At 41.6% G+C, this 71,391-nt stretch overlaps 3 protein-coding genes across 4 annotated transcripts; 1 reads left to right on the top strand and 2 right to left on the bottom strand.

The window, feature by feature from the left end:
* Positions 1-19,079: 19,079 nt before the first annotated feature.
* On the bottom strand, positions 19,080-20,601 carry LOC109406868 (syntaxin-1A homolog). The gene is made up of 4 exons (XM_019679871.3): positions 20,268-20,601; positions 20,114-20,206; positions 19,697-20,051; positions 19,080-19,561 (listed from the first exon to the last, which is right to left on the bottom strand). The coding sequence occupies exons 1-4, from the start codon at positions 20,298-20,300 to the stop codon at positions 19,116-19,118; spliced, it is 927 nt and encodes a 308-aa protein (XP_019535416.3). The 5' UTR covers positions 20,301-20,601; the 3' UTR covers positions 19,080-19,115.
* Positions 20,602-20,610: 9 nt separating this feature from the next.
* LOC109406869 (syntaxin-4) lies at positions 20,611-61,460 on the bottom strand. Of its 2 annotated transcripts, none has more exons than XM_062844644.1 (6): positions 60,907-61,460; positions 60,024-60,104; positions 21,488-21,577; positions 21,168-21,419; positions 21,021-21,094; positions 20,611-20,966 (listed from the first exon to the last, which is right to left on the bottom strand). In XM_062844644.1, exons 3-6 carry the CDS (start codon positions 21,531-21,533, stop codon positions 20,646-20,648), a joined length of 693 nt encoding a protein of 230 aa, XP_062700628.1. In that variant the 5' UTR covers positions 21,534-21,577; positions 60,024-60,104; positions 60,907-61,460; the 3' UTR covers positions 20,611-20,645. The 2 variants fall into 2 exon arrangements, with proteins under 2 accessions (XP_062700628.1, XP_019535417.3); XM_019679872.3 differs by having other exon boundaries at positions 21,488-21,584; positions 60,907-61,454.
* LOC115269856 (uncharacterized protein K02A2.6-like) lies at positions 44,300-56,278 on the top strand. The gene is made up of 3 exons (XM_062844639.1): positions 44,300-44,962; positions 53,362-54,833; positions 55,254-56,278. The coding sequence occupies exons 1-3, from the start codon at positions 44,306-44,308 to the stop codon at positions 56,101-56,103; spliced, it is 2,979 nt and encodes a 992-aa protein (XP_062700623.1). The 5' UTR covers positions 44,300-44,305; the 3' UTR covers positions 56,104-56,278.
* Positions 61,461-71,391: the final 9,931 nt, after the last annotated feature.

Below are 71,391 nucleotides of genomic sequence, written 5' to 3'. Positions count from 1 at the left end.
TTCCTGCGATTTCCGAAGAAATTCCTCATGGGATTGCTTCCTGGATTCCTCATGGATTTTTTCAGGAATTCTTCCATGTTTTTCTTCAAGAATTCCTCCAGGGATTTACGCGGGAATTTTTTCTGTGTTTCTTTCAGGAACAGCTCAAGGGACTATTTGAAAATTCCTCGAACGATTCCCCCAGGAACACTTTTTAAGGAGTTCCTTTTGAAATTCTTTCAGGAATTAATCCAGTACATACTTCCTCCAGGGACTGTTTAAGGATTCCTTTAGCAATGCCTCTAGAAATTGCTTCCGGGATTCCTCTTGGGGTAACTTCAGGAGCTCCTGCAGGGATTCCTTCAGGAACTGCTACAGGGATTCCTCACGGAGTTCCTCCAATAATTCTTCTTAGAACTCCTTCAGGATTTCTCCAAGGATTCCATCTAAAATTTCTTCAGGAATTCTTCCTGGGGTGGAGCGGACCTGGTGTGGTGGTTAGAACGCAAGACTATCACGCTGAGGATCTGGGATCGAATCCCACTCCCTACATACTCACAAAATGTGGGTTCTTCCTTCGGAAGGGAAGTAAAGCGTGGGTCCCGAGATGAACTAGCCTAGGGTTAAAAATCTCGTTAATACAGACAAAAAAATATCTTCCTTAAATACATGAATTTCTCAAGGAATTATTCCCCGAATTTCTTTAGAAATTTTTCCAGGAATTATTCCAGGGATTCCTCTGGGACTTGCTGCAGGGATTCCTCTATACAATCATCCAGGGATTCCTTCACAAATGTCTCTAGAGATTCTTCCAGAAACTTCTCCAGGAATTCTTCTAGAGATTCCGCCGTTAATCCTACAGGCATTTCTCTAGGATATCCTCCAGGAGCTCCTCCATGGATTCCTCCAAGATTTTCTGCAGGGCTTAACTCGGAATGTCCTTCTGTGATTCTTTCTGGAACAACTTATTTTAAAAATTTCCACAAAGATTCTCCCAGGAACTCTTCTTAAGTTTCCTTCATGAAATCCTCCTTGTATTCTTTAAGGAACTTCTCCAGGAAATAATTCAGTATTTCCCCCTGGAACTGTTTAGGAATTTCCTTAAGTATTCCTTTTAAAATTGCTTCCGGGATTCCTTCTGGAGTTTCTTCAGGAACTCTTCTGAGGATTCCTCCAGACTTTCTCCAAGAATTTCTCTGCAATTTCTTCAGGAATTATTCCCGGTATTTCTCTACGAAGTTCTAAAGAGATTCATCTACGAATTTCTTCAGGAATTCCTCTAACAGTTTTATTTCATCTTGAGATTCCTGCAGAAACTCCGACAAAAATTCCTCTAGAGATTTCTCCAGGAGTTCTTCTGGAGATTTCTTCAGGAATTCCTACTGGCATGCCTCTAGGATATCCTCCAGGGATCCCTCCAAAAATTCCTACAAGATTATTTTTTTTTCAGAAATTCTTTCAAAAAATCCTCCAGGTTTTCCTCAATGCATTCATTCAGGACTTCCTCCAGGCATTCCTCCAGAGAAACCTCTAATAATTGCTTCCGGGATTCTTCCAAGAATTCCTACAGAAATTTATCCAGGAAATCTTCAAGGCATTCCTCCAAGATTTTTTTTCCAGAGACTCCTACAAAGATTTCTCCAGGAATAACTTCAGAGAATCCTCCATAAATTCCACTAGGAACTCTCCTAGGCATTCTTCCAGGAAATTTTCCAGGCATCTTCCAGATATTCATCCTTGAATTCCTGCAGAGATTTTTCCAGAAATGTTTCAGCGATTTCTCCAGAAATTCCACCAGATATTGCTCCAGGAATTCTCCATGAGTTGTTCCAGGAGTTTCTACTGGGATTGTTTCATCCTGGGATTCCTTCGAAAAATCCACGCCGGCTTTCCTTGAGGACTTCATCCAGGAATTGCTCCAGGGTCTTCTCAATTAATTTTTACAGGAATTTCACTAGGGAATAATCAAGGAATTCCATCATAAATAATGTGAGTAATTCATCCAGGAATTTCTCTAGGAAATCCTTCAGGGATCCCTTCAATAATTCTACCAGAGAAAATCTAGAAATACCTTCTAGATTTTTTTCAGGAATTCTTCCGAGAATTCTTGTAGATTTGCTTCTTGGTATGGATTTCTCTAGGAATTTCGCTAAAAATTCCTCCAGGAATTTCTCATGGAATTTTTTCAGATATTTCTCCCATAGTTCCTCTAGAGATTCCCACAGAAATTATTCCAGTTATTGTTGCAAGAATTTCTCCAAAGATTCCTTTAGAAATTTCTTCAAGGATCGCTGCAGCAATTCTCAAAGGAAAACCTTTAGAAATTCCTCCGGGTATTTCTCCACGATTCAATCCAGGAATTTCTCCAGGAACTCCTCCAGAAAAGTCTCCAAGAATTACCCCAAGAATTTATTCAGGAATTCATTCAGTAATTACTCGAGGAATCCGGGAATTTCGCCTGGACATTCTTCAGAAATTATGCCAGCCAGAAATTATGATTCCTCCTGGCATTTTCCAGGAATTTCTCCTAATATTCTTTCATGAATTGCTTTCGGAATTCCTCCAGGGATTTCTGCACGAATTTCTCTTAGAATTTTCCCAAGGATTCCTCCAGGAAATCCTTCGAAGATTTCTCCAGAAGTTCCTCCAAGAACTCTTCCATCAAATCCCCTAGGGGATTCTTCAGAAATTCTTGCAGGAAATTCTCCAAAAATACCTTTAGTAATTTTTCAGTGATTCCTCCTGGTATTCCTCCAGGTATTCCTCCAGAAATTTCTCAAGAAATTCCTCCAGGGATTTCCTCACAAATTTCTTCAAGGATTCCCCCAGGAATTCCTTCAGGAATTCCTTCGAGAATTTCTTCAGAAATTGAAGAGTAATATAGATCTGCCAGAATTCCTCTAGAAGCTTATCCAGTAATTCTTTCAAGAATTCCTTTAGAGATTCTTCCAGGAATTTCATCATGGATTCCTCCAGCAATTCCCACAGGAATATCTCTAGGAATTCCTCCAGGCATTCCTTCAGGATTTTATACAGGGATTTCTTCAGGAACTCCTTCGGGCATTACCCCAGGACATCCTTCATAAATTTTGTTAGCATTTCCTCTAGAAATCCCTCCAGGCATTTCGCCAGGAATTTCTCCTGAGATTCCATCAGAAATTGCTTCAGGAATTTCTCCGAGATTTCGGCACGAATTTTTCCTGGGATTTTCTCATGGATTCCTCCAGGAAATCCTTCGAAGATTCCTCCCGGAAATCCTCCAGAAGTTCCCCCCAGGATTCTTCCAGGAATTCCTCTATTTCTTCAGAAATTCTTCCAGCAGGAGAACTTCTTGGAGTACCTTCAGGATTTTTTCAGGGATTCCCCCAGGTATTTCTCCAGGGATTTCTCTCCAAATTTCTTCAAGGATCCCCCAGGGATTCGTTCAGGATTTATCTAGAGATTTTCGTAGACATTTTCCGGCAATACAGTCAAAGAAACCTTGCGTTGATTCTTTTAAATCTTCGCCAACGTTTCGGCACTTGTTGGGACCTTCTTCAGGGAAAATGTCTACGAACAACAACACCAGTCGTGCCACCAACATTACATTTATCTGGAGATTTCTCTAGAAATTCATCTAGTAGTTCTTCCAAGAATTCCTCTAGAGATTTCTCCAGCAATTATCACAGGAATACTTCTAGGAATTCCTGCAGGAAATACCTCAGATATTTCTTCAGGAGCTCCTCCAGGAATTTATGTCAGCAATTCAGGAAATCCTTAAGGGATTTCTTCAGAGATTCTTCCAGGAAGTTCCAGAAATACTTTCAGGAATTTTCAAGGGATTCCTCCAGACATTCCTTCAGGAATTCTTTCAGAAATTTATCCAGGAATTGCTTCAGGGATATTTCCAGAGATTCCTCCCGGTAATCCTCCAGAAATTCCTCCAAGGGTTCTTCCAGGAAATCCTCCTGGAATTTCTCAAGGAATTTTTTCACAAATTTCTACAGCAGTTCCTCCCGGAATTCCTCTGGAGATTTCCCCAGTAATTTTTCCAGGAATTGCTCCAAGAATTCATCCAAAAAAATTCTCCAGGAATTTCTACAGGATTCCCTGTTCGGTCTCATCCAATAATTCTTCCAAGAATTACGTTAGGAATTTGTTTAGAAGTTTCTCGATTTAGTTTCTCTTTTAGAAGTTTCTAGGATTTGTTTAGAGAATCCTGTTCTCTCTAGATATTTTCCCAGGAATTGCTTCAGGGCTCAGGTGTTCATCCTGAAATTCCTTCAGAGGTTTCTCCAAGAACTGTCCCAAGGATTTTTTTTTTAATTTCTATAAGATTTCCTCTAGGAATTCCACAAGAGATTTATTCTGATTTTTTTTTCGAGGGGTTCCTCCCAGAATTCCTCCTGGAATTTCTCCAGAACTTCCTCCAAGGAATGCTCCAGAAATTTATCTAGAATTTCTTCTAGGATTTCCTCATGAGATCTCTTCAGGAATTCCTCCAGGTACACTTTCAAAAATTCTGCCAGGGAATCCTCCGGGAATCTCTACGGGAATTCCTCCGAGAATTCGTTCGGGCATTCCTCTAGGGATTATATAGGGCTTCCTCCAGGCATTCCTGTAGGAATTGCTCCAGGGGTTTATTCAGGAAGTCTTCCAGGGATTGCTCCGGAAATTCCTCAAATTATTTCTTCAAAAATTCTTCTCAGGTTCAATTCAAAAATTCATTCAGGAGTTCCTTAGGAAATTTTACAAATCCTTCAATCATTTTTTCAGACATGTACCCAAAAACTTCTCCAGGTTTACCTGATGATTTCTGGAGGAATTCCTCCAGCGAATAGTATTGAAAGATTATTTAAAAAAGACTCATACAGGAACCAAGAAATTCTAGTCCTATTAAAATCCTTAATCTATCAGAAATTGCTCACCACTACTAGCACCACCTTGAATCATCTAGATCAGGCGAGTTTTTAACGTATTGTACAAAATACAGCAATGTGTCTGCTGAAGGGTTAAATAATACTTTTAGAATATGTTATTATATTCAATTTCATCGTATTGCGTATAGATATAGAAGCTAGTAGGCACAAATTTGCTAAGGGTGCTTGCCCCCCCCTGACCGAAAAGCTGGCTACGCCCTTGCCAACGAATGTCATCAATAAGCTAAAAGATAGCTTAGTTTCCATACTTAATAAGAAAAATATAGAAACAGAGCCAAAACTACTTTTAGTATTGATTACAGCGTGTGCCAATGATAGGAACCCTGTACCAGTTATGGATACATTTTTTAACTTCGGTTCCTTTTCGCACTATTTGCATGCATTCCTTATGGGGTTAGCCATAATTGGTACACTATGGCGAAAGAGGGTGCAAGGAAGCCGAAATTTTAAGGAAAATGATTTATTTCTACCATGATTTGAGGAAAATGTGGTGTTTAAATGAGTGCGACTATCTTTTGTAAACGTGGTCTGTTGTTCACAATTTTTTTCTTGTTGATTAACATCGTTAAAGGGTGAAAATCAACTATGGCGAATAATTGGTACTATAGCCATAATTGGTACACTTACCCTAGACTCCATGCATGTTCCCCATACCAAATTTACCCACATTGCATAGTTTTAGAGCCTAAAACCAGGAGGATGACAAAGGGCCAGAATAAGGAACCCAGCATAACAGGGCATCCAATGTTTTTATTTTGATTGCTTAATTCATGGAAAAAAATGCGCTTGAAACACTGCTTCGCTGCTACATACATTCCCGTTCAAAAGTTTGGGGTCACCCCCTCAAAAACATGTCATTTTTTTAGGCCCATATCTCCGCCAATTTGCGTCCGATTTCAAAACCCTAGGTTTCATTCAAAAGATAATAAGTCAAAGAAACTTTGAACATGATTTAAAAGAAACTTTTTCAAAAAAAATTGTATGTAAACTTAACCCAAATTTTCTAAAAAATGAATATAAACTTACGGCAGTGTCGCTGGAATTTGGGTCGACCAAATTTTAAGATGAGAGTGGTAATATGACCAAGTCAAGAATGCCAAGGTTCCCGCGGAGGCCATTCCGACACCCGCGATAGGACCAGATCGGGTTGATCGGTTCCACATGTCCACTACCAATCAAGCTACCAAACACTCATAATCAGCTCGACATTTTTGCCTAATACACCAATATGTTATCTAGTACTGCACTGCAACCATAATTGAAATCGTATGCCGTGTACTGAATACCCGATGCGATCGCTCGTGTATCTCTTTTGGCGCGACTGATGGAGGGTTTAAAACGGATTCCAAATTATATTTTAGAGTAGTTTTATTAATAAAATGCAAAAATATTGCTGTGTGCGTTCAGGATGCAAACGGTGTCCAAATGCGCTTCAAACGCGGTAACACAGTGTTACCAAAGCAAACGTAGCAACCATAGTCAATATCACCGCCAACGTAGGATTCTAAAGCATCCACTGCCATCGGGTTACTTATTAGAAAATCTTACCGCATTTGGTGCTACCCTTGGTGCTACCGCATTTAATATTTGCATTTTGAATGCACACAGCAATACTTCCGCGTACAGAGCCATGTTATTGGTAAACATTCAAAATTTCACATCAGCTGTCTGATTTCTGTGCGCAGCAGGCACTGATTGCTGTGCAATGACAAGTGATCTACCGTTTTCATCAAGTCGTCATATAATTTTTGACCTTCTATACAGACAAGATACAGAGTACAGAAAAATACAGATTTTCGAAATATGATACAGATTTCTCCAGAAAGCATGAAATTTAAAGTTATTTGCAAAAAAATAATGATAACTTCATAAATTTCTGCTTCAACTTTGAAGAATTTTTGAAAATTTGTACATTTTCACACATATTTTGGAAAAAAAACAGCAAAAATTAAAAACCCTCAAAAAGTAGTATATTTTTTGTTGGTTTCTATTGAAATCTATGACTCTCGGTCTATGCTATACGGAGATACAGAAAAATCTGTATTGGTGCAGATTTTTGATAAAAATAATCTGGCATCTCTGCCCCTCTGGCCCAAAGGGTTGAAATAACAAGTCATGTTTTAAAACAATATCTCCCTAAAAAAAGCCTAATAATTATTGTTACAGTAAAACATCTCTGCTGAAAAAGTAACAATTGCATTAATGTTTAACAGGATGAACTTTGATAAAAAAAAAGTTAGTAACTTTTGGCCTACAGCTACGATTAGCAGAAAAGTTAGAATGAGTGTAAACACATTGTCATTTGTACTTTTCAATTCCGCCCTATTTGGCTTATCCTTTGACAGATACGCATATTTCGACTACCACTTGCAAAATTCCTCAGTGTCAGTTATCCACACCCAGTGGATAACTGACATTGAAGAAGATTACAAGTGGTAGTCGAAATAGCCAATGCCAAAGGATAAGCCAAATAGGGCGGAACTAAAAGGTACAAATGTGATTACACTCATTCTGAGTGTATTTGTGTAGAGAGTATTCTGCTTAGAGGGTTCGAAAAGTTCGGAACAAGAGAAAATTTAGGTGGAATAGCCTAATTGATTTGTATAACATTCATTTGCAAGTAGTGTAATTCTATTCCATATTTAGCCTGACAATGTTCTGGATTGAATTTTTTATGTTGCCGATATCTGTGGTTGTGCCCGTTTATTATAACTCTTTGTTTCTGGCTAGCAATAATCATTTTGGCAATAATCATTCAGAGATGATTTCTACTTCATCTTCATGTCGACTATTCTCTTGTTCATTTCGTTTTGTGCAATATATAACGATAAAATCAGTATACACTCAAACCTCCATTTAGGTAAGATCCGTTTAGGTAAAATCTATTTAGGTCCCTCCATTTAGGTAACGTTACCTAAATGGAATTTGATTGTGTTTACCATCATTGATGACGTCAAACCCGACATCAACCTATCATTGACCTGTTTTCATTTTGGCCGGCAAACCCAATATAGACCCAACAGTTGTTCGATGTTGGTGCAACAGTGGCCCAACATACGATAAAAATTGACCCGACTTTGACCCGACATTGAATAATTTTTCAGTCTGGCGGAATTTTGCAGGGTTTTTCGTGTTTCGTGCCCATCTAGTTGTTTGAATGACAAGTTTGACCTAAGACCCTCCAAAACCCCCGAAAATGCCCCTAAAGCCCCTCCTTTCCTGAGACTCCCTTGAAGTCCTCTGAAACTCCGCATGACCCCCTTTAAATCTCCTAGTCACTCTACCTTCTTGAACTTCTTTTCAACCTTGTACTCCATTTAGGTAATGAATCCATTTAGGTAAAAATTCTATTTAGGCTGTCCCAACTCATTACCTAAATGGAGGTTTTGGTGTACAAATATAATGACAACCTGTTCGGCTTAACGACCCTTTCGGCTTAACGGCATTCGACCTAACGGCCTGCTCCCGTTTTAGAGCCTAAAATTCCATTAATCATCCACCACCTAGAATTTTACGCCGTTATCTTGGATTCCTGCCCCCATTTTAGATATTCTGGTCGCCATTTTTGGACTCCAGACATCTTTCTTCTCCATACCAATTACAGGGGATAGACAAAATGATCGGGACAGGCAAAATTTTCACTTTTCAAAAATCGTTCAACTAACTGTAACTGTTCGAAAAATGTATTAAATTTTCTCAAATTTTCACTGTAAGTGTATCAACTAGTTTTTCATCAGTGGTTCAAGTTTGGAAAAGATCGGGCTATTCTTCACGAAGTTTTAAAGATTCTTGAAAAAGGTATCATTATCCGATAGCCAATTTTGCGCTGCTACACCTCCGGATTCAATAATTCGGTTCGGCAATGAAATTTTGACCATTTATGACTTATATAATGAGCTATGAAAAACATTTGACTTAGCTTAAATTTCTTAACACGGAAGAAAATTATAACGATTAGATATTTTTTCTATTAAAAAACTAAATAATCCAAAATTTCAACATCTTTTCAAAATTCAAGATTCCAAATATACCCATATTGCATTTGGGCTCCAAATTAAAACTCTACTAAACAGCCACCATCTTGGATTTTAAACCGTCATATCGGATATTATGGTCAGTATTTCTGGACTCCAGACATCTTCCTCATGCCAAAAACTCCTATATCACATGGTGTTACAACCTAAACCTCTGTTGAACACCCGCCATCTTGAATTTTGAGACGTCATCTTGAACATTAAAGGCGCCTTTCTCGTGCCTTCGGAACCCCATTTAACAAAACTCAAGTGACATGATGATGAATATTGCACTTTTATACGTTTATCAGAAATTCATTTCATGGTGCCAGAAATTAGCCACTATCTTAAATTTTGAGCCACCGTGTTGGATTTTATACCGCCATCTTGGGTTTCAGACCGCCATCTTGAATATTCTGGTCGCTATTTAGGACTCCACACATGTTCCTGATGCCTAATATACCCATATTGCATAGTTTTAGAACCTAAAAAACACTTAAACAGCCGCCATTTTGAATTATTAGCCACCGTCTTTGATTTCAGATCGCCATCTTGGATATTATATGTAGTTGCCATTTCTGGACTCCAGACATTTTCCTTATGCCTTCCTTATTATTATTATTAAACAGCAGCCATTTTGAGTTTTGTGACACCATCTTTAATTTTGGGCCAACATCGTGAAAAATATGGTCTCCAATGTTGATTTCCGCATAAAATTTGTAAACCACGCTAAAGGCAACACAAATCGGCGCAGTTTGGTGTGTCGTATGATAGGGTTTGGTTCTGTTTTATACAGAAGTACTGGTTGGGATCACCGAAATGGTTATAGCACCGGAACGCCTTAACCGATCCGGCCCATTTTTAATAGCAAACAATTCGGATTCGATTCGGGCTAAAATCCGAAAAATCGGCACATCAGTGTGGACTTACCACTTTTGGCACCGGGAGATAACGGAGTACCGAGATACACGACTGCTCAAGCGCAGTAGGCCTAGGCGTGGCGGGGGACCAGCGGTGGGATCTGATGGTCCTCTTTAGAAATTCCACACATCCGGAAGCAACTCTGTACAAGCGACATGGCACCGCTTCCAAAGTGTCATAGCCCAGCTAGGAGTGCCTTGGGCACATCAGGAACGATGCCAGTAAGTTGCTGGTTATGGTATACTGGTGATGCTTGGTAATTGGTATTTGAGACGCTACACGCTTAGGTAACTATGCACAAGGGAGCTGGTCGCGACGGCATTCTATCCTTTTAGTAAGGTCGAGTGACACTGACTAAAAATGGCGGAAGGGCTAATGTCGGCGCTGTCTTCCATCCCATTATACCGTAGCGTGGCGTTGAAGTACGTTCCTGACCTGTGCCCAGCTTAGGTAACTGACTGGGTTAGCGCTGATCCGGCTCTGAGCCCAGTCCCCATGAGGGCCTGGGCCAACCCTCGGGTGGCCTCCCTGCTTGCATAGATAACCACAAGGATCATTGGCGACTACTTAATTTGCAGTGAGGGATAGCGGCTCTAAGGGGGCCCCAACAGACATGACTTCGAAATCCATCAACAACCACAACATGATCGAGTGTGAAGTAACAGAGGGAGCGGCGTTGATCCCGTAAGCGCATGGAGGTTTGGCGAGATCGCCACTACCAGAGGCTGGTGCATCCACGGACGGCAGGAGGTTCAACAAGTGGAGCAAGTGGAGCACGAGGCAGCGCAGCGCCAACCGAGGAAGCACAGATTACCGGTGCGTTCCTCACGCGGACGCTGAACCGCAACAGGAGCGGGTTACCAAAGATGTTGGTAGTTGCCGAACAGCTGGACGAGCTGATCAGCTACACGAGCAGGCAGACTAACATCAGCTAGGACTAGGGGGAATGACACTTCCTTTGCTAACCGGAAAAGTCCGCATTTATCCGTTTCTAACCATCGTTAACCGCGTCTAACTGCTGCTGACTTAGCAGCGGTTAGCGACGGTTAGGAACGGATAAATGTGGATTTTCCGGTTCGAAAAGGATATGTCATTCCCCTTGGCTAGGACCAGCAATATGGCTTGCTTGAGCTCCGCAAATCATTGGCTCTGGTCAAGAAGGAGTATGATCTCCTGGTCATACTCCTGGATGCGACGATGCAGCACGAAACCATGCAGCTCGCCGGGGCCGCAGTGGAGAGGTCAAACCGCCCTACGGCTCGAGCTACATGGTCGAAGCCTGCAGATGAGACGTGGCCCAAGAACCGTCCGGCAGAGGCGGGCGAAAAGCCGGAGAGGAAGAAGGGGCGAACAACGGGAGTAACCAGACTGCCAAACCGGCTACGAAATGCGCAAGGGGCAGGGAAACCAATCCCCAGAAGGCCAACCCTAGCAGGAACGGTGGCCAACCGGACCACGGGAAACAGAACACTTGGATTACGGTCGGAGAGAAAGAAGAGTGAGAAATGTGAAGTCAGCCCGCAAATGTGAGCGAAGCGTTGCGCTGATTTTATAAACCGAGGCAGACACGTACGCCGAGGTGATGAGGACCATGCGAGGTGAAAATCGCCTCTCACCGCTAAATCGAAGGGCACATCAGCACCCCCAAAACGCTCCCCCGAGATGCTGCAGAAGATCGTAGAAACGTTGTTCCCGAGCCACGATACAAGACCATGGGCCCCCGTACCCTATGGCCAGACCGGCAAAAGCGAGGTCACCCCGGTAACAAACTACGAGCTCATCGCAATTGCGAAGTCGCTTAATTTGTACAAGGCTCCGGGTCCGGACGGTATCCCGACAGTAGCCATCAGGACGACTATCGAGGCTAGTCCTGACATATCAAGAAAGGCTATGCAAATATGCCTAGCCAGAGCTCAGACAGACAGAAATTGGCTAGGAGTTCAAGCGCAACAAGAAGCGAATGGGCACCGCATACAAAATCCTGACAGAAGAGGTCCTTCTTTGGCGGAGGGGTCGAGGTGAAGGCTTTTACAGCGGAGTTAACTCTGAAGGTAAAGAATCTAGACAAGCTCACCGAAGCGAAAGAGATCACCACGACACTGCTGCAACAGTTCGAGGTGCAGGTGGCCATCGCAGCCATTCGGCTACGGAAGGGCCCGGCAGGGACACAGGTAGCCTTGGTACAGCTACCTCTGTGGCAGCCGCAAACAAGACCGTTAAAGCAGGGAAGCTGAAAATGGACTGGTCAGTATGGCAGCTAACCTTGCATGATCCTCCGGAGGTTTGCTTCAGGTGTCTGGAAGCAGGACACAAGTCATGGGACTGCAAAGGGCCTGACTTGAGCAAGCTGTGCAGGCAGTACGGCGCCGTAGGCCATAAGGCACAAGGCTGTACGAGTCCAACCACGGGAAATCCGCGAACAGCAGGCACGCAACGGGCGGTTTTAGATGCCCGACCTCGTCGGGCCCAAGGTGCCGCAGCTAAACCTGAACCACTGTGACGCAGCCCAGCAACTGCTATGTCAGGCAGTTTCTGAGTGGGGGACGGATACCACCATCATAGCGGACTCATACCGAGAATCCGTCGGCAACGGCAATTGGGTCGCAGATGGGTTCAGAAAAATGGCGGCGATATGGATGGCGGGTAAATACCCCGACCTACGCGGGCTTCGCGATCGTAAACGAGGTCTTCTTCTGTAGCTGTTATGCGCCGCCACGCTGGTCGTTCGAGCAGTTTACGCAAATGCTGGACTCTATTACTATGAAGTTCTGATCACTGCTTATTCTCTTAACTGCAAGGCCGAATGTCTTTGCACAACACGTTATCACTTCAATCAACTTAGGTAGCACTTTACAGTTAGCACCATTGAACCGGTTGTTTCGGGGAGCAACTCAAACTATGCCCAGATATGTGCCAAACGACAAATTGATAACCCTCGACGAAGCAGATTTCTTGTCTGCTCGTAAAAGTTGCAACAATTTTAATGCTCTTGGATTTGATTCCACTTGAGAGCAATCGCAGCCTCATCTCCACTTGATCAATATCCTCAACAAGAGTACATGAGTATTAGACTGGTCCATCAATCAAATCCTAAATCAACGCCTTAATCCAGCTTACTTTCTGAGGTAGGCATGAAACGATTTGACGTCTGGCTTATGTTGTTTGACAGCTAATCGCTTGATCCGTAACAGAGGCTTACGACGCCTCCCAAGGGCGTAGCCAGGGGGGGGGGGGCCGTGGCCCCCTCCTGACCGATCAACTATATGCTAACTTAACTGAAAAACTTAGATGATCAGAGCTGTTTTTGACTAGTAAAAATAAAATTCTCCTGCATCCTCGTATTTTTTTTTAAAGTATGCAGGAATTCCTTCGGAAATTCTTGGAGAAATTCCTTTAGAAATTATTTTAGAAATTCCTGAAGGAATTCCATCCAAAATTCCTTGAGGAATCCCTTCGCAAATTCCTGAAAGAATGCCATCGGAAATTCTTGAAGGAATTCCTTCGGAAATTCCTGGAGCAATTCTTTCGGAAATTCCTTGGGCAGTTCCTTGGGAAAATCTTGGATGAATACCTTCGGAGATTAGTGGAGGAATTCTTTCAGAAATCCATAGAGAAATTCGTGAGGAAATCCTTACGTGAATTCCTTACGAAATTCCTGGACAAAATAATTCCAAACCTCCTGGAGGAATGCTTTTGGAAATTCCTGGAGGAGTTCCTTCGGAAATTGCTGGACGAATGTCATTGAAAATTCCTGGAGGAATTCCTTCCGAAAGTCCTGGAGGAATTCCTTTGGAAAGTCGTAGAGGATTTTTTTCGGAAATAGGGTGACAAAGGGTATTATCGGCAGGTTTGTTCTCTTCGTCAAGGGGGGTTTTTGTGGGCCAAATTGCCTGAAATTTGGGCACATAACTCAGATTGGTGGGGAAGGATTTGAGGCCAACTTTGATATGAACAGGTTTCAAAAAAACCCCCATGACGAAGAGAACAAAACTGCCGAAAATACGTAACTTCCCCTACTTTTTGGATTTTTTTTGGAAATTCTTGCAGGAATTCCTTCGGAAATTCCAGGAGGATTTCCATCGGAAATTCCAGGAGGATTTCCATCGGAAATTCCTGGAGGAATTCTTTCAGAAATTTCGGGAGGAATTCCTTCGGAAATTGCTGGACGAATTCCTTTGGAATTCCAGGAGGAATTCCTTTAGGAATTCCTGGAGGAACTCTTTCGGAAATTCCGGGAGAAATTCCTTCGGAAATCGCTGGGCGAATTTCATTGGAAATTTCAGGAGGAATTCCTTCGGAAATTCCTGCAATAATTTCTTCGGCAATTAATGGATGAATTCCTTCGGAAATTGCTGGACCAATTCTTTTGGAAATTCCTGGAGGAATTCCTTCGGAAATTCCTGGAGGAATTCCTTCAGAAATTCCTGGAGGATTTTTTTCGGAAATTATTTTTAGATTTTTTTTCGGAAATTCCTGGAGAATTCCCGTCGGAAATTCCTAGCAGAATTCCTTCGGAAAATCCTGAAGGAATTCTTTCGGAAATTCCGGGAGGAACTCCTTCGGAAATTCCATTAAGAATTCCTTTAAAAATTCCTGGAGGAATTCTTTCAGAAATTTCGGGAGGAATTCTTTCGGAAATTGCTGGACGAATTCCTTTGGAGATTCCCGGAGGAATTCATTCGGAAATTTCAGGAGAAATTTCTTTAGGAATTCCTGGAGGAATTCTTTCGGTAATTTCTGAAGGAATTCCATCGGAAATTGCTGGAGGAATTCCATTGGAAATTCCTGGAGGAATTCCTTCCAAAATTCTTGGAGGAATCCCTTCGCAAAATCCTGGAAGAATTCCTTCTGAAATTTCTGGAGAAATTCCATCGAAAATTCGTGAAGGACTTCGTTCGGAAATTACTGGAGGAATTCCATCGAAAATTCCTTGGCGAGGTCCTTCGAAAAATCTTGGTTGAATACTTTCGGAAATTTCTGGAGGAATTCTTTCAGAAATTCCGGGAAGAATTCCTTCGGAAATTGCTGGACGAATTCCTTTGGAGATTCCTGGAGGAATTTTTTCGGAAATTCCGGGAAGAATTGCTTAAAAAAAATCAGAATTCTTGGAGGAATCCCTTCGCAAATTCCTGGAAGAATTCCTTCGGAAATTCCTGAACGAATTCCTTAGAAAATTTCTGGAGGAATTCCTTTGGAAACTCCTTGGGGAGTTCCCTCGAAAAGTCTTGGATGAATACCTCCGGAAATTTCTGGAGGAATTCTTTTAGAGATCTATAGAGAAATTCCTGAGAAAATCCTTGGATGAATTCCTTATGACATTCCTGGAAAAAAATCATTCCAAATTTCTTAGAGGAATGCTTTTTATGATTCCTGGAGGAATTCTTTCGGAAACTACTGGACGAATTCCTTTGGAAATTTCAGAAGGAATTGCTTCGGAAATTGCTGGAATAATTTCTTCGGAAATTACTGGAAGAATTCCTTCGGAAATTCCTGGAGGTATTTCTTTGGAAATTCCTGGAGAATTTTTTTCGGAAAGTCTTTTTGGATATTATTTTTGGAAATTCCAAGAGGAATTTCCTCGAAAATTCTTGGAGCATTTCTTTACAAATTTCGTTAGGAATTCCTTCAAAAATTCCTGGAGGAATTCTTTCGGAAATTCCGGGAGGAATTCCTTCGGAAATTGCTGGACGAATTCGTTTGAAGATTCATGGAAATTCCTGCAGGAATTCTTTCGGAATTTCTTCGGAAATTCCTGGAGAAATTCCTCCGGGATCTCTTCTGAAATTCGTGGAGCAATTATTTCGGAAATTCCTGGAGGGATTCCTTCGGAGATTCTTGGAGAAATTTCTTAAAAATTCCCGGAGGAATTCCATTGGAAATTCCTGGAGGAATTCCTTTGGAAATTCCTGGAGAAACTCTTTTGGAAATTCCTGAAGGATTTTTTTTTTTAAATTCCAGGAAGAATTCCTTCAGAAATTCCAAGAGAAATTCTGTCGGAAATTCCACCAGGAATTTTGCGATAGAAATTCCTTCAGAATTTTCCGAATGAATTCCTCCATGTATTTCCGAGAGAATTCCTCCAGGAATTTCCGTGGCAATTCCTCCAGGAATTTCGGAGGGAAATCCTCCAGGAACATCCGGAGAAATTCCTCCAGGAAATTTCGGAAAAATACCTCCACAAATTTCTGGAGGAATTACTCTAGGAATTTCCGGAGGAATTCCTCCAGGAATTTCCAAAGGAATTCTTCCAGGAATTTTCAAGGAAATTCCTCTTGGAATTTTCAAAGGATTTCTTCCTGAAATTTCCGAAAGAATTCCTTCATGAATGTCCGAAGAAATCCCTCCATGAATTTCCGAAGGAATTCCTCCAGAAATTTTCCGACGGGATTCCTCTACGAATTTCCGAAGAAATTCTTCTAGGAATTTTCAAAGGAATTACTCTTAGAATTTTTAAAGGATGTCCTCCTGGAATTTCCGAAGGAATTTCCGAAGATATTCCTTGAGGAATTTCCGGAGGAATTCCTCCAGGAAATACCGAAGAAATTCCTCCATGAATTTCCGAAGGAATTCCTCCAGGAATTTTGCGAAGGAAATCCTAAAGCATGAATTTCCGAAGGAATTGCTCCAGCAATTTTCCGAAAGAATTCATTCTGAAGAAATTCCTCCACGAATTTTTAATGGAATTCCTTCAGGAATTTCCTGAGAAATTCCTCCATGAATTTCCGGATGAATTGCTTCAGAAATTTCCGGAGAAGATCCTCCAGGAATTTCCGAAGGAGATCCTCCAGGAATTTTCAAAGAAATTCTTTCTGCAATTTGCGAAGGAATTACTCCTGGAATTTTCGAAGGAATTCCTTCATAAATTTCCGAAGGAATTCCTTCAGGAATTTCCGACGGAAATCTTCCAGCAATTTCCGAAGGAATTCCTCCAGGGATTTTCAAAGGAATTTCACCTGGAATTTTCAAAGGAGTTCCTGCCGGAATTTCCGAAGGAATTCTTTTGTGAATGTCCGAAGGAATTCCACCAGGAATTTTCGAAAAAAATTCTCCAAGAATTCCTTCACGAATTTCCGAAGGAGTTCCTCCATAAATTTCAGAAGGAATTCCTCCAGTACTTTTGCGAAGGAATCGCTCAAGGATTTTCTGAAGGAATTCCTCCATGAATTTCCGAAGGAACTCCTCCAGAAATTTCAAGAAGCAATTTCTCCAGGTATTCCCGAAGGAATTACTCCAGGAATTTCCGAAGAAACTCCTCCAGGAATTCCCGAAGGAAATCCTTCACGAATTCTCGATGGAATTCCTCCAAGAATTTCCGAGGGAATTCCTCTAGGATTTTCCCGAAGAATTCCTCCATGAGTTTCCGGAGGAGCTTGTCCAGGAATTTCCGTAGGAATTCCTCAAGGAATTTTCAAAGGAATTTCTCCTGGAATTTTCAAAGGATTTTCTCCTGAATTTCCGAAGGAATTCCTCTACGAATTTCCAAAGGAATCCCTCTCGGAATTTCCAAAGAAATTTCTTATGGATTTTCTTTGAAATACCTCCAAAAATTTCCGAATGAATTCCTCCAAAAATTGTTGACGGTTGTCCTCAAAAAATTTCCTTAGGATTTTCTCACATAATCCCTAAACGTGTTTCTGAAGGAATGTTTGAAGAAGTTTCTCAAGTTTTCGTAAGAGTTTCGCAGTACATTTTTGAAGGAATTTCTTGAGGAATTTCCGAAGAAACTTCTCAAGGATCTTTCGCTGGAATTCCTTGAGGAATTTCGTAAAGATTTATTAAAAAAACCGAAAAAAAATCCTCAATGAACTTATCAAACAATTTCTCACAAAATTTCCGAAGGTATTCCATAAGACATTTCAGACATATGTCAAAAAAAATCCAAACGAACTCCTTTAACAATTTCCGAATTTTTCTTATCAAGATATTTTTAAAGGAACTCTTCAAAGAATTTCCGAATGAGTTCCTCTAGGAAATAAAAAATCACAAAAAGCATTTCTTCAGGAATTTCCAAAATATTTTTTCAAGGAAGTTTTGAAAGATTTTTAAAGAAATTCCTTATGGAATTTCAGAAGCGATATCTCAAGAGACTTTTAGTGATTGTTTTTCAATATTTTCGAAAGAATTGCTTCAGGAATTCGGGAAGGAATTCTCACAGAAATTTTCGGATGAATTCCTCCAAGAATTTTTGAAGGCATTCCTCAAGGAATTTTCGGATGAATTCCTCACGAAAACTCCAAAGGAGTTCCTCAAGGAATATTCTAAATCTTTTTCAAAGAAATTCCTCAAGGAATTCCCGAAGAATCTTCTAAAGGGAATCGTAGAAGAACTCTCGAAGGAATGTCTTATGGAATTTCTCAAGGAGCTTTAGAAATGAAGGAATTCCTCATGAAATTTATGAAGAATTTGTCAAGGAATTTCAGGTGGAATTCCTCATGGATTTTCGAAATAAATTCCTGAAATTATTTTTAATTGATTCCTTTAAAAATTTCCGAATGCATTCCTCTAGCATCTTACTTCCAAAGATATTCCTCCAGGAATTTCCGAAGGAATTCCTTTAGAAATTTTCAAAGAATTTTTTCCCGTAATTCCGAAGGAATTCGTTAAAGGATTTTTCGAAGAAATTTCTCCAAAAATTTCTTAGGGTATTCCTCAAGGAAAGGAATCTTAGTTTGATGGGAATTTTTGAAAGAATTCCCGGAGAATTTCTTAAAGTATTTTCTGAAGTTTCTCAAACGGATTTCTGGTGGAATTAAAAATAATATTTGTAAAGAATTTCTGGGGAAATTCTCAAAAGAATGCATGGTGAAATTCGTAATAAAACTTCTGGAGGAATTATTGACGAAATTTCTGAAAGTATTCCCAACGGAATTACTGCAAGTTTTCCGAAGGTAATTTCTTCTGAAATATCTACATTAAAATAACCTGGAAAAATATTAAATAAATTTCTGGAGAAACTGCTGGATAAATTCAAATTCATGATGGCATTTGTTAAGAAATTCCTGAAGCCATATCTTGAGGAATTCCTCAGGATTATAATCATATATGATTCTTCCATTGAACCATTCCTGTTAATCACCCATATTTCATACTTCACTTTTATTTTTTTTTAATGATGAAGTATTTGAACTCCTTGTTACTGCAAAGTGGTTTTCAGTTTAAGGGTGCTCGCCCCCCTCTGGCCGAAAAGCTGGCTACGCCCTTGGCCTCCACTAGGCCATTTTATGCATTTCAAGCTAATAATAATAATGTTCATGAATTTCTTTCCAAAATAAAACATTCCATCTTAAAATACTAACTTCTTAACTGCTATGCAAAGCACAACCCCCACCAGAACTAACAAGACCACCACCAGAAATCCGGTCCCACTGAAGCAGAGACACTTCCGCTTAGTCGCCCGCCACTGATATTCGCGAGCCGTCTTCAGCTGAACCACTGCGTTGCCAACGTGCCGCGAGGCAGCCTGAACGTTCGTCTCGGCCAGATTCAGTATGCTGCCGTGTTCCATCACCAGCGTCGAGAACAGCACGAACAGGTCACGCATCTCGATGAGCGACCGTTCCAACGCTAGGAGATCCTTGTGACGTTCCTCCACGGCAGTGAGGGTGCTGTAGGCTTCTTCGAGGGAGTTTGAGCGAAGCAGTTGGTCACAGTGGGATAGTCGGCGGTGCTGGATTGCAGATAGGAGAGGATCCGTTGCTTCTGATAAAGGGCACTCATTTGGGATGGGTACTGAAATGAGTAGAACGAGAATTGAGTGATGACAAACAACATTGATGCATTGAGTGTCGAATGAGTTCCCAGCAATGATACATGGATCACAGTTGGGAACTCATTTGGAAGACTGTTCCGTCATCCCGAACTTACCAACGAGACTGCTCCGCCTGACTGTATCCTCGTAGCGGCGTACCACCGCATCGTACTTCCAGTACGCCTTTGTGTAGGCAGTCTTGATGCTTTCGAACTGAACGCTCCGCACTCGATTCACCAGATCATCTTCCTCTCCGTCGCCAACCGCTCCACATTCCCGACTGGAAACAGCCTTCTTCTTACCATCCAGTTCCCCTGGCAATCGCTTGACAGCTCCGTAGATTCGATAGCACAGGTTGGCATTCTCCCGCAGCTTCTGGTACGCTTTGGTCCACCCTTCGCAAAAGATGTTCACCTCAATGTCCGTAATGTTCCGATGTAGCTGACGGATCCAGCCGGCGATTTCCGAGAACTACTGATTTGAAAGATCGCTGCTTATGACCTGAAAACTTCGCCTCTGTAATGCACTCTTACTTGATCGAGATCCTCCAGAATCAGATCCTGGTTGTACCTCGTGCGGAAGTCATGCTCCTGTACGTATTTGTATTCCTCGACGGATTTGCTTTTCTAGAAAGAGAGATTGTTGCTTGTAAAGTGGTTTTGGAAAACAAAAGAACACTTGCTGGACCTCTAACAGCTCTTGTAGTCGATCCTTGACCATCGTTCGATCATATTCCAAACCTCCGCATCACTTTAGGGCTTATTCTTTACAGTTTTCCCATTCATCTAGACTCTCACTCTTCACAAACTCACTTCCAACTACAAACTGGGCCAAAGTCGCAAAGCGGAGCCATGGTTGTAACATGTTTTGCACAATTTCCTAATTGATGCTAATGACTAGCGATCATATCGTGTGTGGGTTTGGCTGCAAGCACACCGGACATGGCAGCGCGATCGCTAATTCAATTTCTGAGTCTACATGTAGGCAGATTTTCTCTTAATAACGCGTAGTCTACCCGTAGGCGAACCAGTTCGTTGAACACTTTTACTCAGTCCAAAACCTAACCTAAAATATAATCATCAAGAGTACCAGAACGCCCAGAATGATCACGGCCCACATCAGCAGCCAGGTTTTCTTCTTCAGGGCCTTCAGTTTGTACTCGCGAGCTTTCTCCAGCTGGTGCGCTCCGTGATCGGTGTTCAGCGAAGCCTGCTGCGCGTAGTACTCGATCACCTGCACCAAACTACCCTGCTCCATGACCAGCGTCGATATCCGTACGAAAAGATCCCGAATCTCGACCAGGGACTTCTCCAGTTCGATCAACTGCGAGTGCCGCTCCATAATGTCCCGAAGTTTCTGCCGCTCCCGTTCCGTTTCTTCCAGAATCTAAAAAGAACAATCCTTTCAATGGCGCTTCCTCAAATCACCCAAAAACCTTACATTCCCCACGAACGGAGACATCTGATTGCTGGCCAGCATCTCTGCCGCTTCGTCGTCCGTAATGTTGTAGCTCACTGAAAGGAAAGAAATATCCGTCAGTTAGTCCTGAACACAGCTCTGTCCCCTCCCGTCGTAACCCCAACGGACTTGCTTTCGCTTCCATCTTCATCAGATTGACCACCTTGTTCTCGTAGTAGCTGACGAACTCCTCGTGCTCCCGGTACGCATTTAGGTAGTCGTCTTTGATCACCAGAAACTGCGTGTGCTTGATCCGGAAGAGGACACTCCCCCGCCGTTCCTCCTCTTCCAGTTCCTCCTGGAGCCGCTTGATGGCGGCGTAGATCTGTTTGCACAGCCCCAGGCTGTGGTCCATCTTGCGTTCGACCTTGTCACGGATCACTGGAATTGGTTTACAATGTATGGAGTTTCAAATAGGTCAAAAGTATAACTTTAGGCGGTTTTCGTACCTTTGTCATTGTAATGGAAAGATGGCGTCGAGATGGCGCTGCGCATTTCCTCTATGTTGGCCCGTATCGTGCGGATCCATTCTGTTAGTTCTGAAAACTGAAAATGGTTTTATGAAGTTTTTTTGAATGAATAATGATTATTGTTGAATTGAATATCTTAACACTTTGATACCCAAATGATTAATTATTTTCTAATAGGACAGATAGGTGAAGTACTAGATTTGTAGTAATGAGCTGAATTTTAGTATGGTGAGAAGGCCAATTCTCCGTTTCTGCAATGAAATGGTGCAAAAAGCGTGGGTATTGTGATCCCTTGCCTAATTTGATGCTGTTTGAGCAAAACTTTGGGCAACAAAGTTGTTGTTTTCTCCATTTCTTGCAACATAAACAACATAGTTATCCAAAGTTTTGTTCAAACAGCATCAAATTAAGCAAGGAATTATAATACCCACGCTTTTTGCACCATTTCTTTGCAGAAACGGAGAATTGACCTTCTCACCATACAAAAATTCAGCTCATTACTACAAATCTAGTACTACACCGAACGTGCCCCATTGGAGGTTTATAAAGGCTATAGCCATTAAGGTAATAAGTCGGGACTGCCTAAATAGAATTTATACCTTAATTGACTTCAAGGTTAAGAAGGGCGAGTGACAAGCAGATTTCAAGGGAGTTCATGCGGGGTTTCAGAGGGCGTTACATTGGGGCATCAGGGGCGTTTTCGGGGGGGTTTCGGAGGGTGTTGTAGGGGTTGAGAGAGATAGAAAGAAAAAGATTAATAGGGCATATAGCGTCAGTTGCGGTGATGCACCACCGGCAAAACAAAGCAAACGATCAACATGAAATGAAACGTCAGTCTTGTAAAGCATTTTGTGCGAGAAGGTATCGCTCCTCCTCGTTAGCGTGCGTTTGGCTGCAGGATTCGGCTCAAGATTCGGCTGGTGTGCTCGGAAGTGTCCCTCCGGACACTACAATGGCACAGCCGGTAGGTAAGCTCCCGTGTTGTGGTTTTGTGGCCTCGAGATGGAGAAGTGGCGGCGACTGAAAGCGGGACAGGGTGTCCGTTTGTGTTGTGGACTCCATCCAGTGTTTTGCTTCCGTAGCTGCAGGAGTGTGCCGGCGGCGTGTGGGGCTGGTGCAGTCGGTGCAGTACGGGTGATTTTTTTTTTTTTTGATTTGTTTGTTGATTGACGGAGCTGGTCTGGTCGATGAGACAGTGACGGGTTGCGGTTCCGTCCTGCTATGATTGTTTATTTGTCATTTGCTGATTGATGGGCTGGTGAACGGTTTTCTTTATTTTTTTTTCATACCGAATTCAGGCATTGATTTCATGGCGCGACTTTGGTAGCGGTCGGTCACCGAGTGGTCGCTGGAGGTTCTCTGGATAGGAGATGTTGGCAATTATTTGGCCCACTGTTATAATTTGCATGTGGATAGTGGATGGAGATGACAGGATTTGCAGCTTCGTTTTCATTTGGAGTATTGTGTTAGTTTTCGGTGGTTTGTAGGTGTAAGACCGAATGGCTCGTTGTAACAGGATGAAGTGGGGTTGGTACATTCTATGCATAAAGAACACATAGAAAAGGTCCTTCATTGATGATTTTTGTGAACTTGTGTATATGTGTCTGTAGTTTGATTCAAGGCTTTATTAGTTGTAATTACCGAAGAAGAGCGGCAGAAATGAAATAATTGACAAAAGAAAAGCGAGAGGGTAAGCTGCAACAGTAAAGCGAATTCCCCCGAGAGGGTAAGCTAACAGCGAATTCCCCCGAGAGGGTAAGCTGCAACAGTGAAGCGAATTCCCCCGAGAGGGTAAGCTGCAACAGTGAAGCGAATTCCCCCGAGAGGGTAAGCTAACAGCGAATTCCTCCCAGAGGGTAAGCTGCAACAGTAAAGCGAATTCCCCCGAGAGGGTGAGCTAAAAGCAAATTCCCCCGAGAGGGTAAGCTAACAGCGAATTCCCCCGAGAGAGTAAGCTGCAACAGTAAAGCGAATTCCCCCGAGAGGGTAAGCTGCAACAGTAAAGCGAATTCCCCCGAGAGGGTAAGCTAGCAGCGAATTCCCCCGAGAGGGTAAGCTGCAACAGTGAAGCGAATTCCCCCGAGAGGGTAAGCTAACAGCGAATTCCTCCGAGAGGGTAAGCTGCAACAGTAAAGCGAATTCCCCCGAGAGGGTGAGCTAAAAGCAAATTCCCCCGAGAGGGTAAGCTAACAGCGAATTCCCCCGAGAGAGTAAGCTGCAACAGTAAAGCGAATTCCCCCGAGAGGGTAAGCTGCAACAGTGAAGCGAATTCCCCCGAGAGGGTAAGCTAACAGCGAATTCCCCCGAGAGGCTAAGCTGCAACAGTAAAGCGAATTCCCCCGAGAGGGTAAGCTGCTACAGTAAAGCGAATTCCCTCAAGAGGGTAAGCTGCGACAGTCAAGTGAATTTAGGTTGAAGGATGTTTATGATGATAATGTAGGGTGGAAGATGTAGAAAGGAAGATGAAGGATAAAGGATGTAGAATGATGGTGATGATGATGAGAATGAAAAATGTAGGATGAAGGAAGAAAGATGTAGGATGAAGAAAGAAGGATATATGATGTAGGATTAAAGATAAAGGAAAGTTGTTGGATAAAGTACGAAGGATACAGGATGTGGGATGAACAATAATGGATGTAGAATGATGGCGATGATGATGATGATGATAATGATTATGATGGTTATGATGATGAAGTATGAATGATATAGGATGTAAGATGAAGAATAAAAGATAAAGGATGTGGAATGATGGTGATGATGACCCACCCGTATAAAAACTAACCATAGGGTGTTTGGTGAAAACCATTCCTGCACCATACAGAGTACCAGCTACAATAATGTATATTGTAATGAAATGGTGCGCTGAAAGCTTCGCACATTGTAGCTACTATACATTTACATTCGATTTTTATGTAACAATATTTTATACTGTTTTTCTTACGTTTGAACCATTATTTTTCCGTGCATTTTTAATTATTTATTCAGTTTTAGATTTTTTCCGTGCTTTGTTTTGTTGATCTTTGTGACTTTTATGATGCAAAGGAAAGGAAAGAAAAAAGTGAATAAGTTGAAACATCAATTTAAAGTCAATAAAATGTTTAAATAAGTAGTAAACCAGATGTCTTAAGAATCGCAGATCCAAGAGATATGGCGGGCTAGGTATGTAGAGTGCGATGAGAGGAATACGATTGACGAACTTTATCTTTGACGTAGAGCCATCTTTAACATATGGACTGGACTGAATACTGAAAGAAATTCTAATATAGGTTCGTCTGTGGGTTCGCTTCTTAACCTAACTTATACTTGAATCGAACTTGACAGTTTTCTAATGTGTTGTTAAATACATACGTGTATTTCAAACTTTAGTCAAACTGGAGCCTCAATATTGCAATAACGGTTAAGCACGCTGTAATGATACTTATGTACCTCGTCACCCACTTCATGCAACTACATTAGTGGTCTAATAATGCTTAGCGCGCTCGGCATAGTTCCATCATGCCGCTCAAAGTGTTGCCACAAATAATGCTTAGTTTGCGAAACCCGGTTATCTGGCTGGTGGGGCATGGGAGCCTAAGCTTCAACTGTTAATGCAATCAGAGACTACTCAGACCTCGACTCAGACTTAGACGTGGGCGATCCAATATATGAAGGGTTATCCAAAACGCTCTGGAGAATTTCCAAAGCGCATTCTCATAATTCAAGTAAGCCTAAGATGGCATTAACAGGAGGAAAATGACAAGATAATATAACATTAAATGGTTTATGTAATGTAAACCAATACAACATAACAAAAGAGAACCATTCCAAAACCATTTAATTAAATGTATAACCAGTGGTGAAACTACAATTAAAAACAATATATTTACGGTACATTTTGTTGTTTGAAACCATACGTGTACCATACAATGTACGGTTTATTAAAACCCACGAATTAGTATTTATAACAATTAATTCACAATATAATGTATGGTTTTGCAAAAATATATATATGGAGAAAAATATTTTTTTATATTGTTACGATACTTAACAACCCGTATAGTATATTGTAAAAATCTTATTTACAGTTTACTGTATGGTGTTCTACATTACATTTTATTGTTTTTGTATTTTTATTTTTACAGTGGTTTCTATTGTAAAAATATGGTTTTAAATAGTACTGTTACAATACAACGTTCGATTTTTCTACTGTATTTTTTATTCGGGCAAGTAACACACATGTTATATAAAAGTTACGACAGCGCAAGTTTTAATTGTATAGAAGTTTATTTTACGTTATTTCAACACAATGTTAGAATTACGTAAAATAAACTTCTATACAACCAAAACTTGCGCTGTCGTAACTCTTTTATAACATGTGTGTTGCTTGGGGAAGATGATGAAGGATGAAAAATGTGGGATGAAGGAAGATAGATGTACGATGAAGAATGAAGGATATATGATGTAGGATGAAAGATAGAGGAAAGTTGTTGGATGAAGTATGCAGAATGATGGCGATGATGATGATGGTCAAGGATGAAGAATGAAGGATGAAGGAAGAAAGATGTAGGATGAAGACTGAAGTATATAAGATGAAGAATGTAGGATGTAGGATTAAGGAAAATGATTATGATGATGAAGTATGAAGGATATGAGATGTAAGATGAAGAATAAAGGATAAAGGATGTTGAATGATGGTGGTGATGATGATGAAGGATGAAAAATGTAGGACGAAGGAAGATAGATGTAGGATGAAGAATGAAGGATATATGATGTAGGATGAGAGAAAGAGGAAAGTTGTTGGATGAAGTATGCAGGATACAGGATGTGAGATAAAGGATGAAGGATGTAGAATGATGGCGATGATGATGATGATCAAGGATGAAGAATGTAGGATGAAGGAAGATAGATGTAGGATGAAGAATGAAGGATATATGATGTAGGATGGAAGTAAGAGGAAAGTTGTTGGATGAAGTATGTTGGATACAGGATATGAGATGTAGGATAAAGGATGTAGAATGATGGCGATGATGATGATGAAGAATGTATGATAAAGAAAGAAGAATGTAGGATGAAGGAAGTAAGATGAAGGATGAAGAAAGAAGGATATAGGATGTAGGATGAAAGATGAAAGATAAAGGAAAGATGTTGGATGAAGTATGAAGGATATAGGACGTAAGATGAAGGATAAAGGATAAAGGATGTAAAATAATGGCGATGACGATGAAGGATGAAGTATGTAGGATGAAGGATGATGAAAGATGAAACATGAAGGATGAAGTACAAAGGATGTAGGATGAAATGTGCTGGGATGAGGGATGAAGAATGTAGCATGTAGGATAAATATCATCATCATTCATTCAATGATGATAATGAATATGATTATGATAATGGTAAAGGATGAATGATAAAGAATGAAGGATGAAAGACAAAGGATGAAGGATAAAGAATGAAGAATGAAAGATGAAGAACAAAGAGTAGATGATGTAGGATGAAGTATGAAGAATGTAGGATGAAGGAAGAAAAATGTAGGTGTAGGCTGTAGAATATAGGATGATGATGATGATCAGGTATCAGGTATCAGTAGGTCGGCTCTAGAGGCACGTTCTCCTCCATTTGGGAAATTTGTGCCATCGCCATGAACACGAGCCTATTCATCATTTACCTGACGGAAAAGGGAAGGAAAAAGGATAGGAGATGGGAAAGGACAGGTAAGGGAATAGGATCGTCATACTCGCAAAAGCGTACCACAATGGGTTCACATAGCGTCCTGAAAAGGACACTGTAATAACGCATAAGCGTGTCACAATGGGTTCGAACAGCGCCCTGAGAAGGGCACTGTGATAATGCATAAAGCGTAAAGAGAGCCTATAGCTCTTTACCACAGCGGGTCAAGAACAACAGAACGTCCTGAAGATTCAGGTTTCTGAAGTCAGTTTCACTTAATAAGTGTTTCCCGAGTACTCGGAAACGCAATTGCGCAAAAGCTGGACAGTTACATATTAAATGATACGAAGTTCCATAATCGGATTCACAGCTATCACATGCAAATGAATCAGCTTGCTGAATATTCGCCATGTGATAACTGAGTCGGCAGTGGCCAGTCAATGCTTTGACCAGCATGCTGCAATTCTGCTTTGACAGATTTGTTAGATACTTTGCCACCCCTAGAGATGGCTCAGTACAATACAATTTTGTTTGACGACATGACTCCAAACTATTCCAGTATTGTTTGTGCTGAGTGGCAGCCCAGGTGTCAATCTGAAGCTTCACCCAACACTTGGATACCGGAATAGCTGGCTCAGGGCCAATGAAGTCATGTGATGCTCCAGTGCGAGCTAACTCATCAGCCAATTCATTTCCAGCGATGGAAGAATGGCCAGGTACCCATACAAGGTGAACAGCGTTTGCTGAATTCAGCTCCTCAATTTGAGTTCGACAAGCGATAACTATCTTCGACCTGGAGTTGGCCGAAGCAAGTGCTTTAATAGCAGCCTGACTATCTGAACAGAAGTATATTACTTTGCCCATTACGTGCTGCTGAAGTGCTGATTGCACTCCGCACATAAGAGCAAATATTTCGGCCTGAAAAACGGTGCAGTGTCTGCCAAGTGAATAAGACTGATACAGCCTTAGTTCACGAGAATAAACACCAGCACCTGCTCGACCTTCTAGAAGGGAGCCATCAGTGTAACATACGATGCCGTCTGAAATACTTCTCTCCAGATAACCAGATGTCCACTCTTCCCGGGAAGGGAATTTCGTGGAAAATGTCCTATATGGAAAATTACAAGCAATTGTAAGATCACTTGGAGCAAGGACAACTTTGTCCCAATTCACCAAAAGTGGAAACAACGAGGTGTGTGTTGAACTGCGGTTCACAGGAGTTTCCTCTAGTAAACCGAGTACCCATAGACGGTAAGTGCAAGAAAGTGCTTCTTGTTTGAGATGAATGTGTAGTGGGACAACGTCAAAGAGAACTTCGAGCGCTGCCGTGGGAGTTGAAGAGAACGCTCCAGACATCGCCATTAAGCACATCCTTTGGAGATGGCCTAACTTTGATTGGACCGTTCTCACTTCGCCCTTTTGCCACCACACAAGAAATCCATAGGCCAATATTGGCCGAACAACAGTTGTGTAGATCCATTTGATATACTTGGGTTTTAGACCCCAAGTTGTACCAAAGGTTCGCCGGCATTGCCCGAAGGCCATACAAGCTTTCTTGATTCTGAACTCAACATGAGGTGTCCAGGAAAGCTTGGAATCAAGAATGACTCCAACGTACTTTACCTGTTCAGTCACATTGATTTCAGAATCAAAGAGACGTAAAGTTCGAACACCATTACGGTTTCGCTTTTCCGTGAAAAGAACAATAGATGTTTTACTCGGATTAACCGAAAGGCCATATTGGCGACACCAACCCTCAACTACCTGAAGAGCGTTTTGCATCAGGTCAAAAAGGGTGCTGATGCACATACCGATTAACAATGTTAGGTAGTCGTCGGCAAAACCATAAGTAGGAAAACCGCTATTATTGAGTTGCCTCAATAGCGTATCTGCTACGAGATTCCATAAAAGTGGTGATAAGACTCCCCCTTGGGGGCATCCACAAACACTCAATTTCCTAATCGCCGCTTGACGCAATGTCGAGAAGAGATGTCGGTTTTTGAGCATTTGGTGAATCCAATTGGAAATCATTGGAGATATACCATGACCCCGTGCGGCTTCCAATATGGCATCGAAAGGCACGTTGTCAAAGGCACCCTCGATATCTAAGAAAACATTCAAGCAGGATTGCTTTTGAGCGAATGCCTTCTCGATATCGTAAACAACTTTGTGTAAAAGAGTCACAGTGGACTTTCCAGATTGGTAAGCATGTTGGTTCACATGAAGAGGCATATTGGCCAGATAAACATCACGGATGTGATGATCCACAATGCGTTCTAAGCATTTCAGAAGATTAGTTCAGAGATGAGTGTAGCAACGATTGCGTTGTTGACAAGCACACATGCTCGAGGCATGACACGTGAGTTTGCCATTTCATTTTTACTGAAAGTAGCAAACACCGGATTGACAAGGTTTCCTAAATAGAAATTCCCCTTACGAAAGTAAGGTTCTTGGACTAACGCCACTTGGGCTGTACCATTTTGCATAAGTCTACAAAGATTGATCGTTGCTGTTCTTTTGTGCTGAAGATTGATCTGAGCTATCCTAACCGTAGCCACTACCCAAACTAGGCAAGATTAAACTCTTAACAATCACAGCACAAAAAAGAACAGCAACAATAAAGCCAGATCGGTATCGAATTGAGTGCGCCAAAGGCGAGGATGCACAGAATACACTGTGTAAAACGCATAATGCGAAACCATATAGGTGAAAATCTAAACTAATTAATAACATCTTCATAATCCCGCCCTTATTCAGCCTCAAGTATGAGATTGAAGAAGGGCAGCTGATTGTCTCGGAGAAACACAAGGTCCACCGCGCTATTGCTCCGGTTAGCACAGTAAGGGCAAATACTGTGGAGGGTGCCCTGGTACTCCACAGGCTCCGTTTGCGGTTAGGTTTTTATTAGACCCCCCTAGCCATTCATTCCTAGGCACGGTGAGCATAAAGCCGCATAACACCATGAATTAGGGGTCACCTGATTAGTGGATTCCTACCACTGGAACAGGCGGTCCGTAGTGCTATTCTTAGCCAGTTGAACTAACCGCTACCGACACTACACAGCTATCTAGGCTGATCGGGAAAAGAAGTTGATATTGGTGATCAACTTCATACGGGCCCGAAAAGCCGTCAAGAAGAAGATGAAGGATGAAGAAAGAAGGATATAGGATGTAGGATGAAAGATGAAAGATAAAGGAAAGATGTTGGATGAAGTATGAAGGATATAGGACGTAAGATGAAGGATAAAGGATAAAGGATGTAAAATAATGGCGATGACGATGAAGGATGAAGTATGTAGGATGAAGGATGATGAAAGATGAAACATGAAGGATGAAGTATAAAGGATGTAGGATGAAATGTGCTGGGATGAGGGATGAAGAATGTAGCATGTAGGATAAATATCATCATCATTCATTCAATGATGATAATGAATATGATTATGATAATGGTAAAGGATGAATGATAAAGAATGAAGGATAAAGAATGAAGGATGAAAGACAAAGGATGAAGGATAAAGAATGAAGAATGAAAGATGAAGAACAAAGAGTAGATGATGTAGGATGAAGTATGAAGAATGTAGGATGAAGGAAGAAAAATGTAGGTGTAGGCTGTAGAATATAGGATGATGATGATGATAATGATTATGATGATGAAGTATGACGGATACAGGATGATGGTGATGATGATGTGAATGGAAGATGAAGAGGGTAAAGAATAGATGATGTAGGATGGAAGATGAAGGATAAAGAATTTATGTTGCAGGATGAAGGATGAAGAATGTATGATGAAGGATGAAGGATGTAGGATGAAGAATGAAGGATATATGATATAGGATGAAGGATGATGATGGTTAAGATGAATGATACGGCATGATAATGATGATGGAGATGAAGGATGAAGAATATAGGATGAAAGAAGAAAGATTTAGGATAAAGGAAGAAGGATATATGATGTAGGATGAAAGATGAAAGATAAAGGAAAGATGTTGGATGAAGTATGAAGGATATAGGATGTAAGATGAAGGATAAAGGATGTAGAATGGTCGTGATGATGATGCAGGATGAAGTATTAGGATAAAGGATGATGAAAGTTGAAGGATGATGATGATTATGATAATGGTAATGAAGTATGCAGGATAATGGTTGAAGGATGAAGGGGGAAGGACGCAGGATGAAGAATGAAGGATGATGATGATGATGATTATGATGTTGATGAATGATGTAAAATGGAGGATGCAGGATGTAAGGTGAAGTATGAGAAATGACGAATGAAGAATGAAGATCATGATGAAAAGCTAAAGGATCTGAATAACAAATGGGCATTTTGGAAAGCTAACTTACCCAAAGGTCGCAAAAAGCTTATAAAAGATTTGCATAACAATGCCAATGTGGCCAAGGTTTAAAATAAATATAAAAAGATTTAATCAAGGTGTCGAACAAATTGGTTGGAAATTAAGAGGATGCAATGATGATGATCGATTTTATTACTTTTGTTTTCTAACGAAAACAATTATAAGTTGTGCTTCAATAATCTTTAATGCAGTTTTATAATGTTGGTAGAAAGTCATACATTTTTTATTGTTTTTTATTCTTACTTTTTGAATTTTTAAAACAATTAGAGAGTAGGACAGGGGGAGAATGTAGGGGTTGAGAGAGATAGAAAGAAAAAGATTAATAGGGCATATAGCGTCAGTTGCAGTGATGCATCACCGGAAAAACAAAGCAAACGATCAACATGAAATGAAACGTCAGTCTTGTAAAGCATTTTGTGCGAGAAGGTATCGCTCCTCCTCGTTAGCGTGCGTTTGGCTGCAGGATTCGGCTCAAGATTCGGCTGGTGTGCTCGGAAGTGTCCCTCCGGACACTACAGGTGTCAGGTGCGTAACATGAGATTCGAGGAGGATTTCGATGGCATTTCAGGATGTTCCAGAGCCTGAGGATTTTCAGCGAGTTGCAGAGGCGTTGCAGGATCATTTTTTTGGGGGTTCAGGAGGGTCTCAGGTGTGTTATATGGGCTCAGAGGGGTTTTTAAGGGGATTTTGAAGACATTACAGTAAACTTCAGGGGATTTTCAGCCGATTTTTGGCGTAACGTAGGCCTTTTTGGGGGTTTAGGAGGGTCTCAGATGCGTTACTTGGGGTCCGAAAGGTTTTTAGAGGGATTTTGATTGCATTTCAGAATGTTTTAGAGAATTTTCAGCGAGTTTCAAGGGCATTATAGGAGCGTTTTTGGGGGTTTAGAAGGGTTTCAGGTGCGTTACATGGGGTTCGAGGGAATTTTAGGATGTTTCAGTAGATTTTTTGACGGGTTTTAGAAGCGTTACGCAGGCGTTTTCGCAAGTTTCGGTGGGTATTAGGTGCGTTACATGGGGTCCGAGGAGATTTAAGTGGGGTTTCAATGACATATCAGGATATTTTGACGGATTTTGAGCGGGTTTCAGGAGTGAAGGAGGATTTTGATATCGTTACAGGGGGTCTGAAGGTTTCAAGGGGATTTCGGTGGCATTTCGGGAAGTTTCGGACAATGTTCAGCGGGTTTCAGAGGCGTATTGTGGGATTCTGGATGGTCTCAGGGGCATAACAGGCGATTTTGAAGGAATTTAAGGGGAATACAGTTTTTTTTAATACATTTCGAATCCCTGTTTTCAAGTGAGCTTGAGGGAGAATGTTCGGTCCGAGATTGTGAACCACTGGTTGTGATCTCTTTACATCAGTTCCCTCATCTTGCTCTTGCACATGTGAGGTGGGGCTCCGGAAAGTTGTGTGCCAGTGAGCCCAGAAAAGGGGGTTCTAAGTTCAGAGGAGTTTTAAGGGGTTGTTTCAGGGGATTTAAGGAGCTTTTTAGGGGCGTTCTGACAAGATTCGTTTGGCGTTTTAATGGGATTACGGGGAATTCAGAGGCATTTAAATAGTATTAAGGGAGTTTCATGGACGTTTAAAGGGGCTTTAAGAGCAATTCAAGGAATCTCAGGAGCCTTTAACGGTCATAGCAAGGGGTTTGAGGAGCGTTTCAAGGTATTTCATAGTCATTTAAGAGAGTTTCAGGATGTTTCAGGAACATTTTAAGGGAATTCCTAGAGGTTTTAGGGACGTTTAATAGCATTTCAGGAGCGTTTCCAGGGGTTTTCAGGTGGGTTTCTGAATCCTAGCAAAGGCGTCCAAAAGGGTTTCAGAGACACTTCAAATTGATTATGATTTCAAGGGCGTTTCAATGAGATAACGGAGTTTTCAGAGGCGCTTCGATGCATTTTAAGTCGGGGTAGTATCAGGGGATTTCAAGAACACCTTTAAGGACAAGGTATTTTCAGTACATAGCTCAAAATTTCTAGAGCACCGTTTTTGAGAACCGTTGAACGGATTTGGATGAAAATGCATCACGCTAATTGTTCAGTTGTTGTCAACAGCGTGATACATTTTAATCCAAATCCGTTCAACGGTTCTAAAAAACGGTGTTTTTGAAATTTTGAGCAATGTTCTCCAAATACCTTGTCCTAAAATTAAAGGGTATTTCAGGGGCGTTCCAAAAGATGGGGTCTCTAAAAATCCTCTAAAACTTTCTGATATACCTCCAAGATCCCCCTGAAACCTTCTCAGACCACACGTAATGTACCTGAGACGGTCCGAAACCCCTGAAAACTCCTCCGTAACTCTTCCATAACGCCTCCGAATCTCGCCGAAAATGCTCAGAAACTCCCTGAAATGCCTCCAAAATCCCCCTTAAGGCCACATGTAACGCACCTGAGAGGCTTCTGAACCCCTCCAAAAGCTCCTCCGTAACGCTTCCATAACGCCTCTGAATCGCGCCTGAAACTCCCTGAAATGCCTCTAAAACCCTCCTGAACCCCCTCGGACCCCATGTAACGCATCTGAGACGGACCGAAACCCCCGAAAGCTCCTCCGTAACGCCTCCGAATTTGACCAAATATGCTCTGCCCAACAAACATTGTTGCTGTGAAATAGACAAATAAGCCATTCTTAAGCTTAGTTTTTGAAATTTTGGTTGAATAAGCTGTTATTCAGCCTTCATAGTTGGTTGGGTGAACTCCCTGAAATGCCTCTAAAATCCACCTTAAACCCCCTCGGGCCCCATCTAACGCACCTGAGACAATCTGAAACCCCCGAAAACTCCACCGAAACGTTTCTGTAACGCCTTCGAATCTGACCAAATATGCTCTGAAACTCCCTGAAATAGCTCAGGAATCCCCCTTGAATCCTCTCGGACCCCATGTAACGCACCTGAAACAATCCGAAACCCCCCGAAAACTCCTCCGTAACGCCTTTGAATCTGACCAAATATGCTATGAAACTCCCTGGAATGCCTCAGGAATCCCCCTTAACCCCTTCGGACCCCATGTAACGTACCTGAGACGATCCGAAACTTCCAAAACCTCCTCCGTAACGCTTCCGTAATACCTCCGAATCTGACCAAATATGCTCTGAAGCTTCCTGAAAGACCTCTAAAATCCACCCTTACCCTTCAGGACGCGTGCTATTTGATCCTAAAACTGCACCGCGTTCGCGCTGTATACAATGAGCGAGGTTTTTGATAGTGTTGTACTTTTTACAACGGCGCGCGTTACCCCATGTAACGCACCTGACAAGCCATGAAAACCCCGTTCTCCGTAATGCTTCCATAACGCCTCTGAATCGCGCCGAAAATGCTCTGAAACTTCCTAAAATACCTCCAAAATCCTCCTTAAATTTGACCAAGTATGCTCTGAAACTTCCAGAAATGCCTCAGGAATCCCCCTTAGACCCTCTCGGACCCTATGTAACGCATCTGAGATTCTCCAAAACCACCAAAAACGCCTCCGCAGAGCCTCTGAAAGCAGCCTAAACTGCTCTGAGATTTCCTGATATGTCTCCGAAACCCCCTCAAGACCCACTCGGACCCCATGTAACGCACGTGAGACCTTCGCAAGCCCCCGAAAACGTACCTGCTGTAACGCGTACAAAACCTGTCGAAAATCCCCTGAAACTCGCTGCAATGCTTTCGAAAACCCCTTCAGACCCCCGAAAGTGTAAAGTGATTGATATGAACACGAACTTGAGTTTGAACGTGTGCTGTGAAGAAGTAAGTGCCACGAACCGTGTTGGTGACGTGATCATCCAACAGAGTTAGTACTGTAAATTTGCGGATGATTCAGATAATTGTGAAGATGGTGACCATGGAGGAGTATAGGGAGCTGAAGAAGCAAGAACAGCAGCTAGCCGGCATCATGAATGGCATCACGCGTTTTGTGAAGTATTTAGTTGCAGATAAGAAAGCATGAAACCTAAATCTATGTCCTCTTGGAGACCCTAGTAGAGGCCTGTACAGGCTATAACGATGTTCTACAGTGTTCGCCGAAAAATTGAGCTGTTTTTTCGACGATGAAGATAGTGTCAAGGAAGGGAAGATAGCTGAAAATACCTGGTCAGAGGGGAAAAAGCGGAAGAAGAGCTTCCTAGAGGAATCTCAGAAGGAATTCATGCAGGAATTCCTGGAGGAATTCTTGGAATAATGCCTGTATAAACTCCGGGAGGATTTCTAGGAGAAATTGCCGTAGTAATTTCTGAAGGAATTCCTGTGTCAATTCCTGGAGGAATTTCTGCAGGAGTTCCTGGGGTAATTCCTGGTGGAATTCTTAAAGGTATTCCATGAGAAGTCCCTGAATGAAATCCTGGAGGAATGCCTGGAGGCTGGAGGTATTCCCTATAGAAATCACATGAAGAACTCATGGAGGAATGCCTGGAGGTAGTCCTGAAAGAATTTCTGGAGGAATTCCTAGAGCAACCCCTAGAGGATTCCCTAGAGGAACTCCTGAATGAATGTCTGAAGGAACCCCAGGAGAAATTTCTGGAGACAGACCTGTAAGAGTTCCTGGAGGACTCTCTATAGAAATTCCCTAAAAATTCGTAAGAGGAACTCCTGGAGGAATCCCTAGAGAAATCCCTGGAGGAATTTCTGGAGGATTGTCTTGAAGAATCATTGGAGAACTTTCACGTAGAATCCCTGGAAGTATTCTCGGAAGAATTCCTGTAGGACCTTGTGTGGGTGTGAAACAGCCCTTATATCAAAGTGTATACTTTGCTGAACATTCTGTATTCACGCCTGTCACGAACGGACGGCGATAGCACACGTAACCATCTAAGCAGGCGACACCACTCTCGGCCTCTTATTCGTCGACAGCTGGTCAGGTAAGACGTGCCACTGGGTGGTTCCTTTCCAATGGACATTTAGTGCCACACAGACCTCTGATGGAATCTCTAGCGGAATTCCTTGAGGTATCTCTAGAGGAATACCTGGAGGAACCTCTGGAGGAATTCCTAAAGGAATGCTTGAGAAATCTCCAGAGGAACTCCTGGAAGAATCCCCGCAAAAATTCCATGAGGAATCTTTGAAGAAATCCTTGGAGGATTTGCGGAGAATTTTCTTGAAGAATCACTAGAGGAAAAATCCCTGGTGGATTCTCCAGAGGAATTCCTAGCGGAATTTTTAGAGAAGGTACTGAAGTTTCTTAATCCCAGTAGTATTGAAGAAACCGCTGAAATTCTTGAGAAAATCCTGGAGGAATCCTAAAAAGAATCGGGTGAATCCTTGGAAGAATTCTTGAAGGAATTTTTGAAGAAACCCCATGAAGATTCCCGGAAGCAATCCCGTGAAATATTCCACAGGAGAGTTTCTTACCGAATTCCTGAAAGAATTTCTGTAGGAATGCCTGGATAAAAAATCTGAAGAAATCCATGTCTGTAGTAATTTCTAAAAGAAATATCGAAGGAACAATTAGATGAAATGATTGTCACACACTTATTTAAGTGTCACTTGTTCGGCTGTTCTATTTTCGGTAAAAAACTGATTACCGAAGTTCAGCACAGTTTGTTTGTTTGTTTGTTTGTTTGTTTGTTTGTTTGTTTGTTTGTTTGTTTGTTTGTTTGTTTGTTTGTTTGTTTGTTTGTTTGTTTGTTTGTTTGTTTGTTTGTTTGTTTGTTTGTTTGTTTGTTTGTTTGTTTGTTTGTTTGTTTGTTTGTTTGTTTGTTTGTTTGTTTGTTTGTTTGTTTGTTTGTTTGTTTGTTTGTTTGTTTGTTTGTTTGTTTGTTTGTTTGTTTGTTTGTTTGTTTGTTTGTTTGTTTGTTTGTTTGTTTGTTTGTTTGTTTGTTTGTTTGTTTGTTTGTTTGTTTGTTTGTTTGTTTGTTTGTTTGTTTGTTTGTTTGTTTGTTTGTTTGTTTGTTTGTTTGTTTGTTTGTTTGTTTGTTTGTTTGTTTGTTTGTTTGTTTGTTTGTTTGTTTGTTTGTTTGTTTGTTTGTTTGTTTGTTTGTTTGTTTGTTTGTTTGTTTGTTTGTTTGTTTGTTTGTTTGTTTGTTTGTTTGTTTGTTTGTTTGTTTGTTTGTTTGTTTGTTTGTTTGTTTGTTTGTTTGTTTGTTTGTTTGTTTGTTTGTTTGTTTGTTTGTTTGTTTGTTTGTTTGTTTGTTTGTTTGTTTGTTTGTTTGTTTGTTTGTTTGTTTGTTTGTTTGTTTGTTTGTTTGTTTGTTTGTTTGTTTGTTTGTTTGTTTGTTTGTTTGTTTGTTTGTTTGTTTGTTTGTTTGTTTGTTTGTTTGTTTGTTTGTTTGTTTGTTTGTTTGTTTGTTTGTTTGTTTGTTTGTTTGTTTGTTTGTTTGTTTGTTTGTTTGTTTGTTTGTTTGTTTGTTTGTTTGTTTGTTTGTTTGTTTGTTTGTTTGTTTGTTTGTTTGTTTGTTTGTTTGTTTGTTTGTTTGTTTGTTTGTTTGTTTGTTTGTTTGTTTGTTTGTTTGTTTGTTTGTTTGTTTGTTTGTTTGTTTGTTTGTTTGTTTGTTTGTTTGTTTGTTTGTTTGTTTGTTTGTTTGTTTGTTTGTTTGTTTGTTTGTTTGTTTGTTTGTTTGTTTGTTTGTTTGTTTGTTTGTTTGTTTGTTTGTTTGTTTGTTTGTTTGTTTGTTTGTTTGTTTGTTTGTTTGTTTGTTTGTTTGTTTGTTTGTTTGTTTGTTTGTTTGTTTGTTTGTTTGTTTGTTTGTTTGTTTGTTTGTTTGTTTGTTTGTTTGTTTGTTTGTTTGTTTGTTTGTTTGTTTGTTTGTTTGTTTGTTTGTTTGTTTGTTTGTTTGTTTGTTTGTTTGTTTGTTTGTTTGTTTGTTTGTTTGTTTGTTTGTTTGTTTGTTTGTTTGTTTGTTTGTTTGTTTGTTTGTTTGTTTGTTTGTTTGTTTGTTTGTTTGTTTGTTTGTTTGTTTGTTTGTTTGTTTGTTTGTTTGTTTGTTTGTTTGTTTGTTTGTTTGTTTGTTTGTTTGTTTGTTTGTTTGTTTGTTTGTTTGTTTGTTTGTTTGTTTGTTTGTTTGTTTGTTTGTTTGTTTGTTTGTTTGTTTGTTTGTTTGTTTGTTTGTTTGTTTGTTTGTTTGTTTGTTTGTTTGTTTGTTTGTTTGTTTGTTTGTTTGTTTGTTTGTTTGTTTGTTTGTTTGTTTGTTTGTTTGTTTGTTTGTTTGTTTGTTTGTTTGTTTGTTTGTTTGTTTGTTTGTTTGTTTGTTTGTTTGTTTGTTTGTTTGTTTGTTTGTTTGTTTGTTTGTTTGTTTGTTTGTTTGTTTGTTTGTTTGTTTGTTTGTTTGTTTGTTTGTTTGTTTGTTTGTTTGTTTGTTTGTTTGTTTGTTTGTTTGTTTGTTTGTTTGTTTGTTTGTTTGTTTGTTTGTTTGTTTGTTTGTTTGTTTGTTTGTTTGTTTGTTTGTTTGTTTGTTTGTTTGTTTGTTTGTTTGTTTGTTTGTTTGTTTGTTTGTTTGTTTGTTTGTTTGTTTGTTTGTTTGTTTGTTTGTTTGTTTGTTTGTTTGTTTGTTTGTTTGTTTGTTTGTTTGTTTGTTTGTTTGTTTGTTTGTTTGTTTGTTTGTTTGTTTGTTTGTTTGTTTGTTTGTTTGTTTGTTTGTTTGTTTGTTTGTTTGTTTGTTTGTTTGTTTGTTTGTTTGTTTGTTTGTTTGTTTGTTTGTTTGTTTGTTTGTTTGTTTGTTTGTTTGTTTGTTTGTTTGTTTGTTTGTTTGTTTGTTTGTTTGTTTGTTTGTTTGTTTGTTTGTTTGTTTGTTTGTTTGTTTGTTTGTTTGTTTGTTTGTTTGTTTGTTTGTTTGTTTGTTTGTTTGTTTGTTTGTTTGTTTGTTTGTTTGTTTGTTTGTTTGTTTGTTTGTTTGTTTGTTTGTTTGTTTGTTTGTTTGTTTGTTTGTTTGTTTGTTTGTTTGTTTGTTTGTTTGTTTGTTTGTTTGTTTGTTTGTTTGTTTGTTTGTTTGTTTGTTTGTTTGTTTGTTTGTTTGTTTGTTTGTTTGTTTGTTTGTTTGTTTGTTTGTTTGTTTGTTTGTTTGTTTGTTTGTTTGTTTGTTTGTTTGTTTGTTTGTTTGTTTGTTTGTTTGTTTGTTTGTTTGTTTGTTTGTTTGTTTGTTTGTTTGTTTGTTTGTTTGTTTGTTTGTTTGTTTGTTTGTTTGTTTGTTTGTTTGTTTGTTTGTTTGTTTGTTTGTTTGTTTGTTTGTTTGTTTGTTTGTTTGTTTGTTTGTTTGTTTGTTTGTTTGTTTGTTTGTTCCAGAAGGTTTCCTGTTATTTCTTGGGGTTTTAGGATCAATTCGAGATGGTTTCGAGATTGTCAAGGGATTTAAAGAGTCCTTCACGGGCTTTTATGGTGAGGCATCAGAGTTTTCACTGAAACGGCCTTGAATCACCTCTACGTGAATACCTATTAATCCTTCTTTTGGAACCAGACTGTTTCAGCGCTCCTGTTGCAACCTCGCTGATCTCAAACGCGTTTGCTATGCTCGGTTTCATCCTCCAGCGTCAAAGTGTTAATGCTTTGGAACTTTATGATTCGCCTGTGAAACCCTCTGAAACACTTTTAAATTCTTCTCGAGATTTTTGAGGAGTTGAGTAGGCGACGAAATACCTCTGCATAACAACCATAAGTTTGTTTATCAAAAATGATAATTAGAAAGTCATGTGGGGGTATAAATATGAGAGCTTACAATAAAGAGGTTCATTCGTTGTTGAATCGTTAAACCATCAAGAAGTTTTATTACGATCTACGACATCTCAACCATCTAAGACCGTTCGCAATGCTGTTCTATTTTGTATGGCGAGTTTTAAAATTTTTAAAACTAGCCATACAAAATAAAACAGCATTGCAAACGGCCTAAGAGGTTATGGGCCTTAACTGAAGTTGAAGATTTTGAAGTTGGAATTCTAGAAATCTCGGAAGATTGGTCGGAACTTTGGGTTCGTTTTCAAGATGGACGCTAGCAAGCTCATGCTGGAACGCCTGATTAACGCCAATTACGAAGCCTGGAGATTCAGAATTGAAATGCTGCTTATTCGCGATGGGTTGTGGAAGCACATCTCGGAGGAGGTACCCAATCCGGTCACGAGTGAATGGAAGCAGGGAGACGATAAGGCCAGGGCAACTATTGCCCTGTTCGTTGAAGATAATCAACATTCGATCTTCCGGGATTGCCGAACTGCCAGAGAAACCTGGGAAGCCTTGAAGAAACATCATCAGAGTGTGTCCCTTACGTCTCGAGTCACGTTACTGAAGCGGATTTGCCAGTTACAGTTCCGGGATGGTAACGATATGGAACAGCATCTTCAAGAAATGGATGGACTTATCTTTCGCCTTTCGAACGCTGGTCAGAAGCTGGACTCCCAGTTGATGGTCGCGATGGTATTGAGGACACTACCGGAATCGTATGCTACCCTAACTACTGCTTTGGAGAGTCGCTCGGATGAAGAGTTAACCATGGACCTTGTGAAGAGCAAGTTGTTGGACGAATCTTTGAAGCGCCAAAGATACCCATCGCGGGGAGAATCGTTGCTGAGGGTGGAGTCCTCGAGGAAGTAAATTATCTGCCATAGCTGTGGAAAACCTGGACATGTCAAGAAAGATCCAATGCGAAGGTGGACGAATACCGGCGAAAGTTGAAACCGAAAGCGAGAACTGTGAAGGAAGATGACCATCCCGAGGGATGCTCAGCGTTTTGCTTCGCGACACGTAATGAACCGGATACGATTGATTCTTGGGTCGTAGATTCCGGTGCTAGTACCCACAAGTGAGCGGACAGAAACTTTTTCAAGCAGTACGAAACATGCTCCGGATTGACAGTAACGCTAGCTGACGGAATTGAAGTAGGTGTTTCTGGAAAATGATCCGGAATGCTGCACTGCGTAGTGGGCAATGACGAGAAGTAGGTAACAATCACGGACGTTCTACATGTTCCGAAGTTGGACGCAAATCTGGTGTCAGATGGAAAGCTAACGGAGAAAGGTGCTGAAGTACATTTCACTGGAGAAATCTGCAGAATCTTGAAGCATGGACTGGTGGCCGCCATCGCAGTGAAGAAGGCCGGTCTCTATCAGCTGGAATCGATGAAGAGAAGTGTACCGTTATCTGCTGCGATTAAGGACAGACTTGTTAGAATCCCAAAATGGCCGCCACAATGGCCGACTTCAGCACCTACTCACGATTTCGAGGGCCCAAATCTCTTTGTAAACAAAACCAGCGTACCTGAGCTTCTTGTTTTAAGCTTTTTACAAGTGAGCAAGAACAGAATAATAAAATGCACTGTTGTTTGAAGCTTGCTTCTTGAGATTTGTGCAATTGAAGTTCTGATGCACTGTTGAAGCGGGATTTCAAGACGTTTGTCCTTAAGGTTACAACAAGGGTGGCAAATAGTGATTCAGATAATATATTTATAAATAAACCCCAATAAATGGTTGATATGTATATCTTGATGCCTATCTCGTACACCAAGTGTACTGGAAAGGCTATATGTTCACTCCAAAAATGGCTTTTTGATAGGAGGCCCGGAAGGTCGAGTCACATATACCAATCTAGGATAGGATACGACAACTAGTCAGCCCAAAAGAGACCAATTTGGATCCTAGATACCAATCAACTCAGCTCGACGAGTTGAGGTGATGTCTGTGTGTGTGTGTGTATGTGTGTGTATGTGTGTATGTGTGTGGACAAAAAAACTCACATCACTTTTTTGAACTAAACCTCAGCCGATTTTAATGACCGACGGTTCATTCGACGCGAAATCTGGTCCTATTGTTTCCTATTGAAAATTGTTCGGATCGGTCCAGCCGTTCCGGAGTTATGACTGTAGTATCGTAACGCTTATATGTAACCCCTATTTAATGTTTGCCGGTTTTGATGTCTAACTCTAAGAGCTGTGGCAGTACAAGAATAGACGAATAAAGAGCAGAAGTGTTTGAGAGACCGAATGACCTAGACGTGTTGTTATTCACTGTCCCGGGAATCCCCGATACTACATTGGCTTCGAGGTAAAATGGAGCATTCGTTGGGTAAGTATAAAATATCAAACCACCAAAGAAAAAAAAATCATTAAAAGTAATGGGTCAGTCGCTTAAATGCGGAAAGCTGAAATGTCTGACGTCATTCTGCGGTAGAGCAGGTACAGTATTTGAAATAGATCAGTCGCTTCAATGCGGAATAAAATGGCTGATTCTATTCTGCGGTAGAGCAGGAAGTTTATTTTTTGGAAATAGATCAGACGCTTTAATGCGGCAGAGAAAGATAGACTGATTCTATTGTGAGGTGGAACACGAAGATTTTTTTTCGGATGCAGATCAGACGCTACAATGCGGTAGAAAAAGACCGATTCTATTCTGTATTAGAGCTGAAAAAAAAGCGGATGGAAAAAGGAGAAGAATGATACAGACGTTACGAACCGGTTGAAAAAAAAAAAAAAAAAAAAAAAAAAAAAACAAGAAAAAATATTGTCGGAGTGAAAATTGGTGACCATTATTAGAAGAACGCAATATTGGGAACTGTCACTGAACTCAGAGTGCATTATTAGTTGAACACAATTTGTTTTGAAAAGTGTTTGAATCGCGGTTTACAAAATACAAATTGCTAGTTCCCTAGAAAACTAAAATTAAATCGTGAAACGCGTTTGAATTTGTAAATTTTTCGTCGTTCAGGTGACAGCGTTGAATGTGATTAATTGAATATTATGGTGTAAGTTAAATGAAAATATACAAGGGAGTTAATGCAGCCAAATTTGAGATCTTTCATTTTGCTCGAGGCATCGAAGAAGCGTTCTAATGGGTGACTTTCTTGTTGTTGCAGATGTGATTCGAACGCTGGGTTTGCAGATGCAAGCATTCGAATACGCATCGCATACTGACGACGTCGGAATCGAGTGGTGTAAATGGCTGAGGTCATTTGAAACAATGATCCGGGCGAGCAGAATAACTGATGATGACTGGAAGCGGAATTTGTTGCTGCATTATGCCGGGCCAAGCGTACAGCAGCTGTTCGAGACGTTGCCTGATTTGCCGGATAGTGACATGCGAGGGCCGCTTGTAAATATTGAGCAATATACGCCGAACATGACGAGTTATGAAGAGGCCACATCGAAATTGAATGCGTTTTTCCTCCCGAAAGAGAACGCGACGTACGAAAGACACCTGCTTCGTCAAATGAAGCAAAAAGCTGGTGAGTCTATCGATGCTTTCACGGTCAGGCTACGAATCCAAGCGGAAAGATGCGGGTTCGGCGAGAAGGTTGAAGAAAACGTGAAGGACCAAATAATTCAAACTTGCCAATCGACCAACTTGCGGAGAGAATTGCTGAAGCGGGGCGATGCGACTCTAGAGGAAGTGCTGCAGGTTGCGAAGATTTTTGAAACTGTGGCGCAACAGGAGAAGTCCTTCAGCGGCATTGAACAGAAGCCTCCCGCTAGTGAAGTGAACAAAATTGAAGTAAACACGTTCGCCAAAAGGAATCGTTTTGCCGAACCAATGCGTGTGGAGTGTCACTGGTGTGGATATTTTGGACACATGGCAAGAGACGACAAGTGCCCAGCAAGAGGAAAATCCTGCAATAAGTGTGGCGGCCGTGATCACTTTGCAAAGAAGTGTCGTAAACGTAAGTACCCGGCGGAATCGAGTGCAAAGCGTGATTTTGGTCGACAAGAAAGGATTGACAACGATTCCCGTAAGCCTGGAAGCAAAGATTCAAGCACCGTCAAGCATATTGTCGAAGCAGAGATGGAATACGTATTCAACGTTACGACACCTGACGGTAATGGTGAATTGCAATGTGTAATTGGCGGTGTATTGACATCAGTAGTAATTGATTCCGGATCGAAGTACAATTTACTGAGTTTGGGCATCGTTGAAATCAAGGAAAGTGATGGTCTCCGGGCAAACAAAAGAGGTGTCAAAGGTATTCAAGGCCTATGGCGGCAACGAGTTACCAGTTATCGGCGCATTTACAGCGATCGTACAACTCGGTGATCACAGCAGGCCGGCTGAATTTTACGTTGTGCAGGGGAGCGGAAAGATTTTGATTGGTCGAGATACTGCTACAGAGATGGGAGTCTTGAAGATTAGCACATCTGTCAACAAGGTTGATGCGGGACCACCAGCAACTGCTGAAAATCAACCATCCACTACAGTTGAACGTCCATCAAACATCAACGAACCACCGTCATCTCATCTGGGTACCATCAAAGATGTGATTGTTGATATCCCAATCAATCCAGAGGTCACGCCGGTTATTCAGCCGTACCGGCGCATACCAGTGGCACTAGAAAACCTGGTTGATCGAAAAATTGATGAGCTGTTGGCCCAAGGCGTCATCGAGAAGGTTAACGAACCATCCAAATGGGTGTCTCCGATGGTCGTGGTGCCCAAAGGTGACGACGTACGCATATGTGTCGATATGCGTCGGGCCAATGAGGCTGTTGCGAGGGAGAACCATCCATTACCAACCATTGAAGATTTTTTGCCACACCTGGCAAAAGCGAAAGTGTTTTCCAGACTGGATGTCAAGAACGCATTCCACCAGGTGGGCTAATTGTTGTTTTTCATACCAGTAATTCGAATTGACAGTGTTTTCATTGAACTTTTGACGGAACAGTCAATACTTTTGTTAAATGAGCCTCTAACGGCCCTCAAGTTTTGGATTATTACTTTCATTATTATTTTAACACGCTAAGTACCGACAGGCAAAAAAACGTGGAACTGTTTTTTTGCACATCCATATCTCAGCAGTTAGTGAACCAAATTTCTATCTTTTTGCGTTAACGGAATCCTACACTATCCTAGAGAGGTGTAGTGAAAGCCGATTGGAATTTCATGCAGCTTCCGGTGAGAACCAGGCGAAAACATTAGTTCCACATTTTTAACTTCTTCCGGTTTCGTTTTGTTCCCGGATTGGTTGTGAGTACCATGTCTTTGTAGCGAGTTCTTTCGGAACCTCGACAAGATAGCAGCATTCTGTCTTCGGCAAAGTTGTTCAGAACAACAACCACTTCCTGGTGATGGATTTCATAGTTCCGAATTTCACCACCACGTGGCGCTAGTGTACATAGTGACTTCCGGTATGACTTTGGTGGGATATAGCACGAGATTGAAGCCAGATAGGAAGATGCGATCTTCGGCAAAGTTGTTCAGGACTACGAGTACTTCCGGGTCATGAAGAGCATAGTTCAAAATTTCACCACCACGTGGCGCTAGTGTACATAGTGACTTCCGGTACGACTTTGGTGGGATATAGCACGAGATTGAAGCCAGATAGGAAGATGCGATCTTCAGCAAAGTTGTTCGGGACTACGAGTACTTCCAGTTCATGAAGAGCATAGTTCAAAATTTCACCACCACGTGGCGCTAGTGTACATATTGACTTCCGGTACGACTTTGGTGGGATATAGCACGATATTGAAGCCAGATAGGAAAATGCGATCTTCGGCAAAGTTGTTCAGGACTAAGAGTACTTCTAGGTCATGAAGGGCATAGTTCGAAATTTCACCACCACGTGGCGCTAGTGTACATAGTGGCTTCCGGTACGACTTTGGAGGGATATAGCACGAGATTGAAGCCAGATAGGAAGATGCGATCTTCGGCAAAGTTGTTCATGACTACGAGTACTTCCGGGTCATGAAGAGCATAGTTCAAAATTTCACCACCACGTGGCGCTAGTGTACATAGTGACTTCCGGTACGACTTTGGTGGGATATAGCACGAGATTGAAGCCAGATAGGAAGATGCGATCTTCGGCAAAGTTGTTCAGGACTACGAGTACTTCCAGGTCATGAAGAGCATAGTTCAAAATTTCACCACCACGTGGCGCTAGTGTACATAGTGACTTCCGGTACGACTTTGGTGGGATATAGCACGAGATTGAAGCCAGATAGGAAGATGCGATCTTCGGCAAAGTTGTTCAGGACTACGAGTACTTCCGGGTCATGAAGAGCATAGTTCAAAATTTCACCACCACGTGGCGCTAGTGTACATAGTGACTTCCGGTACGACTTTGGTGGGATATAGCACGAGATTGAAGCCAGATAGGAAGATGTGATCTTCGGCAAAGTTGTTCAGTACTACGAGTACTTCCAGTTCATGCAGAGCATAGTTCAAAATTTCACCACCACGTGGCGCTAGTGTACATATTGACTTCCGGTATGACTTTGGAGGGATATAGCACGAGATTGAAGCCAGATAGGAAGATGCGATCTTCGGCAAAGTTGTTCATGACTACGAGTACTTCCAGGTCATGAAGAGCATAGTTCAAAATTTCACCACCACGTGGCGCTAGTGTACATATTGACTTCCGGTATGACTTTGGTGGGATATAGCACGAGATTGAAGCCAGATAGGAAGATGCGATCTTCGGCAAAGTTGTTCAGGACTACGAGTACTTCCAGGTCATGAAGAGCATAGTTCAAAATTTCATCACCACGTGGCGCTAGTGTACATAGTGACTTCCGGTACGACTTTGGTGGGATATAGCACGAGATTGAAGCCAGATAGGAAGATGCGATCTTCGGCAAAGTTGTTCAGGACTACGAGTACTTCCGGGTCATGAAGAGCATAGTTCAAAATTTCACCACCACGTGGCGCTAGTGTACATATTGACTTCCGGTATGACTTTGGAGGGATATAGCACGAGATTGAAGCCAGATAGGAAGATGCGATCTTCAGCAAAGTTGTTCAGGACTACGAGTACTTCCATTTCATGAAGTGCATAGTTTGGAATTTCACCACCACGTGGCGCTAGTATACGTAGCTACTTACGGTATGACTTTGGAGGGGTATAGCACGAGATTGATGCCAGATAGGAAGATGCGATCTTCAGCAAAGTTGTTCAGTGCTACGAGTACTTCTAGGTCATGAAGAGCATAGTTTAAAGTTTCACCACTACGTGGCGCTAGTGTACATAGTGACTTCCGGTATGACTTTGGAGGGGTATAGCACGAGATTGAAGCCAGATAGGAAGATGCAATCTTCGGCAAAGTTGTTCTGTGCTACGAGTACTTCCAGGTCATGAAGAGCAAAGATTAAAATTTCACCACTACATGGCGCTAGTGTACATAGTGACTTCCGGTACGACTTTGGTGGGATATAGCACGAGATTGAAGCCAGATAGGAAGATGCGATCTTCGGCAAAGTTGTTCAGGACTACGAGTACTTCCAGTTCATGAAGTGCATAGTTTAAAATTTCACCACTACATGGCGCTAGTGTACATAGCTACTGCCGATATGACTTTGGTGGGATATAGCACGAGATTGAAGTCAGATAGGAAGATGCGATCTTCGGCAAAGTTGTTCAGGACTACGAGTACTTCCAGGTCACGAAGAGCATAGTTTCAAATTCCACCACCACGGACGCTAGTGTACATAGTTACTTCCGGTACGACTTTGGTGGGATATACCACGAGATTGAAACCCGACAGGAAAATACGATCTGCGGCAAAGTTGTTCAGGACAACAAGTATTTCCAGTTCCGAACGTCACCACCCCGTGGCGCTAGTCAAGGATAGGGACACTCACTTGCAAAGAGTTACACTCACTTGTTATTTTCTCAACTCGGAAGCGTGCAATCAAAAATCGATGTATGGACGACTTTTGCCTTGTGGTTTTGTCTAAAAGTTTGCCGAATGGAGTGGGGCCGTACACGCATACTTAAGTCGTGAGGGAGCTGCGAAGGCAACTCTCCACGAGGTGAATGTAAATTACACTCACCTCGTGGAGAGTAGCTTTCACAGCTCTGTCACAGTTTTGATATGCGTGTGCGACCCTTGCTCTATTCGGCAAACTTTTAGACAAAACCACAAGGTAAAAGTCGTTCATGCATCGTTTTTTGATTGCACGCTTCTGAGCTGAGAAAATTGCAAATGAGTGTAACTCTTTGCAAGTGAGTGTTCCCATCCCTGGCGCTAGTGTACATACTAATCTCCGATACGAATTTGATGAGGTTTTGCACGATCTTCAAGTCTGATAGGAAGGCAAAATTGTTCAGGGCTACCAGCACTACCGGGTTTGAAATTTCACCACCACGTTTTGATAGTATACAAAAAAAAAAGATTTTTAAGAGCTATGTAAGAGAAATTAAGGCCAAATTGGGACTTCTTTGACTCACTCTAAGGAATGTTCTGACAATTTATCTAGTTATTTGTATGGGAATTCCTCAAGGAAATTCCGACAAGGAATTTCCTCAGGATTAGTCCTGGGATTTTTTTCAATGATGTATTCGAGAATTTTATTAGGGATTTTTGTTCCACAGATTTCTACTGGAATTTATTTATAATTTTATTCAAGCATTTCTCCGGTGATTTTCTGGAACAAACTCACCTATTCATTATGTCTCCAGGAATTCCTCTGGATATTTTTCAAAGCATTCCTCCAGGAATTCCTCAAAATATTGTTCAAGAAATTCCTCCTCCAAGGATTCCTGTGAATATTCATTCGTGGAATTCCCAAAGGAATTTATGCAGTCATTATTACTAAAATTCCTCACGGACACCCTTCAGGTATCCCTCCAGAGATTCCAGCTGAATTTCTGCCAGTAAAGGAATTGCTTCTGGAATTTTTTGAAATATTCATTCAGGAATTCTTCAAGATATAGTTGAATAATTCATTCAAAGATTTTTTCAGGTATTCGAAAAATTCTTCAAAATTTCTCCAAGAATTCTTTGGGATTTTTTAGAGATTGCTTCGGAAATGCCTCCCAAGATTCCTACGAATATCTATTCTCCTGCGCAGTGTTGGTAAAAACTCAAATTCTCAAATCTCATGGTTGACTTGTTTCACGTGCGCTTCTTGACTCGCCAAATTCACCGCCGAAAAAATCATGCATGAGTTGACTCATGATTTCACTCATTGCTTTATTTCTTGGTGTTCTTGATATTTACATCAAAGTTTTTACGATTGTATGATAGAACAAAAGCAAATCTAGCGTACAACAACATTGAATGCCGTTAAAATTGATTTGAATTCGTTTTACAAGCAAACGAGATTTCGACGCTTGACTCGTGAGAGCGAGATTTTGCATGAAATTCTCGCGCGTGAGAAAACGGTTTAGAATCGCGTGCGAGTTTGCTCACGCAGGAGCGGTTCATGAGCAAGCTTTGAGTGTGAGTTTACCAACACTGCAACTGCGATTTCTTTGCCAAATTCTTCCAGGGATTCTATCGGGATTCCTCTAGTGATTTTTTGGAAATTCCTTCAGCGGTCCTTTCTGGATTATTTCCAAGATTTCTTTCGGGAAATCCTCAGGGTGATCCATTTGGGATCCTTGAGTATTGTTTTGCAAATCTTTCGAGGAATTCAGAAGATTTTCCAGTGATATCTTCAAAAATTCACCCAAGCATACCTTTATATTTTCTACAGGGAATTTTTAACAGGGATTCTGGAGTTCCTCTAGATGCCCGTTTGTATTTTCCTTCATGAACCCATCTTCTAACGCTTTCTTTCCGCACGGATTTCTTCAGAAATTCCTCCGGAGCTTGAAAACTTCAGCGATTTCATTTCAAATCACTCCGGAGCTTCTTTCGGCGATTCATTTACGATGAATTTTAGAGATTCTTTCAGAGATTCATTATGATACTCACGAACATAGGAAAGTTTTTTAGTGATGCTTTCGGAATATGTTTTGCAGGGATTACTACGTATTTTTTTTTTCCTAGAGATCGTTCGCGAAAGATTCCTTCATAAATTTATGCAATGATTTATTCGAAAATTCCTCTCCAGAGTGCCCGAGTCCGTGGCGCAGTTGATCGCATGTCCCCCTTTATTTGCCGATGGTCATGGGTTTGAAATATTATTCTGGATAATAAATATGAAGTTGGAGCCAGAAATTTATTTGAATATCTTTGTTAAAACTTATGTGAATCATCAATATAAGAATATCTTTCTGAAGTTTACATTTTTCACGAAAACAAAAATCTGCCATGAGATCAAAGCTTTTGCAATAATTATACTAAAACCATAATTCTACTAGAACTTAATCTCTTAGAGAAACGCCATTGGCATTCGCGGAAAGTATTTCTGTAGATATTCTTAGGGAATACTCTCCTAGTGGTCCTGAAATGATCCTTGATCATTGATCCTTGAACGTGGGAGCTAGACTCATACCTTTCTATCTGGCTTCAATCTTGTGATACATCTCACTAAAGACGTATCGGAAGTCACTATGTACACCAGCATCACGTGGTGGTGGAATTCGGAACTAAGTTCTTCATGACCTCGAAGTACTCGTAGTCATGAATAACATTTCCGTAGATCACACCTCCCTATCTGACATCATTCTAATGATATAGCGCCACGTGGTGGTGTTAGTCGGAACTATGCTCTTCATTACCTAGATCACAGTTCTGAACAACTTTGTTGAACATCGCACCTTTCTGTCTGGCTTCAATCTCGTGCTATATCCCACCAAAGTCGTATCGAAAGTAATTATGTACACTAGCACCACGTTGTGGTGAAATTCTAAACTATGCTCTTCATGACCTGGAAGTACTCGTAAGTCTGAACAACTTTGCCGAAGGTCGCATTTTCCTATCTGGCTTCAATCTCGTGCTATATCCCACCAAATTCATACCGGAACTAGCTACGTACACAAGTGGCACGTGATGGTGAAATTCGGAAGTATTAGTCCTCAACAACTTTGTCGAAGATGGTACCTTCCTATCTGGCTTAAATCTTATGATATATCTCACCAAAGTCGTACCGGAAATAACTATGTACACTAGCGCCACGTGGTAGTGAAATTCCAAACTATGCTGTTCATGACCTGGAAGTACTCGTAGTCCTTAACAACTTTGCCGAAGGTCGCATCTTCCTATCTGGCTTCAATCTCGTGGTATATCCCACCAAGGGCGTACCGGAAGTCACTATGTACACTAGAGCCACGTGGTGGTGAAATTTTGAACTATGCTCTTCATGACCTAGAAGTAATCGTAACCCTGAATATTTTTGTCGAAGATTGTACCTTCCTATCTGGCTTCAATCTTGTGATATACACTGAAGTTTTTTTTTACGCGGTTTTTTTTTACGCGGTTTTTTTTACGCGGTTTTTTTTTACGCGGTCCGTCCTAAAAAAAAACCGCGTTATTTCAAGACGCGTCGTAAAAAAAAACCGCGTTATTTCAAAAACCGTCGTAAAAAAAATCCGCGTTTTTTCAAAAACACGCGTAAAATAGACAGCACCACATCTAACGTGACTTGACTTTTTTTACGACGGGTCTTGAAATAACGCGGTTTTTTTTTACGACGGGTCTTGAAATAACGCGGTTTTTTTTTTACGACGGGTCTTGAAATAACGCGGTTTTTTTTTTACGCGGTTTTTTTTTACGCGGGACCATTACCGTCGTAAAAAAAAACTTCAGTGTATCGCACTAGCACTAGCGCCACGTGGTGGTGAAATTTTGTATTATACTCTTCATGACCTGGAAGTACTCGTAGTACTGAACAACTTTGCCGAAAATCGCATCTTCCTATCTGGCTACAATCTCGTGCTACATCCCTCCAAAGTCATACTGAAAGTCACTATGCACACTAGCGTCACGTGGTGGTGAAATTTTGAACTATGCTCTTCATGTCCTGGAAGTACTCGTAGCACTGACCAACTTTGCCGAAGATCGCATCTTTCTATCTGGATTCAATCTCGTGCTATATCCTCCAAAGTCGTACCGGAAGCCACTATGTACACTAGCGCCACGTGGTGGTGAAATTTCGAACTATGCTCTTCATGACCTGGAAGTACTCGTAGTCCTGAACAAGTTTGCCGAAGATCGCATCTTCCTATCTGGCTTCAATCTCGTGCTATATCCCACCAAAGTCGTACCGGAAGTCACTATGTACACTAGCGCCACGTGGTGGTGAAATTTTGAACTATGCTCTTCATGACCCGGAAGTACTCGTAGTCCTGAACAACTTTGCCGAAGATCGCTTCTGCCTATCTGGCTTCAATCTCGTGCTATATCCCACCAAAGTCATACCGGAAGTCACTATGTACACTAGCGCCACGTGGTGGTGAAATTTTGAACTATGCTCTTCATGACCCGGAAGTACTCGTAGTCCTGAACAACTTTGCCGAAGATCGCATCTTTCTATCTGGCTTCAATCTCGTGCTATATCCCTCCAAAGTCATACCGGAAGTCAATATGTACACTAGCGCCACGTGGTGGGGAAATTCCAAACTATGCACTTCATGAAATGGAAGTACTCGTAGTCCTGAACAACTTTGCCGAAGATCGCATCTTTCTATCTGGCTTCAATCTCGTGCTATATTCCTCCAAAGTCGTACCGGAAGTCACTATGTACACTAGCGCCACGTGGTGGTGAAATTTTGAACTATGCTCTTCATGACCCGGAAGTACTCGTAGTCCTGAACAACTTTGCCGAAGATCGCTTCTTCCTATCTGGCTTCAATCTCGTGCTATATCCCACCAAAGTCATACCGGAAGTCACTATGTACGCTAGCGCCACGTGGGGGGGAAATTCGGAACTATGAAACCCATCACCAGGAAGTGGTTGTTGTTCTGAACAACTTTGCCGAAGACAGAATGGTGCTATCTTGTCGAGGTTCCGAAAGAACTCGCTACAAAGACATGGTACTCACAACCAATCCGGGAACAAAACGGAACCGGAAGAAGTTAAAAATGTGGAACTAATGTTTTCGCCTGGTTCTCACCGGAAGCTGCATGAAATTCCAATCGGCTTTCACTACACCTCTCTAGGATAGTGTAGGATTCCGTTAACGCAAAAAGATTGAAATTTGGTTCACTAACTGCTGAGATATGGATGTGCAAAAAAATTAGTTCCACGTTTTTTTGCCTGTCGGTACTTTACGTTACAAAAACCCTGTTGGTATAAGCAGTGTTAATAACCATTGTCAATTTATTTAGTTAACTAGAACATAAAAAGACTTTAGCTGAAGCATAAAAATATGAGTTTTATTTTTAGGTCGAAATATCGCAGAAGTCCCGAGAGATAACAACTTTTATCACGCGTCGAGGGCTGTACAGATACACCAGGTTGATGTTTGGAATCAACTGCGCCCCTGAGTTGTTCCAGAAAATGATGGAACAGATTCTATGTGGGTGCGAAGGCTGCGTTAATTTCATTGACGACGTTATAGTATTCGGGGCAGACCAAGAGGAACACGATGCACGGTTGCAAATGGTTCTTCGTAGGATGAGTGATATGAACGTTTTGCTGAATAATAGCAAATGCGTTTACGGTGTAACCGAGCTTAAATTTTTGGGACATTTTTTGTCAGACAACGGAATTACACCGGACTCTGACAAATTGGAGTCGATTAAAAATTTTCGTGAGCCAAAAACTGCCGAGGAAACCAGAAGTTTTTTGGGCCTAGTAAATTACGTTGGGAAATTCATCCCAAACCTGGCCACCCTAACGGAGCCTCTTCGACAGTTAACTAGACATCAGAGCAAATTCGTATGGAATCGAGAACATCAAACAGCATTCGAAGAACTCAAGCGGCATTTGATGAATCCGTGCACGTTGGGCTACTTTGATGGGGATGATCGTACACAGCTGATTGCGGATGCTAGCCCTGTTGGGTTAGGGGCCGTGCTTATTCAAATCAACGACAAAGGTCCCAGAATAATTTCGTATGCGAGTAGGAGTTTGACGGATGTAGAGAAACGGTATGCACAGATAGAAAAGGAAGCGTTAGCGCTTGTCTGGGCCGTTGAACGGTTCCATTATTATCTGTTCGGTCGTTCTTTTGATTTGATTACCGACCACAAACCTTTGGAGGCAATTTTTGGGCCGAAATCGAAACCATGTGCGCGGATAGAAAGGTGGGTGGTTCGATTGCTGACATACAAGGGAAGAGTCATCTACCGCCCCGGAAAATCGAACATTGCGGATCCTCTATCGCGACTGGCAGTTACCTCAGAGCAGAGCGGAAAGCCATTCGAAGAATATACGGAACATTACGTGAATTGGGTTGCGATTAACGCTGCTCCAGTCGCGCTGAAGTTGACGGAAATTGAACAGGAATCTGAACGTGATGAAGCAATTAAAGCAGTCGGAATTGGTTTGCAACAGGGAGAATGGTGTGAAGCTGCTACTCCGTTCAAGCTTTTCTGTTCTGAGCTATGCTTTGCTGGGAAAATTTTGCTCCGTGGAACTAGAATGGTCATCCCTGAGAACCTGAGAGCGCGGACCCTAGATTTGGCTCACGAGGGCCACCCGGGAATGACGATAATGAAACAGCGACTGCGTGCTAAGGTGTGGTGGCCAAAATTGGACACTCAAGTCGAGAAGTATGTCAAAGGCTGTCGTGGATGCGCATTAGTGGCAGCGCCTGCACCACCAGAGCCTATGAAGCGAAAAGAGTTACCATCGCAACCTTGGCAACATGTTGCTATCGATTTTCTTGGGCCACTCCCATCCGGACATTATCTGTTCGTGGCTGAGACGAGACTCGCGAAGAGGAAAAAAAGCAACGTCAAGTGCAGCCCAACTGAGCTGTCAGTTGTAGCCCGTTTGATTACGTTACCTAAAACGAGGAAAGTATTGCTATCCGAGATAAATTCTGAAGCCAAAATTCACTCCGAGCAGCATTTTCTTCTCCTGTACTGTCAAAAATAAATTAAAAACAAAATATTCCAATGATTGCTTTGCTTGGCGATTGTTGGCGATGCAAAATTTCACCTCAACGTGATTTTGTGCGTGAATAGGATTCAGTCACACTGCATGTGAGGTGATGCGGTCACGTACGTGTTTGAACCACCAGCCCAAAACATAATGTCAACACAGATAGGAAGAAGAAAAAAATAACAAAGTGGAGAAAAAGAAGACCGTCTTCGCGAGTCTCGTCTCAGGTTCGTGGTAGTCGACTACTTCAGTCGATATATCGAAGTTGAAATAATGAAGAAAACAGACTCCACTGAAACAATTAAGCGCTTGTCGACAATTTTCGCTCGATTCGGACTTCCGGTTACAGTTACTGCTGATAATGGCCCGCAATTTACCAGCGAGGAGTTTCGGAACTATTGTGAATCTAGTAACATCAAGTTGATAAGCACTACGCCCTATTGGCCGCAGCAAAACGGCGAGGTGGAGCGGCAAAATAGGTCGATATTGGAGAGACTCTCCATCAGTCAAGCCACAAACACAGACTGGTTAAGTGAACTTAACAAATATTTGCTCATGTACAGATCCTCCCCACACTCGACGACGGGAAAAACTCCATCGGAGATGCTGTTTGGCTACAATATTCGCGATAAGGTTCCTTCTATTAACCAGCCAAAAGAAATCGACGAAGAAACGGCCGACAGGGACAGAGAAAAAAAGGAGAAGGGAAAACTATATGCCGATGAACGACGAAATGCCAAACCAAACTCTATCACAGAAGGCGACAAGGTACTTGTCAAACGGATGACGAAACCTAACAAATTAGCTACGACGTTCGAGCCCGTGGTCTATGATGTCATCAAAAGGAAAGGAGGAGATGTAGTAGTGGCATCAGAAGACACGGGTACAGCATATCGGAGACATGTTTCTCATTTGCAACGAGTTATTGGTGAAGGCGAGCCTGGAGGTACGTGCGTCAACCCGTCGAATCTTCAAGGGAGCGGAGCTACAAAACGAAGTGCTGTTGATTTACCCGAAACAGAATCCAGATCAAAACGACCAACGCGGCAACCAGGATATTTGCGAGACTATGTGTAAAGTTTGATTTTGATTAACAAGTTAAAATATAATAAAAAGAGAAAAGTGATGTAGTATCGTAACGCTTATATGTAACCCCTATTTAATGTTTGCCGGTTTTGATGTCTAACTCTAAGAGCTGTGGCAGTACAAGAATAGACGAATAAAGAGCAGAAGTGTTTGAGAGACCGAATGACCTAGACGTGTTGTTATTCACTGTCCCGGGAATCCCCGATACTACAATGACCATTTAGGTGTTCCGGACCGGTACCCTAGGAAGGGGCCAGATATGAAAATGCTACAAACCCATCCATGCGACACATCAAACTACGGCATTTTCTATAACTTGATGAACGGTAAGCAGAAAAATGATCTTATACCATATCTGAACCGGTAGTGCCCCGGAACCTGCTCCGGGTGTCCCGCCGGAAGTGGCCAAACATAAAAGCGAACTAAACCCTTGCATGCGATATATCAAACTGCGGCTTTTTCGATAACCTGATTAATAGTAAGAAGGAAAACATTCTCAGACCATATCGGAACCGGTAGTGTTTCGGAACCGGTTCCAGATGTCCTGCTGGAGGTGGTCAAATATAAAAGTTAATTAAACTCATGCATGCGACATATCAAATAGTGGCTTTTATGACATTCTGATGAACGGCAACCAGGAAAATATTCTCAGGCCATATTTGAATCGGTTGTGTTCCGGAACCGGTTCCGGGTGTCCCGTCGTAAATGGCCAAATTAAAATTGAGCTAAAACCATACATGCGACATATAAAACCGTGGCTTTTTCGATAACCTGATAAACAGTAAGCAGGAAAGCATTCTCAGACCATATGGAAACCAGTAGTGTTCCGGAACCGGTTCTAGATGTCCCGCCGGAGGTGGTCAAGGATAAAAGTTAACCTAACCCATGCATGCGACATATCAAATAATAGCTTTTTTGATATCCTGATGAACAGAAAGCAGGAAAATATTCTCAGAACATATCTGAACCGGTAGTGATCCGGAACCGATTCCAGGTGTCTCACCGGAAATGGCCAAATAAAAATTACCCAACCCAGGCAAACCCATCAAATCGCGGATTTTTAGGTATCTTGATTTGGCAAAAAAAGTTTCCGGCCAGATTTGGGTCAGCCGGTAGTGTTCTACTGCCGATTACGGGTGCCCCATCGGAAGTATAGACACTATAGATTCCATAGACTCGCGGAGACATGGTTGAGCAATACGGTTTTATCGTGTTTTGCCGTGAATTTAGAGTGTACCGAGCGAATATGACGTCACGCAATCCATTGTCGCTATTTAAATCGTGACGTCGTGCTCGTTTGGCTACACGAACTGACAGTTCGTTTGGCTACAGTTGTCTTCGCCTTCGCGAGTCTATGGAATCTATAGTGTCTATAATCGGAAGTGGTCAAATGTAAAGGAGAAACAAACCAATCAAAACAATCATAGACCACACTTTGGAAAACCAGTAGTGTGCCGAAACTGGTTCCAGGAAGTGGTCAAATGCAGAACGGAACCAAAAGCATGCACGCACCACATTAAATAACGACTTCTTCGATAACACGAAGCAAGAAAATAGTCTCAGACCACATTTAAGACTACCGGTAGTGTTCCGGAACCAGTTTTGGGTGTCTCGCTGGAACTGGCGAAATGCACAAATGAACCACATCCATGCATGCGGTACATCAATTCGCGACTTTTTAGGAAATTGATTAACAATTTGCATGAAACAAGTCTAAGACCACATCAGAGACAATCAGTAAATGATAAAATGTGAACCAAAAGAGGCTTGAAAAGTGGTAAAATGTGAAATTGAACCAAACCCATGCGTGTGGTACCATAAAACCACGCTAATTCGACAATGATTGATGTCAAATTACCTGGGTAAACTTTTAATTCGATAAACTAACTCTATTTTATTTTTTGTTTACATTGTAGGATTTGTTTTTGAACACAAATCCTACAGATATTGTGGTGGTACGAATTGCTATGGCTTGTTCATTTTACGATTGTCGGTTCCAAATTTCACTGCGGTTGATCACCCCGGAACAGGTGTCGGATAGCATCAAATTTGAACTTCTGGAAGTAGCAGCTGCACGAGGAGTCGCGGCGGGTGTGAGTAACAGCACAATATCGGATTATTCGTATTTACAGTGTATTACACTGTGACATTTGATCATTTTTTAATTCAACAAATTCCGAATGAGCGGGGTACGAATTAGAATGTGTCGTATCCTTCTTTAGATGAATACGCGGGGTTTGACAGTAGATCAAACAGCAGCTTTGATAACACGATGATCGATTCGTAAGAACATAGCCTCAGACCACATTTTAGACAACCGGTAGCATCCCGAAACTAGTTCCGGGTGTCCCACTGGAAGTGGTCAATTGTAAAAATGATCTATACCCATGCATGAGATAAATCAAATCGTTTTTTTAGATAACCTAAAGTAATCAAATGTACCATGCGACACGTCACATCACGACTTTTTTAATAACCCGAGGAACGATTAACTAGAAAATAGGTTCATAATCACATTAGAGACTGCCGGTAGGGTTGCACAACCAGCGTTTGGTGCTTCGCCGGAACTACAAAAGTAAATAAAATCAATGCAAGCGATAAAATGTGTAAGGGAACAAAATCTTGACAAATTAAACCCACATACAAACAGACATCTCGCTTCAACGGTCAATAAAATATAGCCTAAAATGTGCAGAAAAAACTTTGTCGAAGACCGCAAAGTGATCTGTGATTGTGTAAAAAGTTTCTTAGCTAGTTAGTATCGTCTTAATATTAATCAGCCTCCAGTGTTAGTGAAGGTGCTCAAGCAGTCAACTGAGAAGTTATATTATACAGCTCTGCTTATACGTTGAACATAACGTCAGACTATGTGCCATCAATAAGTTTTAACTCAATTCAATGATGGCTTTGATGAAATGCTTGCTTTTCTTTAAAAATATCCGGATTTAGGAACACTTTGACTTACGTCGACGAAAAGATTGTGAGAACATATTCGACGAGAAAGGCACTATCACCACAAGGTGGATTAATTTGGGTTTATTGTTTTGATATCCAAAAACCGTTTCCCAGGAACGAAACGAAAATAAAATGCATTACCGAACCGCACGGCAAAGGGTCAAAAATTTACCGAACGATTCGGTGATTTTGACATTTTGTAGCAAATCTCAGATTACCGGTCGTTCGGTAATCGATTTGTTTACCGAACAGATTACCGAACGCTCAGCTGTTGAGATTTCGGTAAAAAAAATTACCGACGTCGGTGATTTGAGCTAAGTGTGAATAAAGAGATTCATTCGTTGTTGAATTGTTAAATCATCAAGAAGTTTTATTACGATCTACGACATCTCAACCATCTAAGAGAGACCACTTTGAAGCCCTCAGGAACACCCTTGAAACTTCTTTGACAACGCCCATTACCTCCGAACCTTCTAAGATTCTTCCCAAGTCCCATGTCACAAAAGTGACCACCTGGACAATTCTGTTAAGTTTATTTATTTCATAACTTATTTGCACAATTGCATGGAAAATCAAAGGAATACAAAAATTACAGTAAATGTAACAACTGGTGAGTTACCCTACGCTCCAAATAATCCAAATAGTCCAAGAAAATGTTGATCCCGTAAATTACATAACTTGAAGTGCTGTTCGAGTTTGTGTACAAAATTTGTTTAAATTTTGTTGAGAAATGGGTTGTTGGCTATTTTTTTTTTAATCAAATTTCAAACTGGGGTTGTTTTAAAGTGATCAACTTGACTCCGGATTATACGTAAGGCAAAGCAAGAAAAAGTAGAAGAGTTACTGGTTAAACCTGAACGAAACGGGAAACACCAGATTGTTTTACAAGAAATTTTGAATGGCCAAGCCACGCTTCGTAAACCTGACCCAACCTTTATTCACTTTGCTTCACTCACCTTTTCCAGATTGCAGAATATTTCCTCCTGCGACTTCGATGGTACCAAATCCAGGCTGACATCGCTGGTGTATTTTCTTTTCTAAAAAAAAAGTATTCACACTATCAACCAAATGCGCAACATTAGGTTCCTCAGTCCATGCTATAGCGCATGATTCATCGTGCATTTTTTCAAACTGAAATCCCCCGATCATTCTGGTACCTGTTTAGCAACGATCGCGATCGGTGTGATTTCCCAGCAGCATCTTTATGATCAGTCCATAAGTGCAGAGAAACAGCGCGCATTCGTCCACCTTGGTCTTGTTCTGATTATCACATGAGGCTGCAACTCGCAACAACTCGCGGCGATTCATGGTCTTCTCAGGTGGAACCGTACGGCTAGGTAACTTCAAGCATGTTTTGAGGTCTTTCCAGGTGTTATGTGATGTCCGAAATACATGCAGACATTTCACTTATGTGTTATTTGAAGAACATTTGCACTGATATCAAAGCTTTCGAAGTGTTCCTTATCATGAAAAAGCTTAACTTAACCGATATGAATTTGAAATTGCTTCTCTTCACGGTATCCACCGGCAATAGTGAAGTGGACAAGTTCCAGTTTGCACTGCGCTACTAAGCGTTGCACTCTTCAATGTCCGTGCGAGTGAGACACTACTGACTGAGCTGAACTGAACTGAACTGAATGTAATTGACACTAATTGGTTCGGTCAATACGTAATCCGTGCCGCCGCCGCTAGCCGAATAAGTAAGTACAAGTCTGCTGCTGCTGCTGATATCAAAGCCTTCAGAACTATTTGAATCGCAAATCAACACCGATCGTGTCCAGCCAGACCAGACAGAATGAAAGGGAAATCCGCTGCACTCTCCCTCAGAACAACACTTACACTTTTCAACTCGCTCAGACGATCTTTCACCATGGTCTTGTTCTGCCTTTTAAGAGCTATCCACACAACAAAGCAACCTGATCGAAACCCCACAGGTTCAGGTTTAATCACAGCTTCCTCGCGATTTGATCAATTGTTCAGGAACATCGCACCCCGGGATCACAGTAGGCCACCGCTCGTTATTTGCGTTTATCACACACGTTACCCTCCAGTAGGCGACGATGACACTCGCGACCGTCGCCACCACAATCTTATCAATCAGGTAGGGCTTTCGCGATAAAAAGATTAATCAGACACAGCACCGACACCCGACACGCTGCGCTGGGCCCATAACGTACAAGTAATACGAAAAATATGTGAGCGGTTTGCGGTTTGAAATAATACTGCTGCTGCCGCGTGAGTCGGTTGGTTTGGTATCGTTCGCGCTACGCGAGCTGCGAGCTTGGTGGTGAGAGCGCGTATTGATCAGATTTAAGGTCTGACAAACCGAGAGGAGAAACCGCAATGTCGCGGATTCTCTGCGCTCATTCAGGAGCGTTGCATTCAGTAGGGTATACGATCGCTAGGTGTGATTGATCCAACTATGGGTAAAAGCTAGACTGTCTGGGGTTTAGGTTCTCATGGATCGATCCACCTAGTGGGTCTGTTTCGCTTTTTTCCTGCACTAAGGCTAAATTCACTCCAAAAATGACTTATTGATAGAAGGCCCGAAAAGCCAATTTGGTGGCAAATCCACAATGTGTTATTTGTGGATTCTCATAGCCATGCGGTTAGAGTCACCAAGTTTCTAAGCGCACCATCTCTTATCTCTTATCTCTTATTTCTTATCTCTTATCTCTCATTACTTACTGATAAATCCACAATGTGTTATTTGTGGATTCTCATAGCCATGCGGTTAGAGTCACCAAGTTTCTAAGCACACCATCTCTTATCTCTTATCTCTTATCTCTTATCTCTTATCTCTTATCTCTTATCTCCTATCTCTTATCTCTTATCTCTTATCTCTTATCTCCTATCTCCTATCTCCTATCTCTTATCTCTTATCTCTTATCTCTTATCTCTTATCTCTTATCTCTTATCTCTTATCTCTTATCTCTTATCTCTTATCTCTTATCTCTTATCTCTTATCTCTTATCTCTTATCTCTTACCTCTTATCTCTTATCTCTTATCTCTTATCTCTTATCTCTTATCTCTTATCTCTTATCTCTTATCTCTTATCTCTTATCTCTTATCTCTTATCTCTTATCTCTTATCTCTTATCTCTTATCTCTTATCTCTTATCTCTTATCTCTTATCTCTTATCTCTTATCTCTTATCTCTTATCTCTTATCTCTTATCTCTTATCTCTTATCTCTTATCTCTTATCTCTTATCTCTTATCTCTTATCTCTTATCTCTTATCTCTTATCTCCTATCTCTTATCTCTTATCTCTTATCTCTTATCTCCTATCTCCTATCTCCTATCTCTTATCTCTTATCTCTTATCTCTTATCTCTTATCTCTTATCTCTTATCTCTTATCTCTTATCTCTTATCTCTTATCTCTTATCTCTTATCTCTTATCTCTTATCTCTTATCTCTTATCTCTTATCTCTTACCTCTTATCTCTTATCTCTTATCTCTTATCTCTTATCTCTTATCTCTTATCTCTTATCTCTTATCTCTTATCTCTTATCTCTTATCTCTTATCTCTTATCTCTTATCTCTTATCTCTTATCTCTTATCTCTTATCTCTTATCTCTTATCTCTTATCTCTTATCTCTTATCTCTTATCTCTTATCTCTTATCTCTTATCTCTTATCTCTTATCTCTTATCTCTTATCTCTTATCTCTTATCTCTTATCTCTTATCTCTTATCTCTTATCTCTTATCTCTTATCTCTTATCTCTTATCTCTTATCTCTTATCTCTTATCTCTTATCTCTTATCTCTTATCTCTTATCTCTTATCTCTTATCTCTTATCTCTTATCTCTTATCTCTTATCTCCTATCTCTTATCTCTTATCTCTTATCTCTTATCTCTTATCTTTTATCTCTTATCTCTTATCTCTTATATTTTATGTTTTATCTTGCATCTCTTATCTCATCTTATATCTCATATCTCTTAATTCATTTATCATATATCATATTTCACATCTGCTTTCTCGTATCTCCTTTCTCGTTTCTTATTTCTCATATCTCAAATCTCATATCTCAAATCTCATATCTCAAATCTCATATCTAACATATCTCATTCCTCTTCTCTCAATTCTCATTTCTCATCTCCCATCTCTTATCTCTCACCTTTCATCTCTCATATCGTATACCATGATCATCTATTATCTCTCATCTCTAATCTCTCATATCTTATCTTTCTTTTGTCATCTCTCATCTTTCAATCCTTATTTCTCATGCATCATCTTTCATCTCCCATCTCTCATCTCTCACATCTCATCTCACATCATTCATCTCTCGTCATCATCTCTCATCTGCCATCTCGCATCTCTCCCTAATTACTCATATCTTGTCCCTTATCGCTCACCTCTCATTCCTTATTTTTATTCTCTCATCTCTCATTTTCCATCTCTCATCTCTCATCTATCGTCTCTCATCTCTCATCTTTCATCTCTCAACTCTCATCTCTCACCTCTCATTTCTTATCTTTAATCTTTCATCTCTCATCTTTTATTTCTAATCTCTCTTCTTTAATCTCTAATCTCCTATCTCTCAAGTCTCATCAATCATTTTTCATTTCTCTTCCTTCCTCTCTCATCTTTCATCTCTAACTCTCATCTCTTATTTATCATTTCTTATCTTTCTTATCTTATCTCTTATCACTCATCTCTCATTTCTTATTTCATCTCTCATTTCTCGTCTCATCATCTCTCATCTCCAAAGGTAAGAGATGGGATATGAGAGATGGAAGATGATAATCTCTCATATCCCATCTCTTACCTCTCAACTCTCATCCCTCATTTTTCATCTTCCATCTCTCATTTCTCATGTCTCACCTCTCATCTTTCATCTCGAATCTCTCATCTGTTCTCATCCTCATCATCTCTCATCCCTAATCACTCATCTCGTACCTCTCATCTCTTATCTCTCATATCTCATCTTTCATCTCTTATTTCTCATCTTTCATCATCATCATCATCATCATCTCTCATCTCTCACCACTCTCCAATTTCTCATCTTGCATCTCTCATCCCTTATCTCTTAACTCGTATTTCTCATGCATAATCTCTCATTTCCCGTATCTCATCTCATATATCTCATGTCACCTCTCATCTCTCATGTTTCATCTCTCACCTCTCATCTTTCATCTTGAATCTCATATCTTTTCTCTAATCATTCATGTGCCATCTCCTATCCCTTTTTTCGCATCTCTTATCTTTCAAGTTTTATCTATCATTTCTCATCTTTCATCTCCCATCTCCTACCTCTTATCTTTCATCTTCCATCACTCATGTCTCATTTCTCATCTCTAACACTTCATCCCTTAAGAATAAAATTCTGACCCTGACCCCTGCAGCTTGTTGAGGATGATATTCTCGAGCACCTTCCCACCGAAACGAACAAAAATGTTGGTCTACACTAATGGGCTGGAAGTGCATAAATTCAGCCAGGGCTTCATTGAGGAGATTCAGTTTGTGCGAACAGGTGTTGCTCATGGGCCCTTTTGAGAGCGGCCCAAGCAGGTTTCCAGGAAGTTCCCCAAAAAGCCAAAAAACGGGGTTCGAAGGGCCGTTTCAGTGTGTTGCTTCAGGGGAATTCAGGAGCCTTTTAAGAGCGTTCCGACAGATTTCGCTGGCGTTTCAATGGGATTGCGGGAAATTCAGGGGCACTTTAGGAATGTTACGGGGGCTTCAGGGATGTTTAAAGACGCTTTCAGAGCGATTCAGGAAAGTCTAAAGAGCCGTTAAAGGGTGTTACAAGGGGTTTCAGAGGCTTTTTAAGGCATTCTAGACAGTTTCAGCAACGTTCCGAGAGATTTCATGTGCGTTTGATAGTTAGCTTTTTAGGGATACTGCAACGAGCTTTCGGGTGCATTTCAGGGGGTTTCTTGTGCCTTTTAAATGCATTTCAAAGGGTTTCAGGGTCATTTCAAATTAGTTATTTCAAGGGCATTTCAATGGGATTATTGGGTTTTCAAGAGTATTTCAGGTGCGCTTCCGGGGGTTTTCAGGGTTATTTCAGGATGTTTCAGGAACCCTTTAAAAGCGTACCAAGGGCTTGCAGAAATATTTCAAAGGAATAACGAGAATTTCAGGAGCGCTCCAATAGTATGAAGCGTCCCAGGCACCCCCAGGAGCCCCCTGAAACGCATGAGACCCCCTGGAGCCTCATGAACCCCCTGAAACACCTTGGAAAGCCCTTGGATCCCCTGAAGTATCCCTGAGACATCCTGGAATTTTCCTAAAACCCACTGGTACGCTCCTGAAACTCTCTGAAACGCCCCTGAGATGCCCCTGATACGCATTTTTTTTATTCGTGAATTTCAACTTAGGGTAATTCTTCACAATTGCCTGAAACGCACCTCAGACCCTTTGAAGCGCCATGCCCCCCTGGAACCCCCTGAATCTCCTGGTACTCTCTAAACCCCTCTGCAACCACCTGAAATGCCCTTGAGACCCTCCGGAAGCGCCCCTGAGGCTACCAGGAAGTCCTCATGGGATCCCCTGAGACGCGACTGAGACAATCTGGCGTCCCCTGAAAACCTCTGAACCCCTTAAGAAGACCTTCAGACCCCTATAAATGCCCTTGAAACCCCCTGGGACCACAAACGCCCCTAGGATCCCCTTGAAACGCCCGTAAGATCTCCTGGTACCCCCTGAAACCCTTTGAAACTTTTTCAGACTCCCTGAAACACTTCTCAAGGGACCCTGAGATCCCCTGCAGCTCCCTGGAAAACCCTGAAACGTCCCTGTGATCTTCTGAAACGTCCCCGCTGAAACCCCTGTGAACCCCTTGAAATGCAGTCGGATCACTAGGTGGTAACCCCGCCTTTGACAACAGGACCAAGCTCTGCAGCTTCCAAACCTCTAAAAAGCCTCCCTCGTCCAGACGTTTCTATACAGCAGATCTAAACATCCCGAGAGCCTATGAAATGGCTTCTTTTAAGGCCTGATTCGAAACTCCGTCCGGACACCTACGCTAAAGAGTTTTGTTCCTCCTCATCGATGACTTTATCCCCTCATAGTCACTTAAAAAAAAAGACGTAACACTCTTCAAATCGGCTTGGCACATGCATAATGATCAATTCGAATTTCATTTGATTTCCGCGATCCTTCCACCAGAGGTGCTAGTGTTCGATCGCTTTGACGTTTGCCAGTGTACACGTTGCTGAATGATGCAAACGCAAATTACAGGCGATTCGTGTAGTAGTGTGCGTGTTAGCAAACGTCAAATCTGTTGGAGAAAATGCAACGGTCGTCCGGTATTCGACCTGATTGCCGAACCCCCTAGTGTCGACCTAATTGCCGACACCCCTGTTGTGCATGTTTTTGACAGTCCGTTTTGTGCACGTTACCAAGACAATGACAATAGAAGTAAACCAAAGAATGTATGTATGTTTACGATTGGAATAAATGTTTATCGCTTGACGACGGAACACTTGAGTTTTTCTCCCGCGGTATTTTTCCGAGTTTCCCGGTAGTGTTTTCGTGTTTCCACGCATTATCCGCTGCGTACCTGTCCGCTTCGTCTAACAGGTAATGTGCCCAGTGAGAGTTGCGCGAAAAACGGTTTGATCGGAACGGAAAAAGTGGTTAAAAGTGTCGGTCGTTTGTGTGGCGCTTGTGAAATTTCTGAACAGCCAGCAGCGATGGAGGCGCTGAGCAAGTTTGTCCAGTTGAACAACCGCAACTGGCAAACATGGAAGTTCAGAATGGAGATGCTGTTAACAAGGGAAGAACTGTGGTATGTGATTGATACCCCGAAGCAAGAGGCTGTGAACCCCGGCCAGTGGGAGAAAGATGATAAAAAGGCCCGCGCGACGATGGGGTTGTGTATTGAAGAAAACCAGTACGGATTGATTCGTGCGGCAGCTAGTGCGAAGGACTTTTGGAACAATCTGAAGCAGTACCACGAAAAAGTGACGGTTACTTCCCGGGTTTCTTTATTGAAGCGGTTGTGTAGTGTGAATCTACTGGAAGATGGTGACCTTGAGTGCCATTTGTTCGAGGTGGAAGAACTGTTTGATAGACTGACGCAGGCCGGACAGAAGCTAGATGATTCCCTAAAGGTAGCGATGATTTTGCGGAGCCTCCCGGATTCGTACTCGGGACTGGTTACTGCTCTCGAAAGCAGGCCGGATGCGGATCTCACGGTAGTGTTAGTGAAGTCTAAGCTTCTAGACGAGTTCGAACGTCGGAAGGAGCGGTCTGGGAAAAGTGAATATCCCAGCGAACTGAAAGCGCTGAAAAGTTTCAGCATTCGTGATTCTCCCGGGAGGAGATGTTTCTATTGCAAGAAGAAGGGTCATCTGAAGCGAGATTGTCCGGTGTTGCAAAGAAAGTGCGAACAAGAGTGTGAGAAGAATCAGAAGAGCGAGTCGTCGACCGCGAAGCAAGCCGCATTGAAGGACAGAGGTGCCGTTTTGTTTCTGGCAAATGGTGTCCGGTCGAGCGGGTGGATTGTGGACAGCGGTGCAAGTGCTCACATGTGCAACGACAAGCGATGCTTTGACATTATTGATGACAAGCACATTAGTGAAGTGATTCTGGCGGATGGGAAATCGGTGAAGACAGCTGGATGCGGAACCGTGAAGCTAACTGGCGTGAACGGGTGCGGAGGCGCGGTTGATGTGACCCTGCAGAAGGTGTTGTACGTCCCGTCGCTGAAGAGTGGGCTGATTTCCGTGAAAGTGCTGACGTCGAAGGGTTTCCATGTGGTGTTCCGGAAGAACGATTGTGACATTGTGAATGCAGCCGGTGAAGTGACTGTGAAGGGAGATCGCCGAGGTAGTTTGTACCAACTGATGACGGCCGAACATGCGCTGAAAGCAGTTGGAAGAAGCAACGGGAAACGTCGGCGTCGCCGGAAGTTTGAACACCGAGCCTCGATAGCGGTGAGTGAACGTTTTGGACATTCTGCTGGAGAAGCGTTGGCGAAGCATGGCGAGAGCCGGATTTGTGAAACCTGTGTAGAAGAAAGAAGAACGCAACTGCAGGACGAGTTGGAAGAAGCTAGCCGCCGGGAGGAGGTGGCTGTACAGCGGAAAGAATCGCCTGTGACTGTTAGTGATCCGGATGACGACGATGAAGAGTTCTTTGACGCACGGTGTTAGTGTGCGGAGGATCCAGCTACGGTTGAGGAGGAGTCGCAGGAAGTGCCAAGTGTTTCCGGAATTGCGATGCAGGATGTGCTGGAGTTGGAACGGTGAAGTGAAGAGTATTGGTAGTGATACCAAGGACAGACATCACCGTGACTAGCACGTCCGGAAAAGTGAAGCGACTTTGCTTTGGTGGATAGTTGGGGTTCTGCGGGGTTCAGCTAAGGTAAGGCCAACCGTTGAGGAGGAGTGTTGGAGAAAATGCAACGGTCATCCGGTATTCGACCTGATTGCCGAACCCCCTAGTGTCGACCTAATTGCCGACACCCCTGTTGTGCATGTTTTTGACAGTCCGTTTTGTGCACGTTACCAAGACAATGACAATAGAAGTAAACCAAAGAATGTATGTATGTTTACGATTGGAATAAATGTTTATCGCTTGACGACGGAACACTTGAGTTTTTCTCCCGCGGTATTTTTCCGAGTTTCCCGGTAGTGTTTTCGCGTTTCCACGCATTATCCGCTGCGTACCTGTCCGCTTCGTCTAACAAAATCGAAATCCATCATGGCCGGCAGTGGCTCGCGCGGTTATACCAACAGGTGGCATGAGTGTGCTCATGAAAAGACACCGGTCAATTTTATTTTGATGAATTTCCTCTAAGAGTTGCGTCTGTTTGTCTGTGCTAGAACATTTGGAACGGTGACAGGACTGTACACTCGCCTGAAACGTGGAGCAGTAAAGGTCGGTGTTGCATTTAAAGCGTCAAAAACGAAGTACATGCTCGAGGAATCGCGAACTACAGGCCAAGCCTAGGCAGCAGTGTAGCGATAGACGGGAACACTCTCGAGGAGGTGGAGGACTTCGTCTACCTCGGATCCTTATTAACGGCAGGCAACAACGGTAGCCATGAAATACGAAGTCACATCATGTTATGAGAATACCGGACAACAACCCTGCAAAACTTGTGTTCACAATAGATTCGGATGGTACAAGGAGACCTTGAGGGCAGCGTGCTAGATGGGCGGATCAGGAGGAAAGAGGTCTGGCGAGCATTGGTCGTGACCGGCGAGGTTTTAAATAGATTGACAACCTCGAACCGTGTATTGTGGAGAAATATTGTTCGAGGACTAGCAGAGTCAGAACCAGGTTCGAGAACATGAGCATGAGCATAGATGACCGCACAATTCGTAGTTGCAACTCCGCGATTGAACTGAGCAATCGAAATCGCACAAGGAACTAATGAATAGGGCTTGGGACTAGCCTACTATTCTCAATGTCAGAACCAGGTACGGGAACAAATGAAAAACACTTATTTACTACTACAAGACTGAACGCAAAAAGAGAGATTTATTTCAATTCAACATACAAGAAGAACATAAAACCAACCAGGTTGCTGCGATCAATTTTTACACCAACGACTTAAACCTATGTTGCCATTAGCAACCGCATCGTCACGCTTGCCATCGTCACCACTTTGATGTTGCACCCTATAGGGCAGTGCTTCCCAAACTGTGCGCCGCGGCGCCCTGGTGCGCCGCGAACCTTTCCCAGGTGCGCCGCAGAGTTTTGGCTTTTGTGACTGAACAAAAAAAATGAACTCTTTATTTGTATTGCGGAACACCTTTATTTTTTTATATTAGTAAAACTAGTGTCGCTCACCTTTTTTTTAATCTTTCCTGACTCTTCAATTGTTCCATAGGATTTCTGGTATCCTTTTTAAACATATCAATTGAAACCACATTTTTAAGTTTCAGGTTTTTGAAATTGTTTTTGGAATTCTTAAGCTTTTGATTTTACTATAACTTGTCCAAAGTTTTGAATTTCAAGAACATTATTTACGTTCTTTTCAGAATAATTACAAGGTCTTCGGAACAGCTTAGCGGCATGCAGGTTTGCCGATCTGGTAGTGTGAAGAGCTAGCTTTGACCTTTTTGAACCGGACTGTTTCATCAGTACTGCCGCAACCTCGCTGAACTCGAATAAGTTTGTTATGCTCGGTTTCATCAATGGGGTTATAGCCAATCCAGGCCCAAAGGGTTAAGTTGAAATTTATGAAAATAAGTTCAATCAAAGCCCACCTGGCAGGTCTTTACAATCTCTTCATGTGTCCCAGTTTGCCGAAATTTTCCAAAATATATAAAAGTGTTGCTTAGGAATTTCCGCAAAAAGTTGAAGCTTTGGTCAAGTTCTGTGTAGTCATTTTCATTCAATAAGAATTCTTTAATTATTGCAAACGCTTCAGATTTTTTGGCTGAATTGTTGAAATTCAGCAGCTTGCTTAACCTTTACATCTGAGTTTCTTCTTATTTTTAAAACTTCTATGATGAAATCAACATGATTTTTGAAATCCTACAAATATTTAAAATAGTTGGTTTTCCAAACATTGAATTCAGAAAACATGATATTAGAGAAGTGTTTCACGATTTTGTCTTGCACAATGTAAAGTGAAAGTTGCCCAAAATTTAAAAAAAATATCTGTAAAACTTTGGTGCGCCGCGACATTTTTGGAGATGTCAAAGGGCGCCGCGATAGCAAAAAGTTTGGGAACCTCTGCTATAGGGTATGCCACCTCCAACATTTGATGTAATAAATGAAACGAATTAATTTATCTATTAACGAGATTTTTAGCCCTAGGCTAGTTCATCTCGGGACCCTCGCTTTACTTCCCTTCCGAAGGAAGAATTCACATTTTTTTTTGGTGAGTTTGTCGGGAGTGGGATTCGATCCCAGGTCCTCGGCGTGATAGTCAAGTGTTCTAACCATCACACCAGGTCCGCTCCACACATGAAACGAATTGTTCAAGGATTCCTTCAGGATTTATTTTAAGCATACCTCCAGAAATTCCTTTAAACATCGGAAATAAATACCTATAATGCCATCCAGTGAATTCCATACCTTGCCTTGATCACCGCATAAAACGATAAAACTATAATCAATTCGATGCTCCGCTCTCTCAATCTCTGTTATCTCTCTCAACCCCAACGGATTGCTCTTGGCCATGACGAATCCCCAAATTGAAGGTACGCTCCCTGATAGCACTAGCAGAGTGTGGTACCTACCACGCAAATGTGATAACAGTGATAACGTGTCATAATGATAATACAGTTCAAAGCGTTGCCAAGAAATCGAACGTATGTGTGTTGTCCACTTCCGAAAGGTTGCGTGAGCAGAGCACGCGCGTAGGTGTTTGACTCTGAATTTGTTTCATGTGTACACTTAGCCTAAATTTGGTAT

The sequence above is a fragment of the Aedes albopictus genome, chromosome 1 (assembly GCF_035046485.1).
Source record: "Aedes albopictus strain Foshan chromosome 1, AalbF5, whole genome shotgun sequence".
Taxonomy (NCBI): domain Eukaryota; kingdom Metazoa; phylum Arthropoda; class Insecta; order Diptera; family Culicidae; genus Aedes; species Aedes albopictus.
This window is presented reverse-complemented; position numbering and strand designations above follow the sequence as displayed.

Coding starts and splice junctions, on each gene's coding strand:
- LOC109406868 (XM_019679871.3), bottom strand. CDS start 20,300: ATGGTCAAGGATCGACTACAAGAGCTGTTAGAG. Junction 20,207..20,267: donor GACTACAAGAGCTGTTAGAG/GTCCAGCAAGTG, acceptor CTCTCTTTCTAG/AAAAGCAAATCCGTCGAGGA. Junction 20,052..20,113: donor TTCTGGAGGATCTCGATCAA/GTAAGAGTGCAT, acceptor TCAAATCAGTAG/TTCTCGGAAATCGCCGGCTG.
- LOC115269856 (XM_062844639.1), top strand. CDS start 44,306: ATGGTCTCCGGGCAAACAAAAGAGGTGTCAAAGGTATTCAAGGCCTAT. Junction 44,963..53,361: donor TCAAGAACGCATTCCACCAG/GTGGGCTAATTG, acceptor TTTTATTTTTAG/GTCGAAATATCGCAGAAGTC. Junction 54,834..55,253: donor CTCCCATCCGGACATTATCT/GTTCGTGGCTGA, acceptor GTCTCGTCTCAG/GTTCGTGGTAGTCGACTACT.
- LOC109406869 (XM_019679872.3), bottom strand. CDS start 60,939: ATGGTGAAAGATCGTCTGAGCGAGTTGAAAAGT. Junction 21,585..60,023: donor TATTCTGCAATCTGGAAAAG/GTGAGTGAAGCA, acceptor AACCATTTTCAG/TTTTCAGAACTAACAGAATG. Junction 21,420..21,487: donor TTTCCATTACAATGACAAAG/GTACGAAAACCG, acceptor AACCAATTCCAG/TGATCCGTGACAAGGTCGAA.